The following is a 72089-nucleotide window of genomic DNA, read 5'->3' as shown; positions in this document are numbered from 1 at the left end:
GGTCGAATATGCTTTTGTTGCTTCAGCCAGTTATTTAAACTTTATTGGGACAGTTATAAGTAGAGATGCTTGTTTTACTAATTGTATTGACTTTACCTAGGATTCATACATGATAGTCCCCCGCCCCCCTTTTATTCAAATAGTTTCTATTATGTCATGGAGTCCATGAAAGCATTTTGGTATAAAGACTGGCCTTCTCAGTCTTTTGATCAATAAATACATGAGATTTATGTAGACATAATTACTCTGTTTTCGTAAATGACGGACATGATATACATTTACGCTTACCTGACTTTGCATTTACAAATATGATTACAAATTTTCCGTGTTACATTAAGATGAATATACCGTACAATTGTTTTTTTTCCCGTTAAACAAAGTAAACATAAATAAAATATCGAATAAATAGCATTGCCCCCCTTTTTGCTTTTCAGGAACGATACCTCGATACAGATATGACGCTGGGCCACTATCTTTATTTAACTTCTCTCGTCTTACTTTGCACTCACGCGCTCCCCCGGTCGTCTGGCAGATCAGCTCGCGCGCCAGCTGCAAAAGTCCGTTTAGCAGGAATTGGACGCAGAGAAAACGAAGGACGCGTCGAAGTCCTTCACAACAATACGTGGGGAACTGTCTGTGACGACGAAGTCGACATTAAATTAGCTATTGTTGTTTGTAGAGAACTGGGCTTTCAAACCGCAATCACATGGGCACACAGTGCGAAGTACGGAGAGGGAGAGGGTGAGTTGCAAGAACTAATCTGCAAGAACTAATTTTCTTTAGCTGTACACACCTGGACATACAAACATTAAAAAAATAAAAAATTATGGATTATGCTGCTTGGGAATTTAAAGTTTTTCTAACTGACATTGTTGGATTTATTAAGATTTGTTTACTGTAACGGCAATCGCCTTTAAAAATATCACAAACTGTTTCCACAGAAGCTTGAAAGCACGTCTGCTGTTCTTTACATTGACCTGACCTTCCCTATAATCTAAATTTAAGGCAACAATAAAGGTCACCACTAAACCAAAGCAAGTCACCACTAAACCAAAGCAAGTGTAACACTAGTTGGCAAGGCAGCACTGTCATTAAAAGTAAACAAAGGCTTCATTCAGCCCATCTAGCAAATATTGTTCATTCACTCAGATTCACGAGAACCCTAATTGAATCCCTTAAGTGTTGCTTTTAATTCTGCTGCCACTGCCTAACATCACATTTTGAGGCTTTTTTCCTAGTCATTGTGTCAATGATTCAACTTGTTTGTGTACATATGTATTCTTTGTTGTTTTCTCTGTCCATTCATAACACGCTCTTAACATGCTCGTAACTGCTACAGGCCCTATTTGGATGGATAATGTGCGCTGTAAGGGGTCAGAGAAAACTCTCAAAGACTGCAAGTCAAATGGATGGGGGATCCATGACTGCAAGCACGCTGAAGATCTGGGGGTGGTCTGTAGCCCTGAGAGAAGGCTGGACCAAGTGCATCCTGGAGTCACTATACGAGCACATGCTATTGCTCTTAGAACCAACATTACAACCTCAAACCGGTGGAAAGATATCTACTCCAGGCCAAGGTCTACTTCTTCTTGGCAGGGCAATGGACACCCACAAGACTTCTCAAGGCAGGGTCATTTTTCCAGACAACAGTTACATTATCCGGTAAGCAGTCAGGGAGACTGGCAAGTCTCTACAAGTCTTTAACGCAAGCATTATCTTTAGGACAAACCAGAGATTGGAATTACATCCAGTCAGATCTTCATCTTTGAGATGTATTTGAGTAGAAATGTTTATGAATTTGTTTAGTATTATTCACAAACATCATTGATAGTCTCAGCCATTCCTACAGATTTTGAGAGTATCATCAATTTCTGCTCAAAAATGTTGATGGTTTATTTTCTCAAAATGTCATTGTATTCATTCCTTTATATAAAGTGCTCTGTTGAGCATGCCAACATTGCTGACTTTTTAATTAAATGTTTTGCCAGATATCCTAGTAGTAACATCATCGGAGTAACAACATTATAAAACATTTCAGATTTTTTCTTCTTTTCTATTATTTAGTCTGGTAGTAAGGTGAGGATCGAAGAAGTTCGTCTGCGTCCTATTCTGATGGCTACCAAGAAACATGCACTGGTGACAGAAGGTGTTGTGGAAGTGAAGCATGCTGGGAGATGGAGGCAGGTGTGTGACAAAGGTTGGAGCCTGAACAGCAGCAGAGTGGTGTGTGGCATGCTGGGATTCCCGGATGCAGAGCAGCCCAGCATGAATACTTACAAGTAGGTCCTTCTTTTACTAAAGGCCGATATATGTTTCTTTGCTGACTTCTAGGGGATCTGATGCAAAGCTAAACCACTAAACATACAAATCCTCAATTGTTAATATTTGATCACTGTTTTATTTTTCACTAAGCAGGTATTACTGACAATGTCTAAGTTTATTCTCTGCACTACTATAAATTATTTTTGGTGGGCTTTATTTTAAATACAGGTCAGTTAATTGGTTTACTACAAAAGAGTGATGAGAATGGTTTTACTATTGTCAGTCAAGACCTTATTTGACCTTATTTGTTACTTTTGTTTATCAGGGTGGAATACAACTAAATTTATATTGGTGTGTTCAAATGGTTCATCATGATTAAAATACTGCATATTACTCCCGGCAATTGTGTGTCAAAGCTCCTTACATCCCATAAGTACTGCATTTCATTTTATTTATTTTTTATGTTGTATTGAATTAAACCTTATACTTGCACAGTTCTAGGCCTAACCTAGAATTCTGGCAACCAAAGCAAGATTGTAATATATATGTAATTATTTGGGACCATATTGGCTGATTTTAGTGCTTGACAGTGTACAGAAATTGGCATTTTGTGTTGTCATTTTTTATTAGAATCCCTAGCGATAATATTATAAAGTACATGGGGAGATTCTTGCAGATCTTTTGTTTGTCTTATCTCCTCCTTCCAGGCACCTCTTACAAACCTGAGCTTTCAATGATTAAAAGATCTCTCAAAACTTACTGATGATATCTACACTCCCAATTCTGGAGATGAAATGTCTGCCTTAAACCTTTAGGTCTCTGCTAAAAGAACTAATATCCCTGATGTTTGTTCTTCCACAGTGGCATCAGTTGTAAACCCCAAAAAGTCTTCTAGTAGAGAGAGCACCAGTTTGTTGCATCAGTGGTTTTAGAGACACTTGCCTTCATGACTTTTTTGCTCAGAAGCACAGTTGTCCCTTACTGTATGTTATTGCTGGCTGATTCTGTCACAATAACAGCAGATTTACAGTATTCAGCATGATTCCTTTCAGCATGATTCCTTTAAATGCCACACTTTTATATGAAATTTCTAAAACACAGATGTAGAATTAATTTATTCTAAGTGGGTCCTGTTTATTGCATTTGATGTTATGAGGACATGTCTCTGTACATATCAGTGGTAGTTGCTCACTCTTGATTACAGCCATCTTGAGTTCTGCAAGGACATCTGCATAGGTGAATTTGGTATTGAATGGAGTAGAATTTGATATGTTCACATTCCACAGCCCAGACAACTGTATCCAAATACTCATAGTATATGGTGGTTGTTGACAGCATGGTGGCACTTTGGATCCAAGTGTCATCTGAAAATTGAGGTGTTTGTTGTGCTATGTGCATGGAACCTTGACTGCTAATACAAGGGTTTCATCATTCATATTTCTTTTGATATCTCTATTTGAAGTTAGCAGTGGTGCTACATGTAAAATCTGATCCAATGTATTGTGAACAGTATGTTTTCAGTCCTATTCAAAAGAATAGTTTGTTTTGTATAAATCATGTAAATATGGCCACTGTACTTCATTTTTGTGTTCTTGGAAGAGGCAGAGATATAGTGAGAGTTGTATAAGGAAGTCACTTGGTGACATTTGAAATAAGCTTTTGAGCCCAAGTAGAGACTGAGAGGCCCATCTCAGTGTGTTAACAGGAATAGTTTGTGCTCTATTCTCTCTGACTTGCTAAAATATACATGTGTGCATATGTGAAAGTATGAGTACCAGTCTGGGGGAGTGTGGTGGCCTCAGAATCCTCTCTGAGTGCCACATGGACAGGACGTTTATTTTTAGGCCTTTAGAATGATGCGTTTGCTACAACTTAAATACAGGATAGCAGTGTAGCTGAGGAGGTCTGTTCCCTTACTCTCTCACTATGTTGAAGATGGTCTGTCTTTGAGGATTATTTTGTAGCCATCTTCTTAATAACAACTGTTTATACTTGCAGCTAAAATACATTGAAATTTACCAGCTGCTTTCTGAAAGTTTGAGCTTCAGGAGAGTTTAAGTTTAGACACATCAGTTTTAGCTTTGCTAGATAGTTTGAGGTGATTGGTTTATACCTTATAGCCGCTTTTGGTTTGTTGACCATCCTTGATTTGTTATGCCACTTTTAGTGACTTGTGATTGAGAAGCATTTCTGAAAACTCTGCAGTGCCACTGTTGGATGGCCCAAGTACACCATCTGAATCTGCTATAATCATTTTGGCAGAATTCACCTCATCTTTATTATAAAACTCACAGTTGCAACGTGACGGTGCCTTACACACATTATGTATAGTAGAGATGTGTTCAGATAATGCTTGACTGCATATAGACTAAAACAATCTTCTGCCACAAACCTCTGTCGTTTTTTTTCTTTTGAGGTTTTTGGCTTTTTTGGCTTATCTTCATTGTATAGTTTTAAGATTATGCATTAAGCAGCTAAGGAATCTGTCATAAAAACATGAAACTTCCATTTTGGGGCAAAAGATAATGACTGTATAGAGGGGAATATATTACATTTGATTGCTGCTAATGTTTTCCCTGTCTAAACTGGTTAGGTGCTGTAAAATCAGTATGACTTGAAATATATTTATATGGGTGCATATGGTCTGATGTTTCTTGGATATGTTTGACTGCTTCCACAGAATCTTATCCTTGGGGTAAAAAAATAAATCAGCCTCTTCATGTCTTTTCCGAGCATGACAACACTAGTTGCTCAAGTATGTGGCAAAGTGGTGTTTTGTCTAGAATTAGAGCTTACAATGATGGCAGTGACTTCTATGGTGGACTTTCTATGCAATCTCGATTGGGCTGTCCCACCTAGACAGTGAACTCACCCAGCCCTTAACTTTATCACGTTGTACGTTCCCTCTGGGACACTCCGCACAGCTGCAGACTTGGCCGAGACAGACAAGACACATTTTTATTCACGCACTCAGCGTCTTAGAGAGTCCAGGCTGCTCCGCCCCAGCCCTCCTGTTGGATGCTATACTAAAGATAATGTAATTACATGCTAAGGGTTGAGGATCTCTAAGATCTCATGTGAAGAGAAATAGGGTTCCCAATTATAGCATGACTCTATGGGCTGCTTTCTCAGCAGAAGATGACAGTGCCTGTCACAGTGGAGATTTGAAGACTTTTGAAGATGACAGTTTGGTTTAATTATCCTTTTGTTTCATTCACTTTAAAGCAAAGTATTATTTAAAAAATTTTGGTGATGAATTTTGTCTTCTATGTTTGTTGGCCCATGTTGCCTGTAATTTTGCTAGGTATCTCAATTTCATAAAGTGTACCATGTCTTTAATCCATCTTAAATACAAGCTTTTAAACTCTTCAGGGTTCCAGGCCTGAACCTACAGTCTAGAATCATATCATATGGATTTAGAAGAGTTAGACCTTTATTTCTTTGTTGATATTTTGCCATCTAAATATATATTGACTGAATTAAATTTATAGCAGATTTATGATTTTGGATAAGACTTTCAAATGAAATTATGATATGATTTTAACCCTAGGAGCATTCATCCTACATATAGCCCTGCTATTTTCAGTGCTGTTTTCAGGTAAAGTAAATGTTACCTATGAATACTACATTCAGGAAACTGTATGATATTGAGACAGCACAACCAACAATTCTTTACCAATATGAGATTTACCATGGTTGTCATAAGACAATAAATCTGTGGTCTCATGGTAGAAGTTATTAGTTCTGCTGAGGCAGTAAATTATGTGATATATATTTACCATCTCAAAGAGGACTTTTAACTGTCTTCGTGATAACCTAACAATGTGCTAGATAGACCGACCTCTCTGCAGCACCTTTTATATACTGCTATAAAATATTTCACAAATAACTTAAAATAACTTAAAATACTTTTGTCAAATTTCACCTTTAATTTTTCTGTTTGTATACGAATTAGTATATTTGTATACTAAATAATGATGAACATGCTCATCTGCGACCATGTAAAGAAGACAGAGTGTTTGAAACAGTAGTGTGATTGTTGTGTCAAAACAGACTAGCTGTTCCCTATCATTAAGTTTTGCTGGTTTAGTAGTAAACCGAGGGTGGACCTCTGAGACTAATTGCATGTGCAGGTGGGTATTTTAATGTCAGAAGCTGTCAGAACAAATTTCAAACAGACCACTACTATCTAAAGAGGTGCTTGAGGGACGCGGTAGGTTGAATTTTTCATTCATGTCCAGCTTTTCACATTTGTCCTGAAGCCACAAATCATACCAAGGTTTAACATGGCAGCTCAGTTAGCAAAGGAAGTACATTTAATGGGCTCTGAGACAATCCTCAATTCATTCCATCTGTCATGCAGAGTTCACAGTCATCACTTAGAAACATTTTGATCTGAGATAAACACTAAGAAAGCTGAGACTGAAATTTGGCTAGTTATTAAAATAAGTACACATCACGACATCTAAATATTTTAAAGGGTTAATTAAACTAAAAACCTCACAGAGCAAATACTAAATTTACAATAATCTCATCGTCATCCACAAGCCCAGGGCTACTGCTCTTTCTGTGTCTCTCTATTACTTTCTTGCTTGAGCATGAGTCAATGGAATTGCTGATGTAGCTTTGATCTGATTAACTTATTTGCACACTGTGACTTCTCATCCAGAAAAGTCAAGGTTACAATAAACTACAACTACACATGATAAAATACTGTGTGTATATATATATATATATATATATATATATATATATATATATATATATATATATATATATATATATATATATAGTCAATGATGGGAATATTTAATTAGATCAGATTGTGATTGTTTATTGCCTACTGTATCTTTGTGATGAGTGGTAAACTAAAAGAGGATGCCCTGGGAAGGATCTCTGTCTTGTGTACTGTTTGTGATCACTGCTTGTAGTTTGTATCACAAGTAGCCTTGCCGTACCCATTCCTGGATGCCAGTAGTACTCATTCTGCTGGAAATGACTGTTTCTTAAACAGCATTTTTGAAAATTTTCTTGGAATCCTGTACCAGTCAGAACCACTTCAAAGCATTTATGCAAAGCTTCAAAATCTCATCACTCCTTTATAACAAAAGTACAATATTGTAACTTTGTTGAGATGGTAACATATCTTGGCAAACTGAGGGTTTAAACTGAAACTTACCATATGAAATAGCACATTTTTATGTCATATGTTTGCATGAAGTTTGCATGAATAGTCACTCTGCATAGCCACAGATTTTACTGTTTGCACCATACAGTTTACACACTCTTACAAGTCCTCACAAACCTACATGAAAACACAGGACTTTTGAACTGCAGCAAAAATACCCATAATGAAAGCGTGTTACTGGAATGGACTTTAAGAGGACCAATGACTTCCTACTGTAACTGTCTGTTTACCACAAACCCACATGTGAATATTTATATTGGGCATATATTTATCCATATACTCTGTGTAATCTCAAAAACATGGATGACTGAGTTGTTGTTGAGGTTTTTTTTATTTGTTTTTAATTTATTTTTATTTTAAGTTTTAAAAAGATGCATTTTTCAGTAATATCCATGTTTTACCCTTACAGAAAAATATGGGATGAAAAAATTAAGGACCCATCAACCAGGTATCAACTGTTACAGTTTCTGTTTTTTTATTAAATATTTATATCATTTTGTATTGTAAATAATTACCTTAATTGACTGACAGGAAGTAAATGTTAACATAAGAATTTCTGAGTCGCTCAGTATTAGGTCATATCACATCTGCAGTACCACAGAATTGTGCTTTGTGCTGTAAAGATTACCTGGCCACACCACTGAGGTGTCCTAGCATAACATTAAGTCACCTGCTGCAGTTTCTTCCCTCTCCCTGCAGGCTGAGTTTCATGGCCAGAAAGAAGAGTTTCTGGGTGGAGAAGGTGCATTGCCTGGGTACAGAGTGCAGCCTGGCAGAGTGCCATGCCCAGCTGTCCATCCCCCGCAGTGCCGGCCCCTGTAGGAACGGGCACCATGCTGTGGCCCGCTGTGTACCAGGTCACCAGTTCTCACGCCTGTCCTCAGGGAGGCCTCAAGCCCCACACCCTGTTGAGGTAAATGAACATTGCACCTGTGAATAATTAAAGCACAGGGTCAATTCATGCATGCATTTTCCTAATAGGATGGGTACTTTTATTTCAGTGAAATAAAAATCCTGAATGATACATAGGTGATACATGAGAATGTTTGTGCCTCTACATGACATTTAGTATGCAAGTAATAACAGTCAAACATAGAGACCCCTGTTTATCGTGTGTCATACCTTTTCCCTTCTCACAGCTAGTGGTGCGTCTGAAGTCAGGGCCTCGTTTGGGGGAGGGCAGGGTGGAAGTTCTGCGTGAGGGAAAGTGGGGAACTGTGGTGGATCATCTTTGGGATCGCATCTCTGCCAGTGTGGTGTGCAGAGAACTGGGCTTTGGTACTGCCAAGGAGGCCCTTACTGGAGCATACATGGGCCAAGGTGAGATACAAGGCTATTTGTAAAAGTAATAGTCAGGGCAGTTTATTAGATACACCTACTCAATAACTGTACTTATTAACTGCCAGTCCCTTTTTTGGTCGGTTATATGCACTTAGAGGTTAGACTAATTGATGGTAACTTGTCTTGTTCCCTGCTGAGTTGTTTCTAATAGTCTCTTTCCTGATTAACATACTTAAAAGCAATGGGCAGGTGATGTTATGCTATATTCATAAGTGTGTTCATAAACAGTTATTGCAAGTGCATTCAGAGTATAAATGCATATTAAAAAGCATCCAGATGATACCTTCCCTTTGGTCAAAACTAGGTCGTTCACAAAGGTCTCACACATCCATTTACATTACAGACAAAGCACATGCAAGGGCATATATACATACAAAGTAGATCTTTATTCTATGTTTAAGGTTGGCAAGAGAGGGACAGGTATGTGAGAGAAAGAAATGGCCAAATCAAAGACAGGTCACAATACTTAACATATTATACACATACTACAGTAATCACTCACCATAATTTGGAAATGAGCTTTATGAGTTTATTTGGTCAGGGTTTGACCCATCAGTGTAATCAAGACCAGATTTAAATACCCAGTTTGTTGCAGTCTTGTTGTGGAACTGGATATTTCCGATTTTCTGAGAAGCACTTGTCTGCACACATGATCACTATCCATTACTAAGTGTAGGCCTGGCTGGAACAGCTATGGTTCTGTTACTAAGCTTTAAGCCCAGCAGCTTTGCTAAATATGGCCAGACAACTGGGGATCAAAAGTGATTTCCATTCTTCTGTGCTCTTTAGACATTTTATATTCATGGGTAATTTTCCTACTACAGCTGAGACCACAAAGCATATTTTGAGTGGAAAGTAACATAAATTAGAATTGCAATGATAGAACAAGACTATTCTGCGTGAGACATGCTGAGATTCATACACTGTGGTTGTCAGGGGGAAAAGTGGTCTTTAATGATGGTGTGCAGGTTTTCTGTCTTTTCTTACAGAACAAAGGTCAGGAGTGAGAGGATTGTTCAAATTTCATCTCTGATGCATCTGTGTTTGAAAACGGTTTGCCATTACCACAGTGATGTTAAATTCCTTCTACGCTCACAATAGGTGTTGAGTACAGCATATCGCATTGAAGATCTGATAGCGGTATGATTTAATGGCACTATTTTTGCATATGGCATGATAATCCAGTTAGTTAATGAGTGATACTGAAAGCAGTGTGGGCAGTAGAAGCTTCATCCAAAGCCAGGACCTCCCAGAGGATGAAAGTGAGACTTTTTGAGATGTGTTCTTGGATGACTTGTGATATAGCAGACTGGTTTTACATCTGTGAATTCAGACAGGATGAATATCTGTCAACAGTGACTCTCACCTGACTTGCCTGTGTTCACCCCACACAGAAGTGAAGAATAATGCAGGGGGATCTTTGCATGCAGATCTAAACTCCTTATTTTTAACTTCTATAATTGTGTGTTACACAATTATAGCCTTATTTCTTATACTTATGAAAACAAACAAATGAAAAAGACCAAGAAAACAGACTGCAAAAAAAAATAAAAAATAATAATTTTGTATTTGGCTCAGAGAAATATGTCTTATGTGGTAATGTCGTATGCTACTAAAATGGGATTATAGACACCTGATTGAGGAAAAACGCCATTAAGGTGGAATTTATATGCTTTTTTGGAATTCAGAATCCAGAATTAGTTTTATTTGTTTGGTATATTGCACATAAAAGGAATTTGTCTTGGTGAGTGAACATGTGACATACCAAACAGACTGACACAGTGGACTCTTTGTAAATGTAAAGACTGTACAAAGTTGTTAATTCAGTTTATTGTTTTGTGAAAATGTTTAATGACATATGTCACTAAAGTCATTTCTTTTCGAAAGTATGGCACCTGACTATCACACCTATATGTGCTTGTTGGACATCCAATTCTAAAACTATGGGCATTAACACAGAGTTGGCATCACCTTTGAAGTTATATCAGCCTCCACTTTTCTGGGAATGTTCTGTATTTCTTCTGTATTTCTGAGAATTGTGTGTATGTGTGTGCCCAATTTGTACCCAATTAGTAAAAAGAGCCTTTGTGAAGTCAGCCAATGATGTGGGACAAGAAGGGCTGGCTAGCAGATGACATTCCAATTCATCCCAAAGGTTAGGGGTGGTTAGGGGTTAGGTTAGGGGTGGAGGTTAGGGCTCTGTGCTTACCCAGTTCTTACCCACCTTACTCATCAAAGCAGGTCTTTATGGAGCTTGCTTTGTGAACAGCAGCACAGTCATTCTGTAAAAGAAAACTTGTTGTTAGCATATAATTGACTAAAATGTCTTTATATGCTGTAGCAATAACATTACCCTTCACTGGAAGCCACAGATTTTACTGTTGGCACTGTGCATCCTGGTACGTGTGCATTATCCTGGCATCCACCAAACCTCGATTCATCCATTCGACTGTCAAGACAATGAAGTTTGATTCATCTCTCCTGAGAACACATTTCCACTGCTTCAGAGTTCAGTGGTAGTGTGATTTATACCATTCCAAGCAATGCCTGGCATTGCACACATAGTGATCTTGGGTTGTGTGCAGCTGCTGCAACACTGAAATCCATTTCAAGCTCCTGAAACAAAGTTGTGCTGATCTTGCTTCCAGAGGCTGTTTGGACTCTGTAGTGAGTGATGTAACAGTATAGGTGATTTACATGCTGCGTGCTTCAGTACTTGGTGACCCCATTCTGTGAGCATTACCTACAGATTTGTGGCTGAGCTAGTACTGTTCCTATTCATTTCCATTTCATAGTAATAGCAACATTTCACAAACTTACTTGTAGCAGAAGTAGCAATGTATGATCGCCACTGTGGCCATTTAGGCTGGAATTTATACACCTGTTAACATTGGGTATGGCAAAAACACCTTTCCACATTATTTTTTTCTTTTTGGCGACAGTGTTCATGAAAAAAAAATTTCTCTCTCTCTCTCTGTCTCTCTCTCTCTCTCTCTCTCTCTCTCTATACACACACACACACACACACACACACACACACACACACATATATATATATATATATATATATATATATATATATATATATATATATATATATATATATATATATATATATATATATCTCATCAGATGCCAAATTACAGGGACAATGTATGAGTGTCTATTTCCTGCTCCAACCAGTGGTATATTTCTGTCACTATATGTAATTTTCTCACTGAGGTATACATCCAAATGAGCCCTGTAAGCTGAAACCAATATCTTATGATTCCTTCAATGGTTAAATGGTTTCCCAGAACTATGACAAAATTGGGCACTGGGTAGGACTTCATTTACATAGTGTGGTTATTATGTTTGCTCCAGTAGCTAAACAGTTGGTGAAGTTGGTCTGGTTATAAATGGCCTTTTGATGACTTTTAACAAAACATACCATACTGTACCACACAATATAAGTCAGCTACTTTTCTCCATAACTACTCCACAAAGATTCAAACAGCATTTCCTCAGAGTTACCTCAGAAGCACACAAAAGATAAGGAATATATGTCATTTGACCTCTCTGACATTAGTGGTATTCATACTCATTATGAGTTTAGCTCTTACTCATTTTTACCACCGCAGTCCTATGATGTTACTAGCTCCAGGGTTCTGAACGTGAGTCTGTCTACCCAGACAGACATTCGCCTTTAATGTTATTCAGGTTGCTATGTGAAATACCATGACTTTTTCTTTGTCTTCAACTAGCATGTAGTATTTGCATGTTTAATTAGGAAACCTCTCATCACCATTATTTAAGTAGCAATGCATCCTATAAATAAAGTCTCAAGTTACACAGTTAGTGGAGCTATCTAATACTGTATGTCATTGCAGTTAATAGAAGCTTTGAACACAAAGAAAACTAGTGATTATGGTATTTTTTACAGGAACAGGCCCAATTCATATGAACTCAGTACAATGTACAGGAACAGAGCGTTCCATATTGGATTGCTTCTTCCAGGAAGTCCAGCCCTGGACATTCAAGCACACTCAAGATGCCTGTATCAAATGTAATGTTCCCAAGACAAGCATGCAGAATAAAGTTAGTACATTCTTCCACAATTATGAAATTGGTGGCAAAGAAACCTAAATTAAAACAAACAACTATTAGACATTCAAAAAAAGGAATTTCCAGTGATTTTTGGGTATCAAACCAATGTTTTCTCATTTAGAATAGAGATGAGGATCATAATTATAAGAGATAATCATATTATGTAAACCCTTTGTATTTATCATGGGTATAGAAATAGAACTTTTATTTAATGAAGCTTAGAAATAAATAAATAAATAAAAACCTTCTGCATAACAAATTATGGAAGCCAAAGAACTGCCATCAGCAGTACTTTTAATGTGCAGGCCTTTTTAAATCAAGACCTTTAAGTCATTCATTTAAAATTCTATACCTTATGTAGTATTTATGTAAATATGTCTGTATATTTAGTAAGACATTTAAACTAAAGAATAGATGTCCATATCACATGCACAACTGTGTGTATGTGTACTGCTTTAATTGTTTACAGTAATTCATAGTGTAAATATGTGTCCATAATTCTTCTCTGGTTTTGTGTATGTGTGTATCAGGTACGGTTAGCAGGGGGCAGAGAGGCAGCCGAAGGCCGTGTAGAAGTGCTCATGGAGGTGGGGGGCAACAAGCGATGGGGATCAGTGTGCAGTGAGAACTGGGGCATTAATGAGGCAATGGTGGTCTGCAGGCAGCTGGGCTTCGGGTTCGCTGCACGAGCCCATCAGGTGAAAATACATTTAGCATAGGGCACTGCTCAAGAATGTACTAGTTTCCAGTATGCACTGAATGTGTCACTTGTTTTATTTTCTCTAAACACTGCCTCAATTACATCTCTGTGTGACGTGCGTTGTGTGTGAACATACTGTCCATGTTTTAAGGGGGGAGAAGGGTTTAAGCACATAAGCTTCATACAGTAGTTGTTCTGTGAAGGTGAATGGGTGGGACCATAGGACATAGGTTACTAGTAAATAGTGTATTTTAAGATGCAAAATGTATATTTAGTGAGGTTTTTGGAAGTTTACAATAAATGTCTCTCTGTAAGGGCATCTAAGTAAGCAGAATAATTTGTAAGTTCAAACCTCTCACATCTCACACTGAGATGCTTTTAAATTCAATGCCTAATACTAATCCTACAACCCCAGTTCAAAAACAGTGGGACAGTATGGAAAATAATAAAAACAAATAAGAATGTAAATTCTATTCTGTCTGTACTACATTGAAAGCATGACAAGACATCTGATGTTTATTTAATTTAACTGTTTTTGAAAATATATAGCTACTCATTTGAAATCTGATTACTGCAACATGCTCCAAAAAGGTTGGGACAGTTCAAAGTTTACCTTTTCACTTTTTATTTTTTAATAACACATATACGACACATATTTGCTATAAAATGCGTGGATGTTCCTGAAAAGATATTTGGAGCATATGTTGTGTTAATGATGCCCTCACAGATGTGTAAGATATCCATGCCATGGGCACTGATGCACCCCCATGTCCTGACAGATGCAGAGGTTTACTGAAGTTTCCTCAAGCCTATCTCATAATAGCCATTACAGTTACATGGCAGTTCTTAACACGGTGAGATCTGAGGAATCCGAGATAACACACAAGGAGAAGTGGATTTTGGCCTTGCCCTTTTTCGCAATGAGATTTGACTGGATTCCTTGAATCTCTTAGTTATATTGTGTACTATAGAGGGTGCAAGGCCTAAAACCCTACTGATTTGTCTGGGGGAAGGTTGTTTTGCTGGATTATGTGCGCATCTGTTGGCAAATTGGAGAGCCTCTACCCATCCTTACTTTCAAGAACTATATATATATATATATATATATATATATATATATATATATATATATATATATATATATATATATATATATAATTGCCTCACCTCTTTAACATCACCTGTTTAACATCACCTTGTTACTACATCTTGTTACATTGTTATTGGGCTTAAGAAGCCCTAGTCTTAATTTTTTGGAAATTTTACAATTTTAGAATGAATTTAAAAATACAATTAAGTTGATTAGGTAAAACATGAAATCTTTTGTCTTGATGCTGTTTTTGTTTGAACTTAAAGTAAATTTACAAATGACTTTTTTCTGTTTATTTGCATTTCATTGACTTTCCCAACTTTTCTGGAATTGGGGTTGCAATACAAACACTATGATATGTATTAGGCACTTAGGCACTTAGCTATTTGAAATTTTTAACACATACTATATAACTCTAACTGGACCTACATTTAGCGTATGCGTTTCTAATGTAAAAATGTCACTCTTAATGTCACAATTAAATGCATAGCTGCAAAATCATTAGCATGCCATGCTTCCTATGCACAGGACACATATTACTGGCCAGGAGACCCTGATGCCCAGGAGGTGCTGCTGAGTGGGACTCACTGTGTGGGCACGGAACTGTCCGTCCAGCACTGCCGTCGCAACAACTATGTCCACTGCCCTCGTGGAGGAGGAGCCAGAGCAGCTGGGGTCACTTGCTCTGAGAGTGAGTGCTGGTCCATCAGAATCAATCTAAGTGATTTAAATGAACAATGCCTATGCAACAAACTATGCAGAGATGTATGCTAATATTTATATCCTTTTGGTTTTAGTAGATTGTTGATTAAATCATCATATCATCACCAGTTTATTATTGGGACCTGCCTCGTATATAAGGCATTATTATTATAACAAATGAATTAGCCTACCATCTAGAAGCTTATGAAAAGAATTTTATTTGTAGCAAATATTGTAAATCTGTTAAAGATATCAATTATAATCTATCATTATGTTTTAATGTGATTAATCCAACATATTAAATCTAGAAACAGTATCAGCATCTACAGACATGGACAGATAAATGATCAGTATTAGAATGTCATAACATTCCACCCCTACTACTTATGGAACTCTAGAGTCCAATAGTGACCAAAATGTGAAGAAAGTCCTGTTACTACTATCTTAGTCCATTGTTCCACCCACTCTAGCTGCCCCTGACCTGGTGGTGGATGCCCAGCTGGTACAGGAGACGGCATATCTGGAGGATCGGCCACTGCACCTGCTCACCTGTGCCCATGAGGAGAACTGCCTGTCCTCCTCAGCCAACCGCATGAACTGGCCCTATGGTCAGCGACGTCTGCTGCGCTTCTCCTCTCGCATTATGAACCTGGGGAGGGCAGACTTCAGGCCCCGTGCATCCCGAGAGTCCTGGACCTGGCACCAGTGCCACAGGTGAGTTACAGCGCACAGGACAGAAGCCTACTTATGAAATGGTGCTATGCAAATGTTTTCCTTATGAGGTCATGGATTTTCAAGGTAATGAAATGGAACTAACCATTTGGTGCAAATTTGGAGGGTGACATAATGTGATGTCAGGCCCCTGGATGTCATGAACAGGATTTTGATAAAAGCGGAATAGGGTAAACTGTTAAGTTCTGCTTATTCCTCTAACTCTCTTACAAGCACTCATTGTTAAGTGGCTGACATTTTTAATCTAGACCACAAGTCAACTCACAGACTGCTGAGATGATGCTCAGACTTTGTCTTTCTTTCAGCTGTTATGGGAATGAGTGCCATATATTTATTGTTAAATGCCCATTTGCCTATATTATTTCACTTGGGGCAGATGGACATTAGCTTTTTCCTAATACATACATTCAAAGTTGCAAGTGTTTTGACCAAATCTATATTTATTACTTATTTTTTGAAAATAATTGCAGCCTATTCTGTGGGAACAAGGCAAGCTGTTGTGGAGAATTTGGGTTCTCTGGACAGTCCTGTACTTTCTTAAATCAACACTGCAAAGGCTTGCATTTCAAAGCAGTTCATTCAGACAACTTGAATAAACAGAGCTGAAAACATGACCCAGCCAGGGCACCAACAGCACTCTGTAAAGGTTGTTGCTGTGTCAGCCAACACCTTCATACTGGAGCAGTGAGGTCATTCAGTAGTATGCCATAGGGACTCACTGTTCTCTCTTTCTTCACAATCCAACTGCACTTAATTGCAAGCTAAGGTGTTTCTGAAGACACATTTACAATAAGTGAATTCAGTAACTCTACATACATTGTAGCAAAAAGACTGTTCAGTTATCCTTAGTGACAAAGACTGTGATTGTGTATTCACAGGCACTACCACAGCATTGAAGTGTTCACACATTATGACCTTCTCACACTGAATGGAACTAGAGTGGCCGAAGGACACAAAGCCAGCTTCTGCCTGGAGGACTCATTTTGCCCTGAAGGTAAAACCTGATTCATCATTTTTCATGTAAAACAGAGAGGGCAGTATATAATGTTAAGAGATTTAGCATCAGAGAGCTGATATGGCTATGAGGTTAACCACACACACCCTTTCTAGGGCTTTATAAACGCTTTTCCTGTTACAACTACGGAGATCAGGGAATTTCTGTGGGCTGCTGGGACACGTATCGCCATGATATTGACTGCCAGTGGGTAGATATCACAGATGTTAGGCCTGGGGATTATATTTTCCAGGTACGTATTCTCTAATAATTTTATTATATTTCTATTATATTTCTCTGATGTGATATTTGTATACTGTTGTTTGAAGTCAGCAAAGTTTTTAATTTTCTAGCCATGTCTTTTACAACTCCACAACTAAAAACCAGCAGTGATGGTACTGCCTGTAAAAAGTAGACCTCCTGTCATTTTGCAGCCAAGGCAGCCTCTATCTCTCATTACATTAATTACATGTTAATTATGCAGATCATTTTGGGTATCACCATAAAGGTCAGCACCTCCAAGCCTGGGGTTCTTTTACCCCACTGGTACTTGCACTGTAAAATCGCAAAGACCCACCTAATTTTTTAGACCTGCCCATTTTTTACACTTCCCAGCTGTGAAAGAGGGGACCTTTGTTTTAATTATAGTGTACCTATGTGCCATGAACATTTTTAAAGACTTATTTACCCAAAATGGCTCTATGATTGAGCACATTTATTTTAAGTATGTTTTTCAGATGCTAATTACAAACTGCCGTCATGATGTAGTTATTTGTGGCAAAGCACAGTGTTGTGGTAATGTACAAAGTTCAGGGAGCCCATCTGATCACATGTATCCACATACCAACAAATACCAACCAATCCAGACAAAGACACTGATCTATTCTGCTGTGGTTACACATTGTGGGTTCAATGGATCTTAGAATGCAGATGGTTTATACTTAAATCAGAAGGAAAATCAGGCATTCATTTTTTTAAGCTGTTTGTTTTAATTACATAGCTGCATACCAAAAATAAGAAAATTTTAACATTACCTCTTCAAAGGGCAGAAAACACAGAAGCTCCACTCTATTAGACAGGGTTAATTGTGTACGGGGGAATTTATTCTGCTTTTACAAGCACTCTTTTTGACTAAAACACATTCCACTATAAGAGAAGACCATAGTTGCAGTCTTGACTGAATGTCATGTAATTTTACAGAAAGAAAAACTTGTTTGTGAATTTGTTCAAAACACAATTTTAGGATTTCATTTTCCTTTACTGGATGCAACCTGCATTTAAACTGCATGTAGTTGACGTTAGAGTAGCTATTAAGAAAAATGTTCCTCTGTAGTTGTAACCAAAATTGAACAAGTTGTACCAGCAATTTCAAAAAGTACTCTAAAAATATACTTTGTTGGCTTATTATGCATTGAATAACATAGCTCAGATAACAGATATCCTTGTGATTATTTTCAAGTGATACCACTTTGCATGCCTTTTGGCTTGCAACCATGAGGTTCTTTGTATGCTGACTGACTAAGGTGACATAACCTTTCCATAGGAGGGTTATACCATTCTCTTTGATGGTACAGAGTGCTGAAACATATTTCTTCTTGCCTCTGTTTCATTCCAATGACAGGTAGAAGTAAACCCATCCCTGGACATGGCAGAGTCAGACTTTATGAATAATGTAATGCGCTGCAGGTGCAGATATGATGGGCACAGAATTTTCATGTACAGCTGTCATACAGGTAGGATCCACATGATTGCACACAGACACACAGCTAAGCCCACTCACAAACAAAAACATGTTTGCATACTTCATTCTCATGAGCTTCTCTGATTCCCCTTGCACAGGCGATGCTTACAGTGCTGAGATTGAAGACTTGTTTGAGCATCAGCGCCAGATCACCAATAACTTCATCTGAGCTGAGTGAAGAGTGTATTGTGAGGATAGCGTCTGCTGGGGTGGCACTCAGGAAAATGACCTATATTACACCATAGACTTTGAATAAAATCTCCTTTTTACTGACCCTAAACACATCTACCTACACCTACTGGAGAAGGAAAGTTGCAAGACTTTGCATCTAATGAGTGGACAGACATAAAATGGCATGAAATCTAGTAGCTGATTAGGCCGCACCTTACTGACTGATTAAATGTCTTACTTTATATCGTTAGGCCAGTTGTTTTGAGAATACATTCAATAAGATTTATTAAAAATTACTGGGAATTTTTGTACAGTTTACCGGCTGGTGGATGAAAAATTATGAGTGCAAGTAGTTTTACCTCTCATTAATTTGTGAATTTGCTTTTTAAACAAATACTAGTATACAAGTACTGATTTAGAGATTAAGATATTTTTGCTGGATTTGAGTGCAATTCAATTCTCTTAAGTTTATCCAGGTATTATATTTCTTTACAGGTGAGTGGATATTTTTAGAAAAGTTTCAGTTGTTTTCTTTGAGTGATGCACTTTATTTATTGACCATCAGTATTCTTGTAGAAATTACCCAGGGATCAGTTTAGTGATCTTTCTTTCTTGACTTTCTTCCTTGAATTCTTTCTTACTTGACTTCTTGACTTATTTGGTATTTATCCCCTTATATATTTTATACTTTGTTCTGGTTAATTGCCTTCTGTTAATGAATACCTGATATTCTTGAAGTGGTTATATATTACAGTATGCATTGTTCAATTTGTGCTGCTGGTTAATTTATTTTAATACTTCATTAGCTAAACTAATTTCATTTTAATGGAGGCAAGTTTTTAAAAAATTGTTATAATAATGTTTAAATTCAATAAGCATATATACTATATGGTTTTTTGCTTTAATTCTAAAATATCTGGAATCTTTGTAGTGCACCAACTCAGCAGAAATATGAAACTCTTTCAGCTGGTGGAAACACCTAGTTGTAAAGCAAAATTTAGAGCATTGTCAGAAACAGTGTGAAAGAAGAATGTAAATGATTGGATTTGCATACAACCATGTTCTGTTGTGGGCTCTGTGTAAAGAAGACAGGCTTGGTTGGCGGGCAGTAAAATGCATCTTTTGTAGAGGCTCAGGCTCACAACACCCATTTTACAATGAGTTAGAATCCAACTCTGGCCTATAATGAAGACCACAAGGGGCAAGTGGTAACTTTAAAGGAAAAGCTGTTTGGTAGAGGAGCAAAATATATAGCAGTAACTTTTTTCTTATTCATAGGTGTATAAATTGAGGAGAACTAATAATATAGTAATATATCAGTATGGGTATTTTATTCACTGTACACAATTGCTGTAACAGCAATTAATGTCTATTTTATTATCTGATCTAAAATTTGATCCTACTATAAATCCTTAATCTCTTTGATCCAGATGTTTTTTGTTGTTGTTTTTCCACTTTTATGCAATTTACTGGCTGCCCCTAACTGTGGAAATGGTTTGGATTATAATCTGTAATTGTCCGTTTTAACAACATTTAAGAGTTGTCTGTTGTCCATAAACACTTAAGTAAATCTAAGTGATCCAGTCAAATGATTTAGGTCTTTAAGCACACATATTTCACTTTATGTACCATCAGTAATCAACATCTGTGATAAAAGATCTTTGTACTGTAACGACCACGTCGTAACATATCCCCTTAGGTTCAAAGTCTACAAAGTGGCCATGTGATTCAGTTTTTTTTATACTGTATTTATCAAATTGAATAATCTCAAGTGACCTGTTATTTTCATACTATATGATTTACAGTGATCATTTTATTTCTACATGTTTTTATTATGTACTCTGTACAGTGCCGGTATTCTTGTCACGTTTGCTACTCACTGGTCGGCAGTCTATGCAGTTAATGCAAAGATTGTGCTCTAATGTGAATGCATATAATATGGTGAGGTATAAGCCAGCTAACAAGGTTGCATATTTTTGCTTTCTGTTGAGAAAATATAAATAATTTATAAATAAATACACTGTCTTTGATGCAGACTTACAGCTATGTACTGAAGTTGAAAGGTCTGTTCCTGTCCTAGTGTTTGTCAGATAATTGGCTTCACAAACAATCTTTGCACATGTACATATCTAATTTATTTTGAAATCTTGTTAATTTAGATACAACTGTTATTTTTTCATTTGAAAAAAAATGCTGACTGCACTCTAGGGCAAAGAGTTTACTTAAAGGATGCAGCTAAGCAAATGTTTTAATAAGTTAGTGGGTTTAAATAAGAGCACCTGGATCACTCACTGCTTTGGATCTTATCAGCCAGCATCACAACATAGGCTTGTTGGGTCATTGGCTCTTTTGCAAACAGCTGTGTTTTCAGTTTCCCATGGTGCAAACCCAAAGTACATCCTGTTTCCAAACCTACATTTTTAGATGGAATGTTGAGTGCCACCACCCATTCCACCCCCACCCTGCTTTCTCAGGTGAGATAAAGACTTGCTACAAGGTCTACATATTCAGATTCCATTTCCATATTTCCATAGACAAAGCAAGCATACAGATAAGTGAGAACAGGATCTTAAACACATAATGTTGCTGGGGAACAGGGTTCTGTTTCATAAGCCCCAGAGCATTAAACTGCATACAGAGCAATTAGAATTCTTACCTTATTAAGATAAACAGCAAACTTTCTCCACATTTTCTCCACACTCTAGCCTCTTTCTCTAATGAAATTACTGGCAAGCCTAAGAAATTCTGCTCTAATACTATGACAACCTCCAAATGAAGGACACTCTGAACATTTAATGTGTCATATTGTCCTAAAAATGTCACACAGTTGCAAGATAGAGCACTTCATTATTGCCCACATCTCTATTCCAAACATGACACAGCTCGACTGATACGCTGTTTGATCAGTGGAAGAGTGATGTTTTACAGAGGCTCTGATTTTACGGGCTTTCTCAGTAGAGGCCTCCTGTGAGCACTGAGGTAGTCTTGTCTGTGGAAAGTGACAACAAAAATAATATTCACCGTATTCTAAAGAGATATCCTTGTTTATAAAAAAATTATCTTATAGCATGTCAATGAATCATGACTTTGTAACTGTAAAATCTGACATTTTTATTGTTATAGTCAATAGCTCAGAAACAGCACATTGCTAAGATGAGACATGCTGTTCATAAGTCATATAGGACATGGGTTGATGAGTTGCACTTTAGCTTTATGTTTTTTTTTTGTTTTTGTTTTTTTCCCCAAAGGATCAGTCAGTACAACTAATGCAACTCAGAAGAAGAATAAAACAGTACCAATCCCTCATTGCACTACAGATGAGAGTATGGCAGAAGGGTATCAGGGCAGGGTGCATCTGCATTTGTGTGTGTGTGTGTGTGTGTGTGTGTGTGTGTGTGTGTGTGTGTGTATGAGGGAGGGAGAGGGAGGGAGGGAGGGAGGGAGGGAGGGAGAGAGAGAGAGAGAGAGAGAGAGAGAGAGAGAGAGAGAGAGAGAGAGAGAGAGAGAGAGAGAAGGGAAAACAGAGTAAGTGAAAGAGAGAGACTGGCTTCTTTTAGTCTCACTCTGAAACTGTCTGCAAAAATCCCTTCCAGAACATATGCATTGCACTGCAAAGACATCCTGACAATTACAGCTATATATACTGGAGAAAATGAGAGATGCTAAAGCACTGATTATAGGGTGAAATGGAGACAGCCAGTTCTCTGCCCAAGGCAAAGGGAAGGATTTAGTAGGGTCAGGAGTCTTCCACTCTGAGCACAACAGTCTGTAGTTTTACCCTGTGCAGAAAGACTGAGCTGATGGTACAAGGCAGCTGACATGTTCACTAAATCTGACTGATTTAATGCTTTGGTGAAAGCATTTTAGCTAAGAATCTGCCACAGCAATTACCACCATAGATTTCTATGGGCAGATTCACTCTTTCTCATTTTTAGATGAGAGTAGTGAGGATAGCAAGGAGAAATGGTCCTTTGGAGGTTTTTAATTTGGTACATTTGATGAGGAGTATGATACAGGTAGAGACAGGAATATATGAACAATGAAGAAACTGGTCAGTATAACCTATGTTGAGCAAAAATTTGACAGATTGAAGTTTTGTTATACCAAACTTATAAAAGCTTACTACTGGTGTTCTTGGATAATTGGCCACATTTTATATAAATATAAAATGATATGATCTCCACGAGGCCCTTTTTTGATTGGCCAACAAGAAATCTTTTAGAGAAGATAATTATAAATGTGTCTCCATCTAGTGGTGATTTGTAAAAATTAGCTGAGGAGCAACGAAGATCATTATATGCAAAAAAATTATTGTTGCAACTGTTAGCTGTTATTGTGATAAACAATTGCACACATGCACACAAAAACATGCACACATACACAAATAAGAGCTGGTCACTGAAACACACTGCACACTTCCATCAAGCAGTTTGTGCACCTTGGTGGGCTTGTGCTGGAACAGGGGTCAGAACATTTGTTCCATCACGGCTCACAAGCACTAGACACAAACTCCTTCGAGGTATCTCACTCAATCTCCATGTTTTGGCCTGTCTTTGTGCTCCGTGCAAACTTAATAGAAACAGAGGCAGTGAAAAGATTTTCCCTTAACTGCCTCTCTTGTGTGAAACTGATCCCTGTGGGTAACAGCACTAGGAACACATTAACTATTGGCTGGTCTTGCACTCAGAAATGCCACACTTGATCTCACTCCACTGGCTTGCATAATTGAGAGCACCTTTGCATGAAGATATAGCCAAGATGGCATATCGATGGCAAATTATTTCAAGGGCACGTTTAAAAAAGAATGCTTCTCTTAACAGGTTGCATTGATGAAGTGTCCTTGGTCTTGGATGATAAGGATTAAGGATACATCTAATTTTGTTGGGAGGATTACCTGTAAAGACTTCTGTAAATTTATGAAACTATTTTAAAGGTCCTGTAAACAGACCTTAGAGATTCTTGAGGAATATGATTTAGCTTCATTTTTTCATAGTTACCAATCATTTTAAATATCATTTATTGTTATTACTTTGTAACTTCCAATTGTGATTTTACTATTCCCAGTACTAGGGTAACTTCTTCATACATCCTTTCCATGAAACAGAGTGGACAGATTGATGATCATCATAGCAACAAAGACTGCAGTGGCTGCCTCATACAAACATGCGTGACAACCCCCCCAGCAAACTCACAAACACATGCACATCACTAGCTGACATGGAGCTGGATCTCTGTTCTGACAGAGGTACTGTGTAAAGCCCAGACTTCTCCCCCTCACCAAAAACTGCGTCAAGCCACATTAAGCCTTCTTATCAACCCTTCACACTGGATACATTTAATTAGCTGGAACTTGATGCCACCAGAAAGCTTTTTGCTGCTGATGAGAGAAGGCTGACTGACCCTGTACTCCTTCCAAGCAGTCTCCTCACTACCAAACACTGAGCACTGCAGTGCCAGCGCAGGTTTTTTTCATTTGCTATTACAACCATTCATTTACTATGCATATGAGTGCAGTAAAATATTCAGTAATTGTTTCCAAATTTCTACTGGGCAGAAGTCAGTCCCATGGTAGAAATCAGGTTTAATATAAATTTTACAAGTAAGTAATGCTTTCTATTATAATTATAAGTGGGAGTTGCTTACCAGTATGAAGAGTTTATTCTTTTAAAAATATGCCATCTTGCCCACTGAGAAAGGCTCTTGGCCAAGATGGTATATAGTGTCTTCCACCTGCTTTAAATTAAGCTTTGGTAACCAAGGACTTGGTTGAAAACAAAATTACATTAGGGTCACCTCAACCGTGTGGTATCATAATATGCTCTACATTTCTAATTAACTGGCTATAAGATTTCTTGAATCCAAATTGAAAATTCCCTATGAGATGACCTTTAGAATTCACAAATGAAAGGAACAGGTCAAAGTGTACAAAGTGAATATGATCTTAAAAGCTGTAAGAAATGCCCTCTTTATAGATCAACCTATCACTGTTTCTTAAGCATTATTTACCCTCCAAGGTTAAGAGCCCCTGCCTCCCGAGATAAACAAGCACTGTTCTGTGTCTCTATTCACCCTCAGTACAGATAAGCCCTGAACCATATGCAAAGCTGAACAAAGTGACACATAGCTTGATGCTGCCTTGTTTTACTGCATAACAAATAAATCCTACCCAGAACAAGGCCCTTAGGAGTTACTTACTATATCTAGCGCTAAGAGAGTGTTTAAATGACATCAGTCTGTTGAGCACTCCTCTTTAACTTCACACCACTAAACTCAACACCATTTATGGGAAGCGAAAATATTTCACATTAAAATTACTTTTTAGTTTAAAATTAAACTCTGCTTATCAGTGTATACAGGACTTGAAAGGCAGCATAGCCTGTTTTGGGGCGTGACATTTGCCCTGGTGGCCTTTTACAGATCTCTTTCTGTAATCATGATTTACTGGTAATGCTTGGAATGACAAATTACAAACAGATTAATTGAAACTGAATTTTCTTTTCTTTTTTTAAGTGATGTTAAATAAACAGAAGTCATCAGTGTTTGAAAAAGGAGAATTTATGGGTGTTGTACAGAAATCAATCAGGGTCAAGGAAATATGTAATTAATACAGTGCTATGAGTGATTGTACCAGACCCTCTCTCTGGCATGCACCCTCCTTCCAGCTGTGCTGTTATTTATCTGCTCTGTCACATTGCTGTGGTGATTATGGATGCCATACAGCAATAAAGTGCTCAGGGATCAATATTCCTTAAATTAAAGCAAAAAGTGAATTTCCGCAGCTGGCCACTCTTCTAGGCAGCAGGTGTTGCGTTGTTGAATTGTCATAAATATCATCTGCAGATCAGAGCCAACCAGGAGCCAAGAGAAACATGGAGAGTTTTCTAACTGGTGATTGTCAGCAGCTTGAGAAAGAATGCTAGGGACAGAGATAGGAAGGGACAGAGATAGAAAGTACTCATTGTATATAAAACATCCCTCAGTTGCATATATTCTTTCTTCAATGGTTTAATGAAATTTAATGAAGCTAACATTCATAGATTGTATCACATTTACACATGGGATACATGATTTTGCATGCATGACAATATAAGTAGGGCTGAGCAAACAATACATTTAATGGGTTGAGGTGCATTAGGGGCATAAAGCAGTGGGCCATACTGTGCTGAGGTAGAAGATCTGTCTGGGAGATCCTACTGGCCCACTTCCCTTAGATCAATAGTCTATTAGTTTGGGCATAACATCAGCTTTATCCCTGTGTTTAGCTTCAGTGCAAAATAATCTTTCATCTCCCAAGGCACTGTGGCTTTGCATTCAGTAGGTAGGCTAATGATGCATGGGTAAGCATTAACACTTTTAATAAAGGCCAGATAAAGCTCTGAAGCAGGCACACATGCTAGGTAAAAGCTGAATTTTTTAAATTCCAATTATGTTCACGAAATTCCTCATAGGCTAAATATAGGCAACATTCCAACATGCCTGTATTAGATATATCCAAAATTGAAATGCTGCAGTTTCAGAGTAACTGAGAGGTGCTTATTGAACCTGTACTTTTCAAATAGGTACATTTTCTTCCAAATACTATTAAAAAGCCATTATTACATGGTCTACTGCATCAATGTAACATTTAAAAATAGAAAACACAGATATATTTCAGCTGTTTTCAGTGCTGCCTTTCTCAAGGTGTAACAAGAAACTCCAGCTACATAATGAAGGCCTTTAAATAGTATTTAGAAGAGAGAATGCCTATAATAGAATAGAGATTACCATTAAACCTAAACTGTTAATGTAACATTTTCTTTCTGCTGAGATAAGGCTGTACAGACTTTAGAGGCTTTGACCCCATCCCAGCATTTGCATTTGCCTTCTGAGGATATGTGAGTCATAGGAAAGATTAATGGTGGTCAGGAAACTCTTTCCTCAGAATTCATTGATGCTGGCATCCGGACAGAAATACTTCCTGCTTCTACACCCCACACACCCATCACTGGAGATGGACAGATCCTTTCAGCTCCTTTATATTAGTTCTCCAAATCGATCAGTAATTAATTTGAGATAATCTTAAGAAAGATGACAGAGGAGAGAGTTAACCAGCTCATGTTGACAGGCCTCTTTATCTCAGCAAAGCACCTTTTGTTTGTTTTAGGCCAAGCTGTAAACAGCCAATTTGAATCCTCAAGGGTAATTGTCTTGATTTATTTCTCCTTCTCCTCCTTATTGTGTACAGAGTATGCAGTGAACCAGGCGTCCAAACATATATTTGATTTGAACACTGTCATTTTTAAAAACATTTCTTGTATAGCTCACAAATGTATCAACAGTCATACAATTCTGACTTCTGGCTCTGTGACAGGGATGTGTTAAGATGTTGGTCACAACTCTCCCTGGAAGTCTACATAAGTTGGAACTGTTTCAAATCATCATTTAATTTCTATTATTGATTTGACAAATCCCAAGGACATGAAGCTTGTGTGTCAAAAGAAATAATAGAGCTTTGATTGGACAGGTAGTATCCACTAAAAAAAAAATAATAAAAAAAAAATAAAATAAAATATATATATATATATATATATATATATATATATATATATATATATATATATATATATATATATATATATATATATATATATATATAAGCGAATACCTGCTCTAAACAAATACAATAAATAAATATAATTGGAAATAGATAAATTGATATGGAACGCAACTGTTTGTTTCTTATGCAGAACAATACTGAGTTTATTATAACTACTGATTTCATAATTACAATGAAAAATCAATTTCACGCCAAGAATGGTCTTGTACAAGTATAAAACCATATTAGTAAAGTTGCATCCTTGGATTATCATGTGAATTACAAATGGGTATTTAAATTTATACATTGAATTTTTTTTTTGTATAAAATTATTTACCTGTTACCTTGATGGCTTTATTACCAGCTACCAGTGTTCATAAGAACCAGAAAAATGTTGGCATCATTTAGGCAAAGTTTATAAGGATCAAACTCACAAACATAATGTGCTAACCCAGAGACCTATGAATTATACACAAGATATGCTTCTGAGAATGAGTTGAACATAAGTGACATATCAATTCCCTATTATTCATAACAAGTGTGGAACAGTAAAATAAGGCTAGATGTAAAATAGGAATGGATTACAGTGTTTGGGAAATTAACTTTGTTAACATTTTAAGATCTAAAACTAATTGAGAGTGATTGAGAACAAGTGCTACAAATGTATTCTGATATTTCTAGGATTTTATACAAATACTTTGCATTGGTGTGTGACCCTAAATAAAGGGAAATTATTAATTATTAATGATGAATTACTCCATGTTACTATAGCATACTCATTATGAAATTAGAGTTCAAAACATGTGTAGAAACATATTAAGATTATTTTATATGAATAACTTAGTCTGCACAGCTGAAAAAGGCCCTTTCTCTGAAACATCCTGTTTTAGAACAGCATCAAATCAGCATAAAAGTTATATAATTTCTGGAAATTAGATAGTTATACATTATTGCTGCAAATTTCCCATTCTACTATAACCATTTGATCCAGATCTGGTGACTAAAAAGGCCACTAAAGTGTCATAGTCATAAAACCTGTTTATGAAAATGTGCTTTGTGACAAAGTGCAAAATCGCACTGCAAAATCATCTTTATTAGATGGGTAAATTGGGGCCATGAAAAGATGCACACAGAATGTAACAGCACTCTATTAGCTTAGGCAGGCTGTGGTAGTCAAGTAATGCTATGTTATTATTCAGGACCACAATGTGTGCCAAGAAACCATTCCTGACACAATAACACCGGGCTGTGCATAGACTCATGTTGTTTATGCCAAATCCTGACCCTACCATCTGGATTTATCAGAAGAAATCAAGATTCACCAGATACATTTTTCCAGTCTTCAACTGTTTGATTTCAGCAAGTCTGTGCCCACTGTAGACTCAAAATTCTGTTTGTGGCTGGCAGGATTGGGACCTGATGTGCTCTGACCAATCCACTTCAATGTTTGCTATGTTATAAATTAATTGATGTGTTTCTGCTCACCATGGATGTAAAGAGTTTGAGTTCCTGTAGCTTTTCTGTGAACTTAAGCATATCCAACTGTTGATGAGAGAGCAGAGAAGAAAACAAAGTGTTGCCACTCCCTGGACATTTTTTGCACCATTTAATGTAGACTCCATTTTATCTAGACTCCATGTTGACATTCAGGGGCTCTTTTGCACAGTCTGCATCTTTAGTTTTGTCTGGTGTAATGCACTCCTGCTTCAATTTGCTAGTGCTTAATACTTCTATCCATGTGCTGCCATTTTTAGTGTTTCTGTATTGTCTTCCAGTTCTGCCCTTTCCAGCTGTTGGTTTGATGGTCTTATGTCAGCCACCTCTGCTATCTACCAATGGTACATTTCATGGAAGAACTTGGCCTGCCATGGAACTTCCTCTGCTTCCATGGTGTTCATGTTCCAAAACTCTTTGAGGCACTCTCTCATCAGCTCGTCTTGGGGATTCTTGTATTCATGAATATTGTTTCATCCAGGACTATGAATTTTACACTATGTAGGTTTATTTCCCCATCCGATGGTATATAGCCTTTGAATGCTGGACTTTGTGTGGCGTGCTCTATTCATCTGGAAGAATTTTCTGGTCTTGATGTCAGAAGCTTCCAGCTCTTTTATAGTTCCTGATAGGTATCTGATGACTAGCAGGGGACCTGCTATTCTGGCCTTGATCTTATCTTAATTTAACAAGCTCTTGAAAACCTGCTTTACCCTGTAGTGGTACCTTGATGTTAATTCTGGTTCTGGTTTCTGCCTCATGTTTCCCATTTAATTGGAGAATCCCCAGTTATTTATAGCTGTCTTCCAGGTTAGTTATATGGCCTTGTGGTAGTTTAGTTCCCTCTCTCCTGATCACTTTCCAGTTTTACAGCCCAAGCAACATTCCAAAATCCTTACAGTAGATCCTGGAGATGAGTAGAGTACATGAGACTGTTTTCATCTTGGATTACAGATTGATATCATTCATGCACAGGAGATGGCTGTTGGTTGCTCTGCTCCTGAATATGTATCCATACCCACTCTTATGGTTGATCAGGATTCAGGCCTATGCTGAACATCATTGTGGACAGTATACCTCTTTGGTATATAACACACTTTATAATTAACCTCTGTGATTTTATTTGAGTTGGCTTCTAGTGTTGACCTCCAGTTCTACTGTCTTCTGTAATAATGCATATTTAATTTCCCAAAAACCATTATCCATTCTGACATCCATTCATGTACTGTAAAGTAAAAAAAAAAACTGCTGCTCAGTCAAACTGCTACCATTCTGATGGTCACTGTGAAACCTCATTCTAAACTATTTATTTCCTTTATTTCCTGAGATCAGCTATAAAGGACAAACACTATTAAGCTAACAGATCAATACAGATAACATCACTGCTGTTATCCCTTTCTTACAGAAAACTGATTTATGCCCCTGCTGCTGAGGCATAAATCATGTATTCATACACTAAATTAAAGAATGACAGATAGTGGAATAGTGGGTTCAGAAAGTGGCTTAAAACAGAACAAACAAGTTAAACATTAGTCAAGACACTTAAATAATTACACCTGTATTGCTAGCTTGGAGGCAGCTAAAAAATGTTAGTATTGTTAGTATTTTTACCCTATAATATCCCTTATGTTTTTATGGATCCTTTAGTGTAGTAACTGAGGTCAGAATCTACACCTTTCTTCTGAGAATGAAAAAAAAAGATAGTTGATTGAATCTGGGTGTGACGCGGTGAGGCTTGGTAGGATGCAAAGAGGAGCCATTTGACATACTAAACATATTAAACATAAAAGACAACAAAGCGCTTAGTCTATCACAGGATCAAACACTGACAATATTCATATTTAAACAAAAGACTTATATACTCACACACTAACAACACACAACGAGGAGTGGGTGTGAAACACAGGGAGGGCATGGCCATACAGATGAATGAACACACACACACACACACAGGGAGACGTTTGTGAGGAGGGGCCATACCGTGACACTGGGACTAGACACTATGGAAAGTTAAAAGTCTTGGAAAAGATCAAAGCAAAGTTCTCAGTAACCAGACATATATATCAGTTTAAGAAAATATACCCTGTCCTGTAGGCAAAAATTTGTTCCAGAATTATGATGTGAAATAAACCTTGAGCATTGTCTTCAAAATATTAATTTGTATTTGTGATGTCCAAATGCCCATTCACTGTATGAGACTCATCAGAATTTATACATGATTTTTTCATGTTTTATGATGACCTGTTGTGTGAATTTTGGGGTATGTGGGTGAAATATGAAGGCATTCATCACCAGGTATGCAGGCATGAACTGGGAGCAAGGGAAAGAGGGAATCTGCCAAGGACATTTTAGTGCACTGTCAGCCTTAGATGATGCATAGGCCTACCAATATACCATCTGAACATCTATGTGTTCTTCTCCATTGCAAGTTGAGGAAAGACCCGCCAAAATCTACTGCTGAAAAATAGCAAACTGCTTTAGTACAGAAACACAAGATATAGGGTGTAGTATAATTAAGCAATAAACTGCTATGTTATACATCACAAAGGTAAACCATTACCATATTATTTACAAGGTTTAAGGCATTGACTATCATGTGCAGGTACTCAGTATGAGAGAGTGTGCTATGGTACAGCAGAATGGAAATCTGAACAGAGATAACATTAATACAAGCAGGAAAACACATTTGTATTATGAATGAAGTGATATTAAAATGCCCCCCAATCTACTTTAGGGAGCATTCATTTGGGAATAATCACACCAAATACTCTTCTAAATAGAGGGCAATTTTGGTGTGATGGTATATTAAGGACATGGTTCAGCTTTCCTCTTTAAAAGTTATAATTTGGTTCATATTTCAGATTGGATTGTCCTGTCTGTACAGACATTGCTCAGGCCAAAAAAAAAAAAAAGGAATTAGGACATAAGGTTTAATTAACAGTAATTAGCTCAGTCTAACGCCAGTGAGCAAACCTTATCTCTGATGCAGATATGCTTATGGCCAATAATCGTCGCACACCAGTTGGTCAGGATTAAAAAAAAAGTGATCTTCCGAATTACTACGACAACACGCCGCATTTAAGTGGATAGTACTATCCCGGACAGTATTTTCACTTTAAAAAAGGGAGCAAAATATACTGAATATTTGAGGTAGCGCTCGAAGCCTAGACGTCTAGTTTTTGTCTCACAATGATTCGGCTATTAAAGAAAGTGAGGCATTGCATATGTTTAACAACAGGAAACACTTCAGACGCCACATAAAACTGAACTTCAGATCTCCAAGGCGTCAGTTAAGATTTACGACTGAATATCATCCATGATTTTTACATTGAGTAACATTCCAAACGCAGATAGTTCAACATTATTTTAAATATTCATTCGGACACAAAATAACTGACAGTGCCAACTTTGATTCGGTAACAGACTCCTAGTAGACAAGACTACTAGGCAGAGTTTACCTCAGGTGGACATCATGTCGAACTACCTGGAGTAATTTCATTAATTCTCTTATCTGACGAAGGATCAGTTACTCGTAGCCAAATCCTAATCTTACCGGAATGTTAAGGAAATTAAGATGATCTCAGATCAGAGGAAAACCATTTGTAGGCTATTCCACTTTCCTGCCGCAAGTTTAGCTCTGCCCTCCATGCATGCCATTGGCTAATTTTTAAAGTATTCACTTTAAGCTATTGCCATTGGACATATTTATAAATAGCCTAACTGATTACTTAAAGCAATTTCTTGAGAAGTTGTGAAAAAGGACTACTCTGTAGCACCCAAGAGACGTACAGGGTATCCAGTGAGACCCACAACGGAGGAAAATCATTATTGCCCGTCGCTGTCGTCTTTTTAATGTAGGTGTCGTTACTTCACAAGTGCATGCTGTTTGATCTCCAGCGATGTATTTACCTTACAGAACATCAATGCAACCCCTTATACCGGATCTTGAGAATTCTCCGCTTGACGTGCGTATGATCTCTAAATACACGTTACTTTTAGGCTATATATATAATTTTTAATTTTCCGATGTCAGCTTATCACATAGCGATTGGGTGGCAAAAGTTTATTTACCTTAAAAGAAGTATTTTAAGAAATACTTGCTGTTAAATCTGTGTGCTTCTTACAATGTTTTTTTTTTTCATCTAAGAATTTTATTTCGTACTTAAGGGGATGTTTTAAAATGATGTAATATGTGCAAATTGCGTAGTGCATCTATATAACGTGCATGATGAAAAACTTGCGTTGTGTATGATGGAATAGGTTTTATAATAATATAAGAGAAGCGCCACTATAATTAATCTATCAAGGGCGCCTGTTCTAAGTTTACAAGAGTTTCAGCGTGTGCAGTTGATGTCCTTCACAAGGAAAGGACTCTTGCGTTCGTGTTCAGAGCTGAAGATACTGGTCTTTGTCGCAGTCCTATCAAAATCTAAGGGATGTCTGACAGCTAGCGCAAGATAAGAACAAACTCATCTACATTTTTAAATATTATTCCTGTTTTTCAATAACTTAAATTAATTTAACTTAATTAGACATTAAGGGACCAATCATACATTTATTTTAGGTCTCTCAATGAGCCAGTAGCATAAGTCAAAATGTTCCAGAACTTGTAAGGTTGCATATGAAGATAAATTGCACATTAAGATATATTGTGTTGAAAGTCAGCCTGCAAAGTCAGACACTGATGCACTTGTGCATGTTCAAACAGCCTTTAAAAGTAACACTTATAATATCATATTTTATAGTAAATGAATATTGTCTAACTCCTAGGACTTTACTGAAGATAGTGTACTATGGAAGCAGTTCTCATATTCAGTGTAAGCATTGCATTGTGTACAGCTGCAGTGAAATGAAGGAGAAGCACCACCATAAATACCTCCTCTGGATGAATCACCATGTCCAGACTGGAGAATGGCTGGAAATCTATCCCTTGTAGTTGTGTCTGCTTTGGAGCTCAAGTTACATCCAGTTCTACCTGGTTATATATCTTTCCTCAATCAAAAGTTTATTCCAATTCTATATGGGCAGACCTTTTTTCAGTGACATGCATGCACATTGTACAGATTAAATCATTAAAACAGCATTGTAACACCTCTCTTACCTAAGCCATAATAAGTCATAGTTAAACCTATATTTGTCCCTGAAGATATCATCTGTCAGAAATGTTACTGTGTACAACATAAAATGGCATGCATTTTCCATTTAACATTTCTTTTATCCTGACTGATTCCCACCTTCAGTCAATACATACACCATATCAATCGATATACACTAGTTGCTATACTTATTTTGTAATATTTCTAGAAACAACCCGTCATAATATCAAAAACCTTTCATTGTTTTAGTATTGACTTACATTGATGCTAGTATAATTTTGCAGTAATGGGGTTGTTGGGCTACATGTGTCCTATCTCAAGCATTTGAACTTGGCGAGGACACATTCATCACATTGATCCTACAGCTGCATGTCTTCAGGACTCTAGTAAAGTGAATGGAGTTAGAAGACTTGAGTTTATTGCACTGTACTGTATTAATAAGGGTGGTCTCTTCATAAATTTTGCCAGCTTGTAAAGCCTCCTGTACTCTGGCTCCATATATCAGTGATGCCTTCTTTCATCTATCGCTTTCCATTTCTCATCATTCACTGCCTCCATGTACTGTATTCACAATTGCTCCATCTGTTTGACTTTCATTGTAGTGTTTACAGTCCACTTTACTGTTTAAATTCAGCATTACTGGTCTGTGTATTAGAATGTTATGGAGATCATGTTGCATTCAGCATGACCATATAATTAAATACATACCCATATCTATATGTTAAATGGGCATGTACTCAGGTAATTTTCAAGTCTTTTTGATAGCATAAGTTGCTTCATGACTCACTGATGACTTCATGACTCACATATTGCCAACTGATGACCAAAAGTCATCAGTGGGCAATATTATGCTGACATGAGCATGATTTTCCTTCTTATAAATTTATTATTGACTGATCACAGAATCCACTGTCCACTACTGCCCATATCCACAAATAGCCTTGTACTAACACTGAAACACAACCACTGAATTTAACCCATCCAGACAGTTAAGTACATGACTCCTGTGCTCCAAGAATGCCTCAGAATCTCTTTGTCACAAATAGATTTTGCTGTCTGAAATGTCTGTCCCATGTGCAGTGTGATTGCTTTTACTCTGAAGTCTTAATTTGGACCTGGCCTTTCACCTGTCCTCAGCCTCCGATTTATGTTCTTGCCCTGTAAGTGGAATGTTGACCAGGTAATTGCCTCTTAATGTGAAACCTTTCTGATGTCTCAAGCCCAGCTGTAAGAGATGCCTTTCTCACAGACGAGGCTAAAGTTATAACCAGCATGCAGACTAATGGGGTGAAGGGTAGGGGTTCATCATGTTGCCGCTACATAGATGGTGTATTATACTTCAGTGGAAAGTACAGCATACCATGCTTTTTTATTTGTTGCAATTGGACTACTACATTTCCCGATAAACTTTTTTTTTTCTTGTACTGTGTGGTCTACTGCTGTTGGTAACAAATGTATGTAAGGTAAAACTCACTATCAAGTTTGGCTTCATGCTCATTACAGTAGGAAAAAAATATGAATGAATACATGCTTTTCTAAAGTGATAATGGTTGCTGCTCATGAGAGCTCATGAGAGCTCATTTAAGTTGGTCTAACCTATTGTTCAATATTCATTTTAACTTCACATTTTCAGGATTTTACAGATGGCATAACATAAAGAATCCATTTCAATTTCTAGTCAAAAATTCCATGGTGTGGAAAAGAGGACTGCATTTATATTTAGAAAAACAAATACACTACACTGATATTGGGCATTGCAGGCACATGCTAAAGCCAGGTTATAATGCCCATATTATACCAGGGATGGTCTTAAAATTATCTATTGGAAATTTTATCCCAGGAATATTGATGTAAACCAAAGAAATATAAGAATACGTAATCTTTCTGCTAGATGGCTGTGAACGAGTTATTCTCACCTCAGCTGGATGTGAATGAAGGAAGCTTTTTGGATTGAAGTGGTTGGCTACCTGAATCAAAGAACCCCCCCATTTCCCACAGGTCTATAATATGTAGGATCTGCAGGAATGTTTTCTAAAACACTAACGTGATGTGTGGCTTCAGCAGGTGACCATGACTGTGTGGATGATAGTGCTCTCCCTGGGTGCAGTTGCTGAGTCCTGGGCCCAGCGCTCAGAGCCCATGTTTGCAGCTGTCACTCAGAGTGTCCTTCCCCCTGACTATGACAACAATCCAACCCAGCTTAACTATGGTATGGCAATCACTGATGTGGATGGCGATGGCGATTTAGAGATATTTGTTGCTGGGTAAGTATTTAGTTCTATATTTGCAATAATTACATAAGTGATTCACAGAAATGCAATCATACGCAGTCCAACTATTTAGGTGTTCTGCAAACCAATCTTAAAGGAATAGTTCAGACCTTTCCACCACAGCCTGAGATATTCACAATCAGTGTAATCTTCTACACCAACTGTGTGCAGCACACATGGCATGGAAATACAAATGTAAAAGCTCCAAGTGCAAAAATATGCAATGTGTCTGTTTTTGATGCTTGCCATGCATGGTAAAGGTCTATAGCTAGAAAGAGTACAACATTAAATATTTTTGATATTTCATTTAATCTAGGCTTATAATGAAAACAGATATTTTAATCATCCTCACCCCATCCACACTCCAAATTTAAATAATGCCATCCACATTCTTGCTTCATCATCCACACCCAATCCCCACATTAAGACCATCCACACTACATACACATAATAACACTATCCACACCTCATCCCCACATTAACACTATCCACACCTCATCCCCACATTAACACCATCCACAACCCCTTCCCACATTAGCACTATCCATGCCAATTTCTTTTAAGATGATATCCATATGAACTAATGCTTTTGCCTTCTCCATGTTCCCCAGGGTGACAGCCTTATTCCCAAATACTGCCATACTGTCCAAATAAATTAAAATGTGTATTTATTTCATTATATACATGTTTTTTGGATTGAAAATCATTCTTGTATAATTCTGAGATCATTCTGTACCATTATGTTCACTTAGTATACAAATGTAATATATCGTACATTTATTTTCTCATTTGCCAGAGTTTATTGTTTGGGGCAACAGACATATTAGAATTTTAAAATTGTTATTATTATTCATGAGTACTTGAACTTTTGGCATTGTTCAGATCAAAACTGGTCACTTTCCCAATTAATAACTAACTGAATATCGTCTCTCTGTATTCTGCGTAGTGAGGACTAACGGGTAACGTGAGACTAATGTACTGAAATTATCGTTTGAAAAATAATTCGATCTATGAAGTTTATTTTTGAGGTAAAAGACAATAAAATCTTATGCAGGTTATATTATAACTTATGTTATTATATCTGATCTCTTACGAAAACAATATGTGAATATAAACCGCAACTTAGACTGAATTAAGCGTTGTGGAGTGGTACCGGTATACCGCGCGGAACCAGTACACATGTAAAACCCCATGTAAGATATATTACCTGCGAAAAGCATTGCTAAACAATAAACATAGCGCCTCCACTGAGGTTGTTATCCAAACTCAGAAAATGTAACCTTTTTGTTTTTTGAACCCAATATAGATTTTATTGTATGTTTTTAAATACATTTCTCTTCAATCACTATTACATTTGAATGAAACATACCTGCCAGGAATCTAGTTTAGTCAAGGGAATCTTCGATTTAAAAGTAATCTTTCTTCAGAAACTGAATGATCATGGAAAAAAAAAAAATTGTCATTTGCAGTTTAATGCATCTATGTCGATGAAAATTGAAGTAATTGGATAGTTCTGTCTAGTTTTGGAGTTGACCCCTGGCATTCTCACAGTGGGATTAATAGAACCCCAAGGCTTTTGCTTTTCTGAAGCACAGCAGCTCAGTACAGGGCCAGGCTGCAGGAAGTCATATCATTATTGTTTATAAGGTTGGCTTTTAGAGTTTGGTATGATTAAAGAGTAATGAAATGTACTTTTTGACTGCGGTGATCCACTGTGGTGTTGTCAGGGAAAACTGGTACTGGTTATTATGAGACCTTGGTTTTAAAAGCCTGCTGTATTGAGAGGGAGGGGATTGGCACCTGCATCTCATATTTGTTAGTTGGTTGGAAATTGTTAGAGACACTGTTAAGGTTTTGTAAGTACACTATGTAGGGCTACAATTACTTTTACTTTAGAATATTTGTGTGATAGTTAATAGAAACAATTATGAATGTAATATTAAAAAAGAATAATGTTTCCACCATGCAGGTACAATGGGCCAAACCTGGTGCTGAAGTATGATAAGGTAAAGAAAAGATTAATGAACATTGCAGTAGACAACCGCAGCTCCCCATTCTATGCACTCAGAGATCGGCAAGGAAATGCTATTGGCGTGACAGCATGTGACATAGATGGTGATGGGAAAGAGGAAATCTATGTTCTCAACACCAATAATGCTTTCTCAGGTATTTACAAGAAGATGGCTCTTATTTAGAAATGTAAACTCAAGTATAGAAATGAAAAATAATGCATAAAGAAACAATTTGCTTTGTAATGATACTTCAAGATAAAATTCTGTTAATCTATGCCATGATATCCTTTCCTTGACTAGGTCGAGCAACCTACACTGATAAGCTCTTCAAGTTTCGCAATGGACGCTTTGAGGACCTCCTGAATGATGAGATAAATGAACATAGAGATGTTGCCAATCGCATGGCAGGTCGATCAGTAGCTTGTGTAGACAGAAAGGTAATGGTGCCTCACCACATCTTCCTGAATGAGTCTCTCAGATGGCCCCTGCTATTCTCCCTTGCTAATCATCTGTGGAGAAAATCAGGAAAGTTCTTTGCAGCAGCTCAACTTTAAATTTAATTCCAGTGAATGCTGCTTGAATGGATACTTAAAAGAAACTTTATACCTTATTTCTATGGCATGACAAAGTCCTCTGATATCCTTAAGGCTCTCTGATCAAGAACACAGCCGGTATGTAGGAGCCAAATGTGTATATTGATGTGAAGCTGACTTGGGAAATGGCCGTGCTAGGTTGGCCACTGAGAGAGTGCAAGTTCTGCATATTGTTTGGTGACATTTTACACTCCATTACTGTCTTCATTTTTCACCCATAGGAACTCGCAGGCTACACATGCTATAACTCACTTTCCCTGTGAGTCCCGCCTCTGCCAACAAGCTGCTATGACAGTCCCTTTGTGGTGCACTATGTTTGTCCATGACAGTGCATCATAGGGCATAATAATTAGAAAAGGCAAGGACTTATCTGTTTTTGAGACACATTCAAGGAGACAGATATTACCTCAATTTACTTCTGTGCAGGTACATGCCAGCTTCTGCCTGTCCATATAATCTAAATCTAATCAGAGGAAGTTTGATAGATTGCTTATCATGATCTGCATGATAGCCAAAATACAATAGGCTGAACTGCACATTACTGCCTCAAAACTGTTCTCCACTGCAGTCAGCGATGAACGATGTCCACTTATCCTGTGGAGCAGCAGGCGAGGGATTGAAATAGATTTTTTGACTGCAGCTTCATTTGACTGAGCAATAAGAAGATGCTGTTCCATGGCCCTGCACATGAGATTTAGCACCACAGGAAAATGGTGCTAAAGTGAAACAAAACACAAATGTGTTCAGTCTGGGTTTAACTGAACTGGAGCAAAAATAAATAAAAAAATAATTGCTGCATCATTTCTTAGTAGCACAGTCAGGCCAAAGATACTCTGGGAAATTTTAATTAACTTCTAATGAAGAAGCCAGAGATCCTTAATCACATGCTTGTCCTGTTTCTTTTAGAAGTTACAGTGGTAGAAGGTCAGAGACTCAAATGACATGGATTGAGATATTATGTCTTAAATCATGTAGGGGTCTTGATCTGTTTATCCATAGATTCTTATCACCCTGAAGGACAGATAATATTCAAATGCATTTTTAAAATATTGAGTTCTCCTTGAAAATGAAGTGCAGCCATTTGTCACTTAAAGGTGGACAGGGAGATGTATTGACCTGCTCCTTGGACAGGAAATAGATTGGTCCTCAGTCACTCCTCTCTGCATGGGCTGGTAATTATCCCTGCACTTATGACTGCCTCTGGAACACTTCCCAAAAGCAGCAGGACACATGAGAGCAAAGCAGTAGCATTTAAATGGCAGACTGATTGCTTTTTTAGGCTTAATGGCAATGTAATAAAGTACAGAGGTGAAAAGTACATGGTCCTTTCTTGGCCTTGGTGAGATGGAGAGAACCCTTCAGACTATTGGACTGCATCACTTAAGGAACAGATTCACAGATATAGTTATGGTGCATTTCAGTTGTACTGTGTGGATTGGAATGATCTTCCACTTTCTCTACCCCCTTTGCTTCTCCTTAGGTGATATATGTAAAAAAAAATAAAAAAAAATAAAATATGAGAAAGAGGGTTATGTATAAGTGAAGTCTATAGGTTTGTATATTTTCTTTATTTAGAGTGCATAACATTTTCCTTTAACCCAATTTCCTTTGCCTTTTTTCTTGACCTGAGTTGACATTGTGGAAAGTGCAGAGAGCAGTGTAATGTTTTTGACATTTACATTCTTATGCCTCATTAGGGCTGCAAGGAGCAGGTAGTGGTATTTATATACTTATGCATATATTTCTTTCTTTCATCATTTCCCTGATGTGGAGATGCAGGGATCACCAGAGCCTTTGTTGAAAGTGTGTGTGTAAGTTCATTTAGGTTGCTCCTTCACTGAGTTCATGCCTGTAGGGACTCAGTCTGATAATGGGGTGTGAAATTAATATCCATGGGGTGGGTGCTGGAGAGAGCAGTGAAAGAGCAGGGAGGGGGTCCCCAAACAAAAGAGATGAAGACAGTAGAATCTAGTGAGGTGGTAGTTAGCATTTGGAGATGCACATTAAACATGCTGGGTTTAGTAATAGCATAATCATGTGTTTTGTTTTTGGACCAGAAATCTGTTAAGATGCACAGTAAATAATAATATATGCACAGTAAATAATCTTTGGAAATGTTCTTGTTCTGAACACATTTTATTTTGTGTTTTATATTGATATTCCTTCTGATCTCTACAGATTTGCTTTCTCATCTGCTTCTATATCTCATTGTTTGTTTGTCACAGGGAACAGGGCATTATGCCATCTACATTGCTAACTACGCCAGCGGCAATGTTGGGCCGCACGCTTTGATCGAAATGGACGAGAGTGCCAGCGACCTGTCAAAAGGGGTCATCGCTCTAATCAATGTGGCCGAGCAGGCTGGGGTTAACAAATTTACAGGTGTGTGTGTGTGTGTGTGTGTGTGTGTGTGTATAGACAGGGTCATCCATTACTGGAGACCTCTACAAGCAGTTAGCTGAAGGCACAGTGAGCTTTTCCCCTGCAGCTGATTTACACCAGAACCCAGCGCTCATATCAAGCCCAAGTTGCTGAGTTATAGACAGTGTTTATCGGCTAAAGCAGCCCTAACAGCAAGAGCCTGGGAGGCAGCAGTGCTGCAGGTGATCGGCTGTGTTTGGCCTACTCAGCGCTTTACTACACTGAAAGTCATAGGGAGGCACAAGGACGATGGAGCCATATTTCACGCCGGACTTGCTCAATGGGCCAAACATTCCATTCATCATTGTAGACTGTGAAGTGGGGTTTGATCCCCTATCCAGTGGAGTTTCAGTCCAAGCACACTTGTGGAAGGCTGTGCACTGAGGCAGAGGGAATAAGAGTGGTGCTAAAACAAGGTCACAGAGGATATTGCCCTGAAAGTCCCTTCAGAGGAACGCTGGGTGATTTGGAGAGGGAAGTCCAAGTACCCTTTTTTAGTCATGTGAGAATATAAGTATTTGGTGATGTGCAGAAGTACAAATTGCAAAGCTGTTGCAAAAAGCATTTTCTGGATCATTGGATGAGCACCTGATTTCAAACAATCTTTGTCTTGTTACGAAAGAAACATTAAAAAGTTTATATCTCATTATATCTAATTTATATCTCATCTCAGAATTTAGTCACTCGCAACCTCCGCCCTGCTTCTGTGTAGTACTGCATGGAGAGCCATGCAGTCCGGGCTCTTTTGATGCTGGCTAACTGTGTGTGCTCATCCTCTCTGTAATGTGATTGTGAGCAGGCAGCATCTGTGTCAGCAGAAACAGTGGCATGCCTGTGCAAGGAAATGAGCTGGAAAGGCAGTGGTCTATGCATGGCATTCGATGATCGCCGCGGCATCTGCTCTGTGCTGTAGGGGGACGCGGGGTTGTGGTGGGGCCCATCCTCAGCAAAACACTCCCTGACATATTCTGCGACAACGAGTACAGCCCCAACTTCCTGTTCCGCAACAATGGTGACGGGACGTTTACAGATGTCGCGGCGCAGGCAGGTGAGCAGTGATAGTAGTCACAGGAACCTTTGACACATCTACAGCAAAAAAGCTTGCATTCTCATATGTGCATTTCCAAAAGGATGGTGCATGCTTTTTACAGGAGTTGAGGACCCAATGCAGCATGGGCGTGGTGTAGCTCTAGCCGATTTTAATCGGGATGGGAGGACAGACATTGTGTATGGCAACTGGAATGGGCCCCATCGGCTGTTCTTGCAGCTAAGCAATAACCGTAAACAAAGATTCAAGGTGGGTTTTTTGAGATCTGTATCAGTTGTCTTTATGATATATAAGCTATTACTCTAAAGACCATTTTACTTATTCTGTTATTTGCAGTAAATTTAAAGTTGATGATATCTTGGCCATCTCTGAGGGTTAAAATAATCGAAAAAGCTTTTGGAATAGTTGAAACAGCAAAGCTAACCCTAACCCTAACCCTAATCCTAAATGTGACTACTATAAGTTTTGTTAGGGTTGTGGTGTACTAATGTTCAAAGGACAGTGTTGTTGCAAGTTTCTTTGTTTCCTGGTAGTGGTTATAAATCCTGAATAGGTTTTGAATCTTTTGGGTACAAGCAATAGGAGAACCTTTTCTGGAAGGTTGTGGTCACATAAAATTTTCCTTGTAGTGATATGTTTTGGCTGCTGCTTTTGACATGATTCAACATTTAAGTCTTTAATTCAGAAAAAAAAATCAAACCTTAAAACATTGTTTATTTTTGGTCAATTTGCTTCTTTGTATTAATTGATGTCTGATGGAGAAACATTCTTGTCTGTTTGTGTCTTTCAGCACATAGCACACACTGACAAAGTTCCATTGAGGAACTTGGTACTAGCCTGAGCTTCCCTCTTTTTGTTGAGGTTTTTCAACTATTGTTCATTCCATTGAGCAGTGAGCACCTCATCACAGCAAACACTCTAGGGAGCTACTGAAGCTATGCTTCGTTTTATGATCCTTGCTGATTACTTGGCAGATTGAGCCAGAGCTGATTAGACTAAAGCTGGAGGAGAAAGTGCTGATGAGGGTGTGAGTGCCCTCCTCACACACACAGTTGGGCTTGATGCTTCGATTATGACCACAATGCAATTACCGTTACAATCAGGGGCATGCCTGATTACATCTGACTCATTCAATATTCAAATATGGTAGACAGTATTTAAAGACATGTAGGTCTAGTTTTGCAAATACATATTACACCTGGCCCCTGTGGCAATTAACTAACTTATGCTAAATGATACAAAGTTCCTCTTGTTGCATTTTAGTGTAGAACCAGGCTTGATCTATGTCTGAAAAACAAAAAAACCTATTTCAAAATTTGATAGAATATACTTAGCTGTGTAACCAATGCTATTTGGAGACTCCTCATTCTTGTATGTTACACATAGGACCTGTTTGTGGTCAGGCTCTTCCACTGTAGCCATGTTGTTGATAATCAGCTAAATAGCAATGTTGCATGTTAGTATTTTTAAAGACCTACATCCATAAAGCTTCTATAATCCCCCAGAAGCAAATGTAAAGAAGCAACTGGCAGGACAGGAATTGAGTTAATGCCAAAATCAATGGCCACTGTTGTAGTGCCTAATGAACCTAGCACAAGCTGCTGGAAAAAGGTAATAATTGAAAACACAGTGCTTCTAGGTAATTTTCAATTTATTTTCAAACATGAGTCATGAATTGCTGTGAACTGTGCAATTGTGTTGTCTGTGTAAGGCTACTATAACTTTTATTTGTTATAATATTGTCATGGGGAAATTTTATTTTTAATTTTATTTATTTTTTGGCGGGGGGTGAGCAGACAGATAACTGAGTGGAGAGCAGTTTTATGGGGGTCAGGGGCTGAGTTAATGTCCTGTGGGGGAGCACTTGTCCGCACTGCTGGCTTCCCTGAACTCTGCCATTTGTAATTAAGATGTTCTAGCACTTTGCTGAAATGCTAATTAAAGCTGAACTGACTCCATGTAGGTACAGGAAAGTGCATATTTGTCAAGTGCATGCCAGCTTGCCACATTAAATACAGTTTCAGACTGTGTTCAAATATATATAGTGCAAAAAGCTTGTTTTAAGGGATGCTACATAGTTTCAAAGCACATAATACCCCATAGAATCATTGAATGATGATGAAATAATACTAACCTGACAGTTTAAGACTTCATATGGAATATGGGAGTGTGAGGAGCAGAAGCTAAGACAGGTTAACTTCTATTTCCCTCTTGTCCTTTACACCCCACTTGTGAGGCTTGTCCAGAGCTGTCCGTCACCTCTCCTTCACCTGGGCAGAACAAAGTCACTCTGTGGGACTCCTTGAGCAGGCTTTATGAGCCTTATAATTAAAATGAGGGGTAAATACTTGAGGGAGTGCAGGGCTGTACTATAACTCTTCCTGGACTTATTGCTGTGCCACTGATGCATGGCGATATCAGTTACTACCTCGTGCCCTCACTTCCTGACACAGCTGGATCTTTGGGCTGTATGATTTACCAGCATCTTTGCCTCTTGTGTCACACACGCACTTAGTGATGACATCACACATCAATTATTTACTTATCCAACTGCACTACGGTTTAATGGTGCATACAGGATAGATTTTGTTAAACTTTTTGTCCCTTCAGTTGTCCAAGATTCTGTGTAATTAATCACCTATCCCAGTGTCTGCTATATCCTAATTCTTGCTCCTTTCACAATAAATAGATTCAAGTGTGATAAAGTTGAACATGTAGTCTGTGATTTGCTGATATCCTTGTGTGTCTGTTTCAGGACATAGCCACGCAGAAGTTCTCTATGCCTTCTCCTGTGCGGACAGTCATTGTAGCAGACTTTGACAATGATAATGAGCTGGAAGTGTTTTTCAACAACATCGCATATAGAGGCTCATCAGCCAACAGACTATTTAGGTAAATGAAGAGGGCTTGTGGAAGACTTAATTGAGTTTGACACACATAAACTGGTAAATTAAATGTAAAGGTTGTCCAGATGGAGCAAATATACTTTCAGGAGCAAATATGCTTTCAGCAGCATGTCTGATCAAAGATTTTCAAAAAAAAATGATGCCAAAGCAAAGCTCAGCCATACTATTAAATAACAGATAAAATGTCTTAAGGCAGGAAAATGGGAAATCCTGATTGTTGTGGATTTATGGCTAAAGCTACAGGCCAGTCAGCCAAAAAACATCAGCAACAAGCCCACAACCATATAGTTAGTGCCAACCTGCAGGACTACTGATGTGGAATCCCCCATAACCTTTCTCTATCCAGATTCCCCAGTATTGCAGCAGGCCAGAGCACATTTGTTTCCCAGGTCCCTAGAGAAGACCTGCTGACTGACCTTTGCATTCTGAAAGTGCAAAGAGTAATTCTCTAAATCAAACTGAAGCAAGTAACCACTGACTTATTTTTATTATAGAGAAAGACTGGCATAACGACAGACTGAAAATTCATAATTAAATTAAAAGCATAAATTAAATCAGCATAGTAGGATTCATACACCAAAGGCAGGTCTGTAAAGGAATATGCCCAGTGAGACTAGAATTAAATATGTGTCAAGGCATGTATGATAACTATTGCTTTGTGGTGGAGGGGAGGCCAGGGCATGTAATTGCTTAGTGCTCTGGCAGGGTTTCTCGGAGAGAACATGGAGACCCGCAGATAGAGGAGATGAACATCGGGGAGGCATCCGAGCCCGAGGGCAGGGGAACAGGTATGGGTCTTGGGCTGCACACCTCTGACTATTTGCACTATAATTACAATCTGTTCTTGGATTTAGTTGCCATTTAAAATATACAAACAGTGAATTATATAATTTTTGGTAATATTTTGAATTATTGAGTGTTTTGAAGATTTTTTTTCTTTTTTACACAACCTCTCCATTTGATTTCTCCTGGGTTCTTAAAGATGTGTAATAATATTAAAGACTGAATAATAATTTATGGAAGATTGCTGTAAGATGTTAGAGATGCAGTGTATAGATTCATCTCTGAACATCTCTCCAAGCACAGATATGTCATCTCTTTACCACTGGGTGGAGACAGAGATCTACTGTGATGTTTTGGAATGCTTCAGCTCATGGTCATGCATTGCTGTATAACTGTTGTTAGGTTGCAGCAAGGATAATCAGCAGCAACCAGCTCATCATTATTTAGTATCAGGTCATTATGTTAATTTAAGGTTCAAATTCAAGGTCTCTTCATTAATTAGGTGATGAAGAATCTCAGTGGATCAGCATGAATGATTGACCTTACATCTCCCATAATGTATGTTAAGCAGGGGGACTACCTGCTATAAAACTGTAAAATATTCACTAACATGAATAATTCAGCTCATATAGTACCTTACTACAGTTCTGATTGATTGTGCATATTAAACACATTGAAAGAGATGCACCAAAGCGTCCATATTAATTTCATGGCCTTGGCACCCATTTCATGTCCAAGATGCTTGGTGTTTGTCTTGCAGGAGCTGCCGTAACTGATTTAGATGGGGATGGCCAGCTGGACCTACTGATAACACATGGAGAGAGTGCAGCGCAGCCAATCTCTGTATACCGCGTCAGCCAGGTGAGCTGCAAACCTACACTTGAGAGGGTACAGATGGGGGGATGTTAAATGTTATTCAGAATGATGCCAAAGAATAAATATTTAATATTCACTTTGTCATACTTTTTGATGCAGTTCATGCACATTTAATTGATTTTTCCTCAAGTCAAATGAATTATTTTATTGTTATTTTATTGGTTAGTTAAATCTACCATACCTCTAGCCAGTTAAAGTGTATTTAAATAGTTAGGATATAAATAGGATTTATTGTCATCAATGCCTGGCCTTCTCATGTTGTTGGTGTCTCCTTGCAGGGATCATCTAACAGATGGCTGCGTGTGATTCCACGCACCCAGTTTGGGGCTTTTGCGCGGGGGGCCAAAGTGGTGGTCTACACTAAAAGAAACAGTGCTCACACACGTATTATTGATGGAGGCTCTGGATACCTGTGTGAAATGGAACCGGTAGCTCACTTTGGGCTGGGTAGGTTTTCTATGTTTACTCCAGTTTGTTTATAAATTCCTGGCTTACAAAAACCCTCTGCAGTTTCTATGTCCCAATAGCTTTGAGTCCTAATAGCTTGGATTTAAATAATAATAAAACAAATAAACAAAATGAATGTTTTGCTCTTAATTTAGAAAAAAAAAGACTAAAAATGTTTAAAAGATGCCTTCATATTATATTATGCCTATTATAATTTTATTGCTCCAAAAGGAAATTCATTAATAATATAATAATGAAAAAAGTACAGTATGAGACAGATAATACATCCTAATTAACAGAAATCATGATATACTTGGCAAACTATATCTAACAGCTATGCAGTTAGGCCATCCAACAGTTGCTTTCATGTAGCAGATGTAAAGGTCAGCCCACAGGAGGGAAATGAGCATGCTGTCTGCTGATTCCCACTCTGATGCAACCCCTGCTGGGTGGGGGGGGTCCACTTGGGTCACATGTTCTCACAGAACGGTAACTCAAGCTGTTCTGGAGAGGCCAGTGCTCTGAGAGTCTTCCCAGGCTGGAGGTCAGTGGCAGTGTGGATACTGGTGCACAGGTGTGGTGGCCGGCACTCAGCATGCGGGTACGCTCCCTTTGCACAGCTCGCTTACACGCGCTGCATCAAGCGTGACCTGGGCAGCTCATCGGGGAGTCATCTGGCAGATTTGTGGCAGCGCTGCGTGGCTGGCTGCAAGCCCTGGTCCTTCCAAATACGCTGCAAAAAACAAAACACTCCCCATCCATGAACACACCAACACCCCATGGGCCTGTAAGTATGTGTGTACGTGTCCATGGGTACAGCCAGATATGTATATTTGGTGCCAAAATGCTCATGTACAGAGCTAAAAACCAATAGTAATTCACACCAAGAGACCTTAGAAGAGGACTACTAATCCATGTTCTTGAATAAGCAAGGATGCTTGATATGTAGTTGTAGATTGTATCCCCCACACAGGCAGTAACACACAGTTTTACATCTTTCCTCTGTTCCCTGAATCATACTCTGTGGAATCTCCTTTGCTGACTCATCAATGAACAATGTATAAATGCTAATCATTTCATAGTTACCTTTTCCAAATAAAAGGTGGAGGAGCTAAATGTGTATTATTTAGTACTAGCAGTCATGGACAGGATAATCCTCCTGGCCTACAGTGTCCTCCTTAGCTTCTGCAGGTGAAATGTCAGCCTTTCCCTCCCCAGGGGCACCTGTAGAGGCAGGCTGAAACCTGGCGGCAGCCCCAGCAGATCTGTTTACCTAAGAAATGTTGCTTTAATTAAAGACTCAAAGCCTCTCTCCATGCTTGACTAAAGAGAAGAATGGAAGGAAAGGGGAAACGCTTGCAGTCAGGCTGTCCACCATTCCCCCATTCCCCACTGTGGCGTTTCTCATATCTTGCCCTTTGAAGTTCTGCATCCCTCTTCTGCTGGTTTGGTTCTTTTGGATGGTCTCTGTGGTGAGCGCCAAGTAATGCCAAAGTCTCAGATGTTGCCATAACAACTGCCGCACCAGTTATCCAACCTCTGTTGGGGGCACTGGCAGCCATGTCTTGCAAGACAGAAACAGTCTAGGTGGTGTACAAAGGGAATGGACTGGGATACATAATAATATAGTAAGCCATTTCAGGCCTCTATTCCACAATTAAGTGTCTACAATTCATTTGTATTGGGCATCTCTAACATGCCCACTAAGTGAGTCTTAGTGGGCATCTCTAACATGCAACACAAAGGTCTCCGATTGAACATGGTAGTTGAGCATCTCTGCAGAATGCTACCTGCTATGCCAATAGCTCTCAAACCCATGATTCTCTTTCATACACTGCTAGTCATGAGATACGTTCTCTCACTTTATCAAATGAGGCTGAGGCACCATCTGAGACAAGTTCAGGCCTCAGTATGCTCACAGTGCCGTGCACAGCTGCTGCCGAGCACATTCTTGCGCATTTGTTAAGAGCCTGCAACTCTGGTGCCAAACCCCAGCCTGCTCCAACCTGGCTTTTGCTGAAGAGCTTCTTGGGAGGCCTTTTCTCCTGAGTGGAATTTTTTTTCCATTGAGAGCTGTGTGCATGAAGAGAAGAAATCATTCATTGTGTCTCCTAGCCCTGAGGGGAAGTTACAAAGGCAGACTGTTCTCAAAGTACTGTGAAGCTTTTTTTTCCATCCTCAATGTGTACTTTGCCTACAGGGAAAGACGTGGCCACCATTGTGGAGGTTTACTGGCCAGACGGACGTTCCGTGGCTCAGCCGTTGGAGCTCAGTGACATGAACACGGTCATGGAGATCCACTACCCAAAGACTGAGGAGGAAGGGACCCCAGCAGTGGAGATTGAGGTGAGGGCAATCGATAGTCTTTTATTCAGTCTGCCCACTTCTGTTTACAAGCTGATATACCATGTGCATATGGTGCTAAAGTACAAAATAATGTGCTAGAATAGTATGTAGCAAGTGTTCTTATTTTCCTCTAGTGTGGACATGGATTTATTGTTAATGAACATGGCCGCTGCACTGGTAAGATTGAAACTGTAACAATCGTTGTTCTATCACCTTCTTGTTACCCTCTGACACTCTGTGGTATCAGGTGTGTGACCAGTAAATCTAAATCTTCTGGCCATTGTCCAATTCCTTATTCCACTGTATTCCCAGACCAGGATGAGTGTACTCAGTTCCCCTCTGTCTGTCCCCCTGAGCGTCCGATCTGCATCAATACCTATGGGCGATTTAAGTGCCGTGCAAACAAGAGATGTAACCAGGGGTATGAGCCCAATGATGAGGGCACAGCCTGTGTCGGTGAGTAGAGAGATGGAATTCAGGGGTAATGGGGCAGCTGTACCCAGAAAGGAAAAAAAAAACTCCCAGTTGTCATGTTGCTTTCAGCTTTCATAACCTGCATTGCTCTTTGGACCAAGTTACTGACACAATCAATTCCCATGCTTATCCAAAATGTGCATGTCTGTTCCTGCTTTTTGCATTCCCTGTCCTCTCCATGTCCTGTGGCTTTTCTCACATTATCAGATCTTCTGGATTAAACTACAGTGAATAACCTACACTGGATTATATCACAGTGACATCAGTGTTGCTGGCTTTCCTTTTTTCTCTTTGTTTTCTGTTCACAGCCCAAGTAGCCTACTTTGGAGAAAACAGGTCATCTGCTTTCAAACTGTGGGCCTCTCACCTGTGGCCACTGTCTCTCTCTGGTCTCACCACATTCATTGCCTGCCTGCAGGCCTGATGGGTTGTCTGCTCTCCTGTTCTCTGGCTCTGTCGATCTCCCTCTCCCATGTGCCGGGTACCCACTGTAAGGTGAACTCTCTCTGGACTTCTCACACCCACTGTGGCCCTCGCTATGTCTTATTTTCAGCCCCCATCCCTTGCACACCTGTAATACAGACACCTAGCATGCCTGCTGGAAGTTACAAGACATTCATGTTTTAAAAAACAAAGATTCACCGTTGTCATGCCAAGCAGCTTGAGAAGTGAGAAAGGCATTGCATGGAAAAGGAAGCCAACCTCTAGCCAGACAACCTCTAGGGCAGACAATTCATCAGTTGCTCTCAGTCACATATTGTATCCTTTTTATGTATAGGCCTGGATACAGTCAATTTTGCAATGATAATATGAAAATATGTCCAAAGTCACGTCATTCTTCAGCAGTAAGCTTTGGGTTGTTTTAATAATAAAATGGTTCAACAACCATTCTAAGGGTGATTCTATAGAATATGTCTACATTTACAGGGTCAATTCTATCAAAACAATGTGCATATCTATGCTGGAAATGTAATTCAATTTAAATTGGAATCATGTTATTTGCCTTTGTAAATCTTCATGTTTATTTTGTTGAATTGGCTCCTGCCACATTTATCATTTTTTTATGTAATTGCAAGACTTCTAAGGCTCATCGTGTTTCTTAAGTGTATACAGGGCCTAACAGTAGTGAGACAGAGTGTGAAAGACTCAAAGAAGAAACCAACCAAGATTATACCCTTAAGCAATGTGCGTGTGTAGAAAGTGGTCATGGTTTTAGAGCTGCTCTGCTGCACTTAACTCATGCTGGCTGTGCCAAGGATTCAGTGGCTGCAGCTTATTCAGTCTATAATGGGATGTGTAGAGAAACTGTTGGAGATGGGAAGTGCATGCCCAGCCATCTGCCTTAGCCAAGGTCACTGTCCGTAAAGACTATATAATACATACTACAGTACGAGTATTACTTCCACATTGTCCAAACGCAACACTGATTATGTTCAGTACAAACTAAAAATGTCTGCAATCAGCTAAGGTAGTGGTCAGTATCTTCACTGTAATCACTGCATTTTGTTAGCAGTGCATCACTTTAAAATTCCTCTAAATGTATTCCAAATGCCAGTGTAGAAGAGATATCGTGAACATCAGACACATGCTGCAACAACAGATTTCAGCTTTTTAATTTTGTGAAATGTAAGTTGATTCAGTTAAACAAATTAAGATGGTATCCCACTTGATTCACTGAGCATTGTGTAGAGAATACTGCTCAAGAATGGAAAAATGTATATTCTCAGAAGTTGAAATATTAGGATTTTATATTTAATTATTTGATTTAAAACGGTAACATGATATAATAAATATTTGTCACAGATATTTCCTGTAGCCATGCAGTCTCTTGTGTACATATATTTATAGATTTATTAACTCTACCAATCCTTTTACTGAAATGCTGAGGCCATCAGAAATCCAAAAAATTACTTTGACCTGTTTTGGCCCTATTTAATTCTAAATAAATAACACTTCGGTAATTTATTTCAATGGATGGTTAACACATTTCCTTTTTGATTTTGTCTCCATGGTGAGGATACAAACAGAAATATGTTCATGGAGTTAATTAGAATACCTTTAATATGATGGTTTGGATATCACAGCAATTCATTCTCCTCAAATCAGGAATTTGGTTATTTTTTGGTTAATAATGAATTAAAATCAGTGTTAGAGAAATTTAAATCTGTGCTAAATTACATAGCCTGTGCAAGTGAAAAAATGTTTTTGTCTCCTACATGCTTACTACATGAAAAATTAATGAAATGAAGAACCTGTCAAAATTGCCAAAACTGCAGAAAGTAACATATCTGTTTACAACATTCCTTAACCATTGTATATTACCATTATTCAGATTAATCATATTTAACTGAAAGGGATAACCTACTTATGTCTATCCAATGTAGCCTTTTATTAATGCCTTTAGTGAGGTTTATGACTATGGCCAGTGATAGTGTAGTAGCACTCCAGAAGCTGCTTACGATATGTGGGAAGGGTATGGCCCTCTTTTCTGGTTCAAATTCCTATTTTGTGGTTCAGTTTGAGTTATGAACTAAACATGGCAAAAAGCTCTGCACAAGCATCCAGTCTAACAAGAACTGATGGATGTGTCCTGTAAACACCAAGTAATTCAAATAATATGTGTGCTAGTTACAGATCTGATGAAATCAGTGTTCACTACACTGCAGTACGTGCCACAGTTGCATAGTGATGAAAAAAAACAAGAGGAAACAAAAAACTCTGCCAACATCATAAAATGTCAATAAGCAAATATTGTTACAGGACATGCAGAAATATTATTAGAAAAGTTCCCTTGATATTCTTTAGTGGCGCAGCAATGGTCATTAGTTTGCTGTTTGAAATGCTGAGGTTAGTCTGTGGAATGGGAAGCTCCCTATGGTGAGGTCAGCTCTGCTCAAGCCCTTGGAGCAAAGGGAACAAAGCAGGAAAACATCTGTGCCCTGGAGAAAACAGCACAGATTGCTCACCTGTAAACAGACACAGACTGTGGCCATATCTCTGATTTATAATGAATGAACATCTGTCTTTTGCAGAATGAACTGTTATGCCTGAATAAAGTAAGTCCGGAATATTTTCTGGGGTTTGTTTGTTTACTTTTGGAAATGGTGATGGTGGGAAATGGTGTATGTAGCAATGCATGGAACCAACAGATATGCTTAAAAAGCTCATGGCATACTGTGCCTTTGTGTGTGTGTGTGTGTGTGTGTGTGTGTGTGTGTGTGTGTGAGCAGAATAATGATAACTAAAGAAATGGGGGATGGCAGTATGGTTGGGAGAAGAGATCAAGAAAGATCAGACCTGAGACAGGAAAGCCAAAGAGATTCAGCCTGCCATGATGTGAGGTCACTGTCTGTTTGTTGTGTTTGAATGCAACATTACAGTCCTAAGGCCGGGCCAGGCCCTTTGAAGTTCTGAAGCGTCTGGGCCATGCGGAATATGGGAGGTGGCGCTGGCTCGTGGGCCATGTCCCACATGGATCAGAGCAAGCGCAGAACAGAGCTCACCCCAGTGATGTACCTGTTTACCCAGGTGCTGTTCTCAGGATGCTGTTGCGAAATAGGCCGAGAGGGTAAACGATAGAAATGGGATCCAATTCAGATCAGACCGCTGGAAACACACAGTGAATCGTTATGGCTTCTCTTCATGTTGTGCAGTTCTTTTAAGTTGTCGAGTTCTTTCAAGTGTAAAAAATGGCCGACCTATACCACGATGTTACAGTGGTGAACACAGCATACATCTGGCATCTAAATGGCTGAGGAAAGCGATGAGCTGTTAACAATTACTGCTGTATCAGCATTCATCCCTGTATTCTACAGTATTCTAGTTAATTGGTATGTTTAATTCTAACCTACTATACTGTACTTGGATATATTCTATGAGTAAATGACAAAGCACTTTTGTAAGTCGCTCTGGATAAGAGCGTCTGCTAAATGCCGTAAATGTAAATGTTCAGTCAAACATTTGAAGTGTACCATAAACACTGGCTTTAACACTGTTCCCTTTCCACTGAGGTCACCAGTGAGGAAGTGCTACTTAGGCCATTTTTCCTTTCCTTTTAGTTCTCATTTTAGGCTGGTGTAAGATGAGTGTGATCTGGGTTTGGGTACCGGTCCATGGTGATTACAAGAAGTGCAGAATTTTGCTGTTGACTGTAATCTCCCCATACAAAGCACTACAATATCTTAAAACCTGGACAGCTTTTGCCTATTAAACATCTTAATGCTGATGGCTGTTGCCGCGATAAGGTTTTGAATGAATCAGTACCTATCATGATAAATAAGGGATGATATGTGCTCAAGTGCACTTGAAAATGTGACTTGGAAACAAATGGTGCTTGATGGGAGGATAAGGCTCTGTCTGAGAAGCACGTACGTCTGCCGCCAGTGATGCCTACTTTGTCACTGGTCTTCCTTCTGTAGCCTAGACGTGTGCCAGAGACTCTTCCATACAGGCTTAGGCACTGGAGACCTTACAAAGGAACAGACTTCCTAAATGGAACAAAACATTCAACCACTATGGCTCACTGACAAATGCACATTTTTGAGACAAATGTAAAACATATTGCATGGACTAAAGTTCTTTCAAAATCTCTTATTTGAAATGCTTCACGCAAAGGTCATCTTAAACAGGAACCAAACATTCCTAGATTTTAAATTATAGCAGTTAAGCCCTAAAATTAACAAAAACAGCATGGAATGTTGAAGCAATAATTCAAAGGCTAAGGTTTATATAATAGTTTATTCTCTCAATAAGTGTTCCTTTGCTTAATTCTGAATTAGGATGTTGCAGGTTGATGTTGGCTATGTGCTGCTTTCCCTATCTGCTATGAGCATGCAAAAAGCAGGATTCAGCACTATACATCTCTGATGACAAATTTCATTGCCACAGTGCATACTTAGGAGTTTTGTATATGCTGGATGTTCAAAGGGAGACACAACAAAACCTGTGTCAGTATTTGTGGTTAATCAGTCTTAGCCAAAGCTAATATGGCAGGCATTCTGGGGGAAACTGAATTACAAAGTTTCCAAGAGCAGGCAAACCATAATAAATTGTGGGTTTGAATGTGGCCAGACACTGAAGAAAAACTCAGGGAGACTGTGCTAATCTCAATGTCTGCAAACATGTGCTTAGTAGCTATAAACTCAAATTAGGGTTAGGGACTCAAATGATCGATAAATGTTGAGATACATGAAGTGATTTTCATATTGTGTTTGATGGGGGCTTTCTTAGTCTTAGTAAAGTATACAATCAAGAGTCAGGTTAGCAGAGAGCTTGGGCTTTTTCTGAAGTACTGGAGAGTGTGGCCAGTGCTGAGAAATTAGGCTAAATGGATTTCACTTTATTGTAATTGCAGTTATACCCTTCTGTTTTGTTCACGTGTTAGAATAGGAAAGACAAACAATATGAGGAGTTGCTCCATGCAGTCATAAAGCAGAACAAGGCCTGCATCACCATGAATTTATGTTCTTCTAGTGAGAAGGAAATATAGCCATTTCATGCACAGTAGCTGTCACAGTGTTGTTGTTTTTTTGTCTCACAACTGTATTTACATTAAATGACACACACATGGCTGCACCTTGGACAAAGATGCTCCTTGCAGTCCTGTGCTTCCCCATTCTAAAACTGGAAATACTTTTTTTTTGTCTACTATAATGTGGCCAATCTAAATACAGGATTTCAGTATCATGAAAACATTTTCCATCCAGTCATGATGCTCCTAACTGAATTACTGCTGTTTGTGTGATGTGAGCAGGACAGAAACATCTCTATTAATGAGAGATGTGCTGGATGCCTTGTCCAGAGATAATCTGCAGACTCAGGCAATCTAGCCAGAGATAGGCCACAGACCCTGGTGCTCTGGCCAGGAATGCAGGCACTGAGCTAACAACAGGCATGGACATGAAGACATTTAATACCAATAAAATTCACATCTTCAGTGTTGGTTTTGGGGGCTAGGCATTTGTTATTGCTACTAATGACAAGTAGATAGGATATATAAATATGTAAATATAATATTTTAGACTGAGAGGCCCCTTGGTTAACTGGTAAGTGGGAAGAAACTTTAATTGACTGATTTTATTTTCAAGGTGATTAAAAGCTACACTTTCTGCTTAGGGCAGCACAGAGGAAGTGTGATGAAGTCTGAAGGTTTCATTTTAGATACATTAACTGGAAAAACAACACCTTGATTGACTAAAGAGGATCGGGCCATATATTGAAATCTATATGTTAGATACACGAGAAGGGAAATGGGTTTCTACTCATATCCTGTAACTTGAGGTTGATACTTCAACCAAAAGGTGCATGTGTCTTTCAGAAACTTACCAGAAATATAACAGCTGCCTTTAGGAGAGAATCTGGCATGAAAAGCTACAAAAAAGAGCCCTTCTTCATCAGAACAGACCTCCTGTTGTGTGATAACACAGTAAAAAGGCTGGAAGCTCTTGTCAGATATCCTAACATCCAGGATTGACCTTTCCCTACAGGTGTGGTGTTCTTAGTAAACCGTTATTCAAGTATGTTTCTGTAAGCCTACACAAGCCCAGGAACCTGACAACCTGGCCTGGCCTTATCTCTCTGGGCTTTATGAGAGGGCTCTGACTGATGCGGTGCTGTGCATTTTCATTTTCTTCCAGCCTAACAACAGCACTCTCTGTCTTATCCTATTTACCATAGGTCTGTGTGCAGAATGGGAACACTATTATCACAACAATATTTTTGTTAACTTTTGAAGTTGTGATGAAAAACCTTCACAATAACCATTGTTATGAATATGAGCTTTGTCCCCCATCATCTCAAAGGTAATGCCAGATAGATTTCACATTAAGAGTAGGTGGAATGTTCTTCTGAACCAATATTTTAGATGAAGAACACATTTGCTGTTAAGGCTCCATTATGCTAGAGAATGCATAGCAGCGTGGAATTGCAAACCCGTAACTCTAGCACTTGATCGCTGGCACAGGGTGCTTATATTTTCCTTGATTGACAGTTAATTTCCTTTGAAATAAGGATATATTGGTTCTTTTCTGGTTAATAATGGTCCTTAACATCAGAGAGTGGGAGACTCATTCCATTTTGGGGTTGTTTGTACACACCATGAAAGTGCAAAGTGAGAAAAGCCCTGCTCCCATACAATGGAGAAGAGATCGGTCCCTATCAATTCACAACAGGACTTTCATGATACACCATTCAAGAAAGTCAAGGACAAAACACATACAAAGACGAGATCATTGGAAACACTGGTGTGAAGTGGAACCTCAGGTGTGCAGAGCATTCTCTTACTGGAAGCTTGTGAAAAATGTAAGCAGTGTGCAGTTTGGTTCTGTGTATATGCTAGCAAGTTTCTTTCAGCTGACATTGTAGACATGAACTGAACAACACTGGAATCTCAGGGGCAATACTTTTTAATGCATGTTTTCTATTTAAATAACTTTTAACAACAGTTTTCAAACAACAAAGTTTGTGAAAAATTATTTTGAGTCTGTTAGCTATGAAAGAAAAGTCTGTCCTCGCTGCAGTGATGAGTAATCATGTTATTGGACATTTCCCCCATCTTATATTAAAAAAATCTGATAATTACAGTAGAGATTAAGAGTCTATAATAGGAAGACAGGAAAGCATGATCTATTCATTTCTAACCAGAAATGGGTTTTATCTGATCATACAATACATTGCACGCACTACAAAAGTAGTAAGTAAAGTTTGAACATGATTCTAATCTATGTAACAGTACTTTAAATCCATGCAAAAAATGTTCTCATAGAAAACATTTAGAATTCTCCTGGCATAACATTTGCCTTTTTAATAGTAATATTATTTAAATTATTAGAATTTGTATGGAAATAAACTTGAATTGACCAGTCTGTGCACAGTGAGGAATGATGTATCTCTTGGCTAAAAGTGAACACTCTATACAAATATATGGCAAATTTCTTTTTAGGTATGATGTTACTTTGTTTTTGTAAGAAAATGTTTCATAATTATTATATGTACTGATACTCAACAATAAACATCAGCCAGGCATAAGACACTAAAAACCCAACTTCACTGAGGCAGAGAGGGTGTGGCTAAGTGTCAGCTGGAAGATTGAGGGACAGCCTGGGTGAACCAGTGGGCATTTAAAATGTCTCATTTTTTTCACTTCAGTAATTACTAGATTCTGAGAGAGAACCCTGCTACAGAAAGAGACAACAGTGGAAAGTGAAAAGGTGACTAAAAAAAGCTATAGGAAAACCACTTCCTAGTGGTGCCTTGGTTTTTATAAAAATAAAGAATGAGCTCTGTGTTTCTTTATGCCTCCCCAACCCATGGTAGTTCCAAAGTCTCAGATAGTGATGGATAATTCAGCTATAGCTAACTGTCTTGACATCACCTCAAAGCACTTCATTTAGCACTCTCTTCCATTTTTCCAATTTAATCCATAATTCAATTAATTTGATTGGTTATTTGAGCCCTTGCAACAACAACAACAACAACAAAAAAAAAAAATACATGTCCATTCACTGTTTTTCAGCATTCTACAAAATAAAAATAATACCATAAAGTATTATTCCAAGTTTTATTTTTAAATGCTCACATGACAAAGTAAAGTAAGTCTAAATAAAGCATATTTAGAATTTTAATATAAATGTAAGTTTCATTAAAAGTACAAAATCAAAAACTAAACTGATTACACAAAAATGGGAAATGGCTGATATATGGTTTTTTGTTGCAAGGGCTCGTTTGTTCTGCTTACTGAAAGTAATGATAAAAAAGTCCCCCCTCCCCAAGTATTGTTTTAAATACACCCTCACACAAACCTACACACAGTATAAAAAGAATCATACATGTATTCAAAGATTCTCATACCACCTTGATTAACCACTACCAACAAACACACTGTGACCATACTCTCAGTTAATACATGCATAGACACACACACAACCTTTGGCTCAAAGGAAGCTTCCTTAACTGGAGTACAACACACAGTTTCCACTTTCACATTAGTCTACTATTTGTCTAAGGAGAACAGAACAGATCTCATGCATCTATAGTGCAACTCATGTACAATTTGCAGCCGGCTGGCTGGCTCTCAGGGCCTGCAGTTGATCAGCACCAGGCCGGGTATCCCCACAGCGATGAAACATGAAGGCAGCAGACAGAGGAGCAGGGGCCCACCAGAGCACCAGCAATCTGGGGGCCACTGCTGGCTTACCAGGGAGTCTTGAGGGAAAGAAAGGGCAAGCAACCATGGGGAGATTGGAAGGGGTTTTAGGAAAGCCAGGTTAGAAACTGAAAGTCAAAAAGAAAAGAACAACAGAAACGAGTGAAGTAATTTAGAAAGGAAGTAATGCACCAACATAAAATACCAACTAAGGCAAAAAGTGATGTTTTCCATACATATCTGTTACAAGGGGGCTTTATGTGTTTAAGAAGTTCAGTTTCTGATTTGTTAACTATAGATTATAGTACTTGTAGCAATTATGGTGGGTCTGTGACTAGACTTGGCCTAGCTGACATCACTGATAATGCACCACTGTGTTTATGGCACCCCTGGTTCATATAGTATTCATATAGAGAAAGACTCTTTTGTAAATACTAATGTTATTAACAACAACACTACCAATAATAAGAATGAGGAATATTCAAATAAGAGAATGGAAAATATGAAAAAGAAAGTCAAAAGCGTTTCCATAAGACTAAGTGAAAAGACCTCTGACACAAAAATCTGTTACATGTCCCTTTGATTTGAGCCTAGTAAACAACTGCTATTCATACTACAGACCACTGATCACACACAACCAGCTTAGTTAAATTTGAATTCTGTAATGACTGTACTGCTCTACGGGTGTGTGCCACTAAGTTAAATAAGACTAAGCTGCTAAGCATACATTATAACCAGTAGGTGCTATTTCCAATACTAAAAAACAGGTCTGAAGTACAACTGCAAATGCCATAATGCATAATACTTTCACATCTGTTCTGCTGTACAACTCATATTAAACAGCTGTTGATTCGACCTCTTCTGAATCTCATCATCATAACTGTGCTCTGTCCATTTTTCTCCAGTGCGTATGTACAGCATAAATGACAGCTGCCATTTCATAGAGAACAAAAGGCCCTAGATGGGCTGAAACTTGTGCTTCCAGTGAGCAGTGACACTGAGAGAGCTCTGTCCAGCTGGGCTAGCTGCCCATATCATGGGGCAATGGACCAGTGAGCCATGGGTGAGTGGAGGAGCTGGCTGGGTGAACGAACGCCTGGAGCACTGCAGAGAGGCAAGAGAGGCAGTGACCTCCAGTTTGGCTTCTTAAAGAAGACCAGATAGAGGAACAAGGAAGGCATGGCCATGAGTCAGCATCGGCCCGGCTGCCAAATGTGCAACTGCCCCAAAATGGAGAAGAGGGAACAGTTATCCACATGGTATCCTTGGGGTATTTCGCTAATAGCAAATGTAGACTATTTCTCTTTATATCAGCAACTGCGGGACATGGTGAGTGTAACTCAGAGATCATGTCTGTTGCTAATGGAATCGCAGAAGAGTAGATAATATGAATGGAAAAGGTGAATGAAGGTCAAGTGTATATATAGCACATGAGTTTATGCTTTTTGGTTAGCACAGCAGAGAGACAGAAAGAGAGAGAGAGAGAGAGAGAGAGAGAGAGAGAGAGAGAGAGAGAGAAATAGAAAGAGAGGAATATGGGACATTTATTTCCTCAGTTCAGAATCTGGTGCTCTCATGTTTCAACATGCGGATCTTGGGGAGGCCTCCGGCCACCCGGTACCCATACCCCTGGTGCTGTTCCTCCAGTCACCGAGCACTGCCGCTGGACACAGAGCTGCCACTGGAGCTGGAGCCACTGGAGATGCGGTCATCAAAGATAGAAATCTCGATCTGAACCACAACAGTCAAGGATTTTAACAAGGCACTTAGGTATATGTAAGGAAATATAACATTTCCATGGAGCTTTCTGTTTGCAAATTTGTTTTGTTTGCTGTCTTTTTGCATTAGATTAGGTCATTAATATAAAATGTATTATGCAAATTCCTTGAAATAAAGGCATATTTTATTAACCAATAAAAGAATAAAATCCCTACTGGCCTCTAACCTTCTCTGTAAGTTTCAGCACCAATTCCTCCCCTGCTCTCCATGACTTCCTCATTATTAGCTAGCAGAGCCCAACATACGCAAGTCACCCAGAGGTCTAGCCCAAGATATTTGAGTTTTTCCCCCATTCTGCAGTATTGCATTCACTCCTTCATTCCTTATGCCACAATTTACATATTTGAAGTTGTTGGTGGTAGAAGAAAGGTTTGTCCTGGAAAGGCTAGTCCTGACTCATTGTAGCACAGCTGACAGCACACGTGAGAAACCCCATGAGTCTCTGAAGTCCTACAACTTGCAGCTTGATTGCTGAATGGTTCACTGGAAAGTCTAAAATCATGCAAAATGATGTGATGTCAAATAACCATGCCACTGCATAGTCATTAAAGCTTTCTGATCAGAGCATTGTACCTAGAGAATGTGAGCAAGAACTTGGTTGGATTTATAGGAGTTCTCTACTTTGCACATTTAAAGATAAAGGGATGACATCAAAGTATTTGGATGTAGTGAGGATATCTTTTGACAGAAGACCAAATTTCTTTATTCATATGTTGTAATATTTAAAAGTTAGAAAATTATGAACATCACATTTTCTGGAGCATCTAGGTTAAGAAGATAACCCCTAGTTACCCAGAGAAGACCATGAGTGCATCATGAGGAATCATGCCCCCCCAATATACACAACACCCCCCACAGCTCAACTTCTCCAAGGAGACTAGGAGCCTTAAACTTCACTGGCTTAAATCTACCTCACTGTTTCCTGCAGAGTTCTTGTTTAGTGTCAGTTATGAAAATAAACAAGCCAAAACTCACCTACTATTTCCTTCGATCTGCCATCTCAAGCTTCATGCAGGTTGTTATGCCAGACTCACCCAATGAGCCTTATTTTGGACAAGAGCATTTTTCAAGGAATCGCTAAATATCTAATTCAGTTTTGTAGCTAGTACTTACTTTTATAATTATGGTTAAACTAACAAATGTGCTAGTGTTGTACATTTCAGATGGATGATAAAATGAGCCCATATTGTATAACAGACAATGACCTCTCACTATTGCAAGATAGTTGTCCAGGTTGGCATAATAACCAGATTAAATGAACAATATGGTTTACAGACAATATGGCTATAGGAGTAGCTTAAAGTATACTGAATTTAGAGACACTTATGGAATGAAACATGAGATGACCTATTCTCCTCAGAAACCCATCCTGCATGATCTACAAAGGATATCACTCTCATGCCCCTCTCAACAGGATCAGTGATAAGTAGGCCCCGGGGTGCATAGATCTTCTCATTCTGTTCTTGAATATACATGGAGATCTTTCTCAGGACCTGTAAAGAGAGAGAAACCAGCATCGGGGAAGACAGATGTATTGACTCGAGCACATGGAGAGGCTCTAGTCACTCTATGACAAAAAGGGCCTTGTGTCATGTCAAAATAAAAACACCACTGTGGGGGATGTACAGTTTTACCAGTACTGTATCGTTTCCATAGAGTTCTGGAGTAAGGAAAAAACCTTACCATAACATAAATTGACTACCCATAATTAATTTCTCTTCAACCAATAAACTAAATCCAGAATAATACCATCATAATGCAACATGTTATTTTAACTTTCATAAACAAATGACAACAAATTATAGTTTATAAGGCCATTTGCCTTCAGGGATTACATGTCTTTTTGAAGGTAAAGTAGATCTTCCAGAAAGTCTGATAAAATGAGTTTATTTAGACTTCTCTAGCATATGAATTTTGGTTTTGCAAGTAAGCATCCCACCAACTGCTTACCTGTGGCTTCCTAGTCCCAGTGGACTGAAACTGTGTGGTACATTTCTGTTTGCCTTTCCACGCTACATAATCAGCTCTGAAAAGCCTCTGTGAGTTGGGCAAAGCCCAGACACTTTGATCCAGTCTTAGTTAAATGGCCATAAACAAACTTTACAGTGATTTATGGCATATTTGTTGGTCCAATATGCTTATTTATTGAGGATTTTCCACCATGCCCTTTTTGGATTTCTAATGCTCTGTTTTCTACAGTGTCACAAAGATCAAATCACAGTTCCTTTGACCTCAAGATTTACTTTGTTTTTTTTGTTTTTTTCTAAAGGCTGCTTTTATGACTGATATCAAAAATGCTTAATTCTTGTAATTTTCACATACTCGTAAATAACACTAAGTGAAAAGTATGCTGCTACAGCATATTGAAGAATCCTCACACAGATTTTGACATGTATGACAGTAGTGTTTGCCAATTATCAAATGTACAATTATGAAAGGTCAGTCTGTTCTAGGATTTGTGGAATTTGGACTCAATCCTTCAGAGAGTACAGCCACCCATTATCTTACTTAGCTGCACTGATGAGAAAGATGCTTATCTGGGTGGCCATAGGCATATGTGCATGCATCCATGTCAGTAAACAAACAGTAAACAAACACATGGGTTGGGGCGATTTATCACAGCTCATTTCTGATGAGGGCTCATTTCTCAGTAAATAATGCTCTGCCTAAGTTGATGGGAACTGAGTGGTGTGCAAATCCGATTAAACATAAGCAACCCTACCCTGACAGGCTTAAGCATGACACATGAGAGACGTAGACAAAAAGGACCATGTATACAGGTAAAGCATAACTGTATAGGTTAATTAGGTGCCCTTTGGAAAGCATCCATGGCAAAAAAGCTATTGGCAAACAGGTGCAAGTACTTCAGAAACTAAATTACAAATCAAACCTTTACTGAGATGGAGGCATTGGTAAGCATGGCAGATCCATGCAAATCAGACCTTATCTGAACTCCTCTGGACTTGTATTCACAAGCAATTTCCATCTGTTCTGAATACATGTGTGATCACACTTGAACCAGGTGGCATGTCAAAACTGAATTCAAACTTAACAAATGCTTTGAAGGCCTCAGATAACCTGGCCAGAATATTTTTTATCTCTTATCATCAAAGCTGGCTATGTGTAAGGATTTCCACAGCCTAAGTCTCAGGACAAAGAGATACTGTGATTATGTGATAGCTGATGACTGGGTTCTCAAAACATTAAAGGAAGTGCATCTCAATACCTTTTCATAGCGTGTCTCCATGCAGAGGAAAATGATATAAGCAGAGGCACAGGCTAGACAGCCCTCCAGGTAGGACTGACCACTGATCTTCTCAGCCTCTGCGTAGTAATTATTGAGCGTCTTTATAGTGTCCTCAAAGAGTGCCCTCTCGATCTGCCAGTAGTCATGTGCAACAACACAAGCATTTTAGAGAACTGCAGGAGACAAAATAGAAGCTGGTAAACCTCAATGGCTACAGGCCATCTTGCTCGGCTCTCCAAAAATACCATATTGGAAACTCTTGCACTGTAGGATGCAAAAGCTCAAACCCTCAAACATTGATCTGCTGCCAACATTGATCTTCTCGCTTATGTGTGACAAAATGTTGATTATATAAGCAGATTTTACAAATCCACTGATGATCTACATCAGTCAAAATTATATTCACATGAACTAACAATAATGCTTCTTCCATAAACAGTCTATAAATGGTACTTTTGTGTTATGCTGTCTGTAGGAACATCAGTCTCAACTAGCAATAGAGTAGTTCAGTAATTTCAGCCCAAAAACTGACATGTCTCAAAGACACTTGCTTTGTAAATCTCTTTAATTCTTCCACAAATACTCCAGGGTTTATTCTTTGCCATTTTTCTTTACTGCTTATTCTTAGACATATAATACATTTCCTTTAAGGACTGCATGATTTTGCCCCTTGACATCCATATTGAAGCTGGTAATTTGATACATAAATCTCTCAGTACCCACCTGTTCATAAGTCTGTCTTTCTATCTGTCCGTGTCTCTCTCTTTACATTGAATGCACAGATCATTCAAGTTTGGACTGTCAGACAGTAACAGGCAGTGTTCAATGCCCTCACTGCTACAAGACACTCACCCTGTTGTCCAGCTCTTCTGGAAACTTGGTCTGGAACTTGCAGACGGTGCCATCTCTGTAGTCCCTCTGAATGAACACCTTGGTGGCCAGTGTGGCAGTATGCCTTAGATCTTGGAGATTATGAAACTACAACACAAGAAGATTAAGTTATTAAGGTCCTCTAACAAAAAAACCTTTAAAAAAAAAAATCTGCATATATACCTGAAATCTGGTACAGTTAGAAGAAATAGCACAAAATTAATTAAAATAATGGAAGGCCAAAATTACTCACTGAGCGATTATACACTATGTATGAAAAAAACTATTCTCTCAGGTCTGAGACTAAAATGATATTTATTAAAATTCATTTCCAATGAGGTGTCATTTGAGCTTGTACCACCATTTACCACAACACGTTTTTATACTTTCTTTCTAATAGAGAGTACAGGTGGTGTCAGAATGAAAATCCAGTACAAAGTTACTCAATGGCTCAACCACAGTGGCCAAATTGTTTCATGGGTCTGCTGAGAACAAAAATTTCAAATTAATTCTACCATTAAGCCCTGATTCTCACTTTTCTTTATTTTACCTCCAATCAGATGGCATATAAAGTATATTATGAATGAATAAGTCTTTTAAAGAATTGACATATCAAACAAAACTGACAGATAGTCATTCAACTAGGATTTACTTTCCAAAGTCATAACCTCATTATGATAATTGATTCAAAGTGCATAGATGCTAAATAAAGCACAAGTCTATTGATAATGTTTTATTGCTTAATTTAGTGAGATTATTTTAGATGCCAAATGTTGAAATATATGAATAAGTATTACAAGCAGAATTTGTTTTTCCATAATAATTCACAGCTTTACAGAAAGCGGACCATGGGTGGAAACTGAAGCATGAACCATTAGATATTTTGACTGTTTGGATGACATAACGTTTTCTGGAACCAGAGCAACTACAAAGAGAATAAAAAAGCTTAGTGAAGTCTCATTAAGGAGAAGGTGAACCTTAATTAGCCTGTTCTGTTGCCATGACAAACATCAATGCAAGTGAAACAAGTTTAATTAGTCCCACACTCTCCTCAGCAGAGTCAGTCCTTGGAGCGATTCCAGCTGAGCTCTGGAGCTTGGTGTAAGCTTCACATGCTCTAAGGTACTACAGAAACTCAGGGTAAGAGCAAGTGTTGCAGATAACATAGCTTTTGAAGGCTGGTGCACAAATAACTGTGTAAAAAAATATTTGTTTATAAAAAAAGCTCAAAATTAAAACTAAAAAAGAACCTCAAATAATAAGTACATATTTTATTTTTATGTTACTTTTTGAAGTTCAGTTACCTTAAAAGGTTAAGGTATTTTTTAGGTTGAAACAAACAAACCAACCCTCCCCCCCCCAAGTTTTTATTATTATTATTTTTTTTTTTACGATATATCTGACTATAAGTCAACAGATGTTATGCAGCTTGAAGACCACCCATTCATTCATAGGGCTGTGAGCAAAGAAATGTGAGGGACCATGTTTAGGGTAAAATGGCACAAACATCACATTTGTCACTTGAGGATGCATCTATGGTAGACTCGGAATTCCTGCCCAGCTAAAACTTTAGAAGGCACAGAGGTTGGCTCTGAGTGCTGCCAACATTGAGAATGAGTTTTTTTTCTAATGAGCAGGGAAATTCTGTAGAGACATATGAGTAAAATCAGTGGGCAACAGTCAGCAGGGTTACAGTCACTCTGTGGATGTCCTCTGTCTTTACTTGCAAATAAGAAACATTTACTGCTTATACACATGTGATTGATGTTGCACACTTAATGCTCTCTTGGTATTTTGCACTCAGCCAGGGAGATGGTGATGACCTTGTAGAGCACAGTAACTGCAGTGGTGCTACAAGATAGATTGTTCTTGTTTAACAATGTTTCCCATCTCTGTTTGGATCTCTACGTTTCATCAAAACATACGGACATTTCCTGTTCTGGAGTTCTAGTTAATTTGCTTGGCTAAGGCCACAGAGGTATTGACAGAACTCTTTTGACATAATTAATTCTAAATTATGAAAGCCAGTAGTATAAATGTGATTGTTGACAGAAAATATGAGCAGTAAAGGTCACTTTACTAAGATCATAATCCACTATACAAACCCCCCTGTAAAACAGAAAGAGGTTAGGAGCAATGGTGATCAAGCTATTACAGAATAGGCAGATACTGGGAGAGTAAGTGGACAGGTGGTCAAAACATGGTAAAAACTGGAATAAGAACATTTTTATAAAATTTAAAAGACTAATGCCCTATACATATTTTGTACTACATAGGGGTCTATGCTACTAATGTCAGCCTGGAAGCAGAAATTTCATTAAAACATTCACATATTCCTATTCTTTCACCAAAAAAGTAAAGTGAGATTCTGTACTGAATCACCCAGATAATCCGTCTTTTTCCTTTTAATGCATTTTATCATTCTTCTGTTGCTTTAGACTGAAGTAACTTATATTAATTAGGATAAATAAGAATTGTTACAATATATTGTAAATATGTTATATACTATACTATATACTGTAAATGCATCAACCTTACATCTATAACTTAGCTAATCTATAACTATATCTTAAAAATGCTAAAAAAAAAGCACATTATTTGATGCCACAATGAGTGAAATGTTTAATTTGCTTTAGATGAATCATCTCCAACTCTGTATTTTCACCGACATAAAAATTTAGTCCAAGATTAGTCTTATTTCATGTCCACTAAAACTAGCCTCTTTTTTTTGTGGTTGTCTGTAACTAGTACTTAGCCTGGAATCTATTTACAATTTAACTCAATACTGAATACTACTTATTCAGCTCAAAGATTCCAACTGCCAAATGTGTCACAAATCCAAAATATTAGTCACTTGAAAAATAAATGAAAGAGGATAGGATAGGAAAAAATTTGCAATTTTTCTAAGCTGTCATTAAAGATTTGTTCAGGATCACCTGTGCATGGGACCCTTGTCATTCAGGATACATACTGCAGATTTGTAAAGGCCAAGGAACTGTACATGCTGCCAGAGCATGGGACGGCACATGGCCATAAAGGCACAGTTAACAATTAATTTGCATCTTATTTTAGCAGGATCTGACTGAGGGAGCCAATATACAGAATGACTTTACTTTCCATCGTGCCTTCTCACGCTTGTGTCCTTTTTCTCTCCCCTCCACTCTTTGCATGGCCCCAGCTGCTTCTGGCCCTCTCAGTTTTGCTTGTTTCTAATTCAGAGAAAATCAGCAAGACAACTTTCCAGGTTTTGTAATTCTGATTTCAAAGAGACCCAAAGAATTAATATATGTGAGATGACAATTATTAAGTTGCTGTGGACTGCAGTTCCACAGAAGACACTGCTACTGTCACAATAATTGCCAGGGCAATAACAAAGGAGCCAAACTGCAAATTGTTTTTCCCTCTTGGGTCTGGAAGGAGGTAACAAAAATAAAACGGCAACAAAATAAACACAATATTTCAAAACAGATTTTTCCCTCAAGCAGGTAATTTTGACACCTTATAGCACTCAGTCTTTTGCATGCACTTGCAAATCAAAAGAAGTGCAAAAACACACCAAATTCAGATGCTATGTAATTTAATCTTACTTTACAGATTCTGTTATTTGCTGACCTGCAAATAATGTCAATTTGAACATGTCTCAAACCTGCTTGTCTTTTACATATCCTTACATTGTACAGTGCACAAATGGCCAAATAAAAATTCTGAATCTCTAATCTGGAATCTTTACTGCTTGTTTCAATCTCAGCTGGTCTCTGCAGTGCTTGAGTAGTGCCATGGGAGAATGAAGACAGCTCTGGTACTATAAAAAAAAAAACCCACTAGCTCCTTAGATGCTGGTCTTAAACACCAGAAACACCAGAATCTGTTCTGGCATGCATCTAGAAATTGTCGTGTTCATGTCTGTGTCTGCAATAACTGTAGGCCCTTAGCCAGGAAATACAACAAATCAGCAGAGCAACCGTCAACCACTGTGACTATTGAATGAATACATGGCTCAAGAGGATCATGCAAGGAAAACAAGCATGTCCACCTGCAGTCAGGTGTAGCACTACTGAGCAAACAGAGCCTAATGCATTGTGTACATAAGATTCAGTTATAGTATTGCCTGAGTGACTCAACAATGAGATGTGGGCTGGTCCAGTTTAAGAGCATAAAATGAATTAGCTGATAAAGGAGAAAAATAAAAAACTCATAAAACCCACATAGTCACCCATCAAGAAGGGACTACATAAGTGCAAGACTAAGGCAGTGAAGGGGGCTGAGAAACCTCAAACTGACTCATAGTGTATTATAATGAATGCTAGATTAAACTGTGAACCAAAGAAGAAAATCACATAGAGCATACAAATGATGCACTGAAATATGCACTAACAATAAAGTGCTGCAATGCAGCATGAGGAGTAAAGGTTAGCTTGGGAAAAACATAGCACAACAGACCATAAAAAACCTAGACTGACATTATGCAAGTAATGTTTAACATGGTTGATTGAAGATATATGGATTGGTCCTGTTACCACTGACTTTTACAAAGTAAATGTATTCAGCTGAGGCATACATGTTGAAAAGGGTTATTAAGCTTGCAACAAGTGTAATGTCACTTATTAATATAAGATCACCAGAGGATTTTTTTTTAAAACACCAGAAATTATTACATTTGAAAAAATAAAAAAGAATACTATGTATATGTATATTAATATATGTAATTAGTATTGTTTTACATCTATCTATCTATGTATCTATCTATCTATGTATCTATCTATCTATCTATCTATCTATCTATCTATCTATCTATCTATCTAGAGTATATAGATATAGATATACAATATACATATAATATTTTGAGATTTGTCTAATGTCTAATAACTCTGAACATATATTAACTATCTTAACGGAATTAAATGATGCATTTTATATTTTAACTGAAATGTTTGGACAGAGGCATGGACACTACTTGATAGAGTAACCATGTACTGTTGAAAAATTCACAAAGTCTGGTTAAGTTTGTCGGACTAACTCGGCACTTGCTTCTCTTTTGTGTACATCTAACATCACTCCTTTGGGTATGTTAGTAATCGTAGTGTATCGACAGCATGTCACGTCTCGGTGCTTCAGTCACAGCTCTAAATATGCGCCTTGTCTAATGACTAAAGCAAGAACACCAATTGTTTTTGTCTAAACCACATTTCAGTTAGCTTAATGAGTTTGTTGACATGTTAATTTTTGACAATAAAGACTCAATACCGGGATGCTATTTTGGGTCAGGAAAAAAACAGAAAACAACGACTGTGCCGTCACTGAGTGAATTAGAGTGTAAGGAATAGATAGTAACACATGTTTGCACGCATGAAACCTCTGTCCACGGTGCTGACGATAGCCCCCACCCACGATATAAAACAGGCGGTTTTTATATTCTGTGGCGGCAGCTTAGGCTTGGGAGCGTGTTTAACCTCAGCCATTTACCGCTAACCGTTGACGAATGAAATATTAACTTAACCATCTCAATTTTATACGGTGTTGCTTCAAAAATCATCATGTCCTGGTCTTACGCATATACTTACTGGCACATGCTTTAGGTTAAATTATGTTACCCATTTTTACTGAACCCGTGTTCACATAAAACAGCAACTAGAGCGTTGTGGTGACAAAAATCTACAGAAGATGTGTTGAAGTGTGCAATGTATAGCACTACTTTAATAACTTCATGTTGAATCATAAAGAGAAAAAAATGCTTCCCTCTCTAGCGCTGTTTTGCAGTAACATATCAGTCGCGAGTCATCTCTAAAGAAGCTTATGTGATAAATGGTTTCTTACCTCTGTCGCCATGTTGCCAAGAGACGGTGGCGGATCTATCCCGGTGCTGAAATCGTCTTTACCCGTGGGACAACGGCAGAGGGAGAGAGGGAGGAACGCACTGGCGAGGGTGGAGGCAGCCGTGACTAGAGGTTTAACCATCACTGTGGAGCGGGGGTGGCTAGTTCTTTCATACAAGCTTCAGTTAACCTGGGTGAATACAGAATAGCGCATCTTCAAAATATATAGGGGGAGTCCAATGTCCAAGATAAGGGTTTTAAAGCACTGGTGATTAACACCAAGGGAAACACTGTGTTCTCTTAAAAACAAAGGTTATGTTGATTAATATATTACCATTTCAGTTTGGTTTCAGTTTTTATATATATATATATATATATATATATATATATATATATATATATATATATATATATATATATATATATATATATATATATATATATATATATATGTGTGTGTGTGTGTGTGTGTGCTTTAATTCTTGGGTTTCCACTCAATGTACTCATATTTGTAACAGTGCCAGATTAAACCCTGCTGAGGTTGAAATCTTAGTCCCCCTTGCAAATTATCTCCCAATATTTTTTTCATTCTACAGTTTTAGTAAACCAATTTTATTAAACAGTCTTTAATATAATTTTTTTTAAAGAAACAAAAACTTTTTCTTCTAATCTTTTGAAAACAATTTAAGCAACCTTGACTGCAATTCTCTTTCAAGATCAAATCAATATTATTTTGATCCATTGTCACAGGGCCCCTAAAAGTCACAGGACCCATGGACAGGTGCCTACTCTGCCTATCTGTCACTGATTAGTAATCAGAGCCACAAAGCATCTGGCACAGGCCACTCTAAATTCATCAATATCCTACCCAAACTAAATATATGTGTATC

General features: G+C 38.2%; 3 protein-coding genes across 3 annotated transcripts; 2 read left to right on the top strand and 1 right to left on the bottom strand.

Annotated features, from left to right (window-relative positions):
- The first annotated feature begins 440 nt into the window (after positions 1-440).
- On the top strand, positions 441-21003 carry loxl4 (lysyl oxidase-like 4). The gene is made up of 14 exons (XM_027018493.3): positions 441-741; positions 1340-1662; positions 2065-2279; positions 7860-7898; positions 8150-8363; positions 8590-8770; positions 12714-12868; positions 13408-13575; positions 15196-15358; positions 15840-16083; positions 16980-17095; positions 17212-17348; positions 18717-18828; positions 18935-21003. The coding sequence occupies exons 1-14, from the start codon at positions 456-458 to the stop codon at positions 19003-19005; spliced, it is 2424 nt and encodes an 807-aa protein (XP_026874294.2). The 5' UTR covers positions 441-455; the 3' UTR covers positions 19006-21003.
- Positions 21004-32838: 11835 nt separating this feature from the next.
- Positions 32839-53487, top strand: crtac1b (cartilage acidic protein 1b). Its single transcript, XM_027014886.3, has 15 exons — positions 32839-33041; positions 36234-36436; positions 38412-38608; positions 38755-38891; positions 41273-41429; positions 42382-42516; positions 42620-42765; positions 45272-45408; positions 46128-46210; positions 46966-47066; positions 47360-47528; positions 49729-49874; positions 50009-50051; positions 50187-50330; positions 50657-53487. The coding sequence occupies exons 1-15, from the start codon at positions 32976-32978 to the stop codon at positions 50770-50772; spliced, it is 1980 nt and encodes a 659-aa protein (XP_026870687.2). The 5' UTR covers positions 32839-32975; the 3' UTR covers positions 50773-53487.
- Positions 53488-57735: 4248 nt separating this feature from the next.
- Positions 57736-71246, bottom strand: golga7bb (golgin A7 family, member Bb). Its single transcript, XM_081724742.1, has 5 exons — positions 71201-71246; positions 65369-65494; positions 64496-64648; positions 62652-62762; positions 57736-61221 (listed from the first exon to the last, which is right to left on the bottom strand). The coding sequence occupies exons 1-5, from the start codon at positions 71210-71212 to the stop codon at positions 61138-61140; spliced, it is 486 nt and encodes a 161-aa protein (XP_081580868.1). The 5' UTR covers positions 71213-71246; the 3' UTR covers positions 57736-61137.
- Positions 71247-72089: the final 843 nt, after the last annotated feature.

This window comes from Electrophorus electricus, chromosome 12 (assembly GCF_041902795.1).
Source record: "Electrophorus electricus isolate QZ-2024a chromosome 12, ASM4190279v1, whole genome shotgun sequence".
NCBI classification, from domain to species: Eukaryota; Metazoa; Chordata; class Actinopteri; order Gymnotiformes; family Gymnotidae; genus Electrophorus; species Electrophorus electricus.
Note: the sequence above shows the minus strand (reverse complement) of the source record. Positions and strands in the feature narration are given on the sequence as shown.

Bases quoted from the DNA above. Each gene is read 5' to 3' on its own strand.
- crtac1b (XM_027014886.3), top strand. From the start codon at position 32,976: ATGTATTTACCTTACAGAACATCAATGCAACCCCTTATACCGGATCTT. The intron at 38,609-38,754 runs GTATTTACAAGA...TTCCTTGACTAG, and splicing joins CACCAATAATGCTTTCTCAG to GTCGAGCAACCTACACTGAT. The intron at 49,875-50,008 runs GTGAGGGCAATC...ATTTTCCTCTAG, and splicing joins CCCCAGCAGTGGAGATTGAG to TGTGGACATGGATTTATTGT.
- loxl4 (XM_027018493.3), top strand. From the start codon at position 456: ATGACGCTGGGCCACTATCTTTATTTAACTTCTCTCGTCTTACTTTGC. The intron at 8,364-8,589 runs GTAAATGAACAT...CCCTTCTCACAG, and splicing joins AAGCCCCACACCCTGTTGAG to CTAGTGGTGCGTCTGAAGTC. The intron at 17,096-17,211 runs GTAAAACCTGAT...CACCCTTTCTAG, and splicing joins GGACTCATTTTGCCCTGAAG to GGCTTTATAAACGCTTTTCC.
- golga7bb (XM_081724742.1), bottom strand. The intron at 62,763-64,495 runs GTATTGAGATGC...CTCTCTTTACAG, and splicing joins TGGAGACACGCTATGAAAAG to GTCCTGAGAAAGATCTCCAT. The intron at 61,222-62,651 runs GTAGATCATGCA...GTTGTGGTTCAG, and splicing joins GCATGAGAGTGATATCCTTT to ATCGAGATTTCTATCTTTGA.